The 72,089-nt window shown below is 35.5% G+C and overlaps 2 protein-coding genes, 1 long non-coding RNA gene and 1 pseudogene across 4 annotated transcripts; 2 read left to right on the top strand and 2 right to left on the bottom strand.

Annotated features, from left to right (window-relative positions):
- Window positions 1–14,978: 14,978 nt before the first annotated feature.
- LOC148930997 (uncharacterized) lies at window positions 14,979–18,926 on the top strand. Its single transcript, XM_089066680.1, has 4 exons — window positions 14,979–15,133; window positions 15,515–18,332; window positions 18,447–18,617; window positions 18,696–18,926. The coding sequence occupies exons 1-4, from the start codon at window positions 14,979–14,981 to the stop codon at window positions 18,924–18,926; spliced, it is 3,375 nt and encodes a 1,124-aa protein (XP_088922806.1).
- Window positions 18,927–30,319: 11,393 nt separating this feature from the next.
- On the top strand, window positions 30,320–32,249 carry LOC148930998 (uncharacterized). The gene is made up of 2 exons (XR_016136903.1): window positions 30,320–30,969; window positions 31,038–32,249. It is a non-coding gene; the product is annotated as an uncharacterized LOC148930998 (long non-coding RNA).
- Window positions 32,250–32,282: 33 nt separating this feature from the next.
- On the bottom strand, window positions 32,283–33,962 carry LOC148930999 (pectin acetylesterase 2-like). Its single transcript, XM_089066681.1, has 6 exons — window positions 33,863–33,962; window positions 33,714–33,784; window positions 33,314–33,422; window positions 33,204–33,208; window positions 32,553–32,657; window positions 32,283–32,306 (listed from the first exon to the last, which is right to left on the bottom strand). The coding sequence occupies exons 1-6, from the start codon at window positions 33,960–33,962 to the stop codon at window positions 32,283–32,285; spliced, it is 414 nt and encodes a 137-aa protein (XP_088922807.1).
- A 10,968-nt stretch (window positions 33,963–44,930) lies between these two features.
- LOC125216866 (putative disease resistance protein At1g50180) lies at window positions 44,931–49,555 on the bottom strand (annotated as a pseudogene). The gene is made up of 3 exons (XR_016137292.1): window positions 48,408–49,555; window positions 45,460–47,240; window positions 44,931–45,366 (listed from the first exon to the last, which is right to left on the bottom strand). The product of XR_016137292.1 is annotated as a putative disease resistance protein At1g50180 (transcript).
- Between the last annotated feature and the right edge of the window lie 22,534 nt (window positions 49,556–72,089).

Raw genomic sequence — 72,089 nt, forward strand, 5'->3', positions numbered from 1 at the left:
AGAATTCTTTGTAATATCATGCATATTATATCTAAATATATATCGTAGATCACATAAGTAATGGATATGGATTTCTCATCATTGACTATGACCCTCTTGAACCTGGATGCTAATATAAAGATATAGCCACTTGAAGTGTGGCCCATTAGCAGGAGGTAAAATATATGTGCATCTTCCATCATCTCAAGCAAAAATAAATAAATAATAATAATAGACAAAAAACATAAATAAAAAAGATACTATATGTTATATTACCGTTATGCAAATACTGATGGTGTCATGATTATAATATAGCTAGAATACAATCAACTGATGGTGTCATGATTATAATATAGCTAGATTGTGATTATAATATAGCTAGAATACAATCTAACTGATGGTGTCATGATTATAATATAGCTAGAATACAATCAGAATTATACTCCGATCCGTTCCATAATAAGATTCTTATTTTTCTATTGCCGTTTATCCCATAATAAGAGTTTTATTTCACTTTTCTTATAAATTGGTAAATAAGCTTCACATTCCACCAACTTATTCCACTCACATTTTATTATAAAATCTATCATAATCTAAAATGTCAGTTTGATGAAAAGACATTAATGCCCTTTTTTTAATAAGCAATTAAGTTTAAAGTATATAGTTAGAATTGAGTTATTTTGATTTACTCATATTTCTATCTTTTAGACTTCTGATAATTTTGAAATATTGAATTTAAATTTGGCTACACCAAATAATAATTATGAAAAATGAAGCTAAATTAATTTCATTATTAAACAAAGAACAATATTCCATAACAAGAACATGCTTATTAATACGAACATGTACTATGTGTTAGTTTCTTGATATTAGATCGTACACTTGGTGTTACATCTACTCAAGAGGAAAAATGAAAATTTTAAGTCTTTTTACTAAGTTATTAAATTTATAGTATATAGATAGAAATGATTTGTCTTTGATTACTCATATTTCTCTATTTAGACTTTCCAAAATATTTGTGGAATGTTAATATATTATCAAGTATTGTAATTAAATTTGGCTAAACCAAATAATAAATATAAAATACTACAAAATAATAATGATAAAAAACAAAACTAAATTAATATCAATATCAATATCAAACCAACAACAATATTGCATCATACTAGCATTTTTAAATTTTTTTTTGGTGTTACTTCAACTCAAGAGGGAAGATAAAATGTATACCACCAATTATAGAGTGGAGTTAAAAGATTGATAAACATAAAAAAAAATCGCTAAAACCTCGCTTCAAGTAGTACTCCGTTCATAAGTATTTGAATATATTATCTTATCTTATCTTATCTTACAAATCTAATATATTTAGTGGGCTTTTTGGAGTATAATTTTGATTTCAAATAATGGTACTACTATAAAATTATGCAATTTATAGTAGGGATACATTTTTATTAATAGAATATAGTTTTAATTTAAGTGTTGTACTCTATTATTATATTCATGCTACGTTTTAATTTGAAAATTTAATTTATTGGACTTTACATTTTTTGAATTATTTTTTTGAATTAAGTTATTATATTTAAGTGTTGTATAGATTGAATTATTTTTTATTTACTCATATTTCTATTCTTTTTACTACTCAAAACTTTGAAATATGTTTATATTGAATTCGAATGTGGCTAAACCAAGTAATTATGAAACACCAATAAATAATGATATAAAGTGAAACTAAATTAATATCATTATCAAAAAAAGAACAATATTGCATAACATTAATTGTTGTTGTGTATAGTAATATACTACAATTTTATATATAATATATTAGTTGTATTAAATATGTTTATTTTACTTATAAATATATTTATATTTAAATTACTAGAAGTACACGTAGTTATAATTGAGTTGATTTTGTTAATCGAAACTGGTGAACTATTTATTCCTTCAAATAGTTTGCTTTTTTTTATTCTTTTTTAAATAGTAGTATTACATTTTTTTTTATTTGTATGTCTTATTCTACTTCATCCACACATCTCCTCTTTTGTTATTTCTTTTATTTTGTACTATACTCATATCAAATATTAAAATAGTATACGATCATCCGCTAAAATATGAAATGTTTCTTGAGAGTGGGTTGAGAGAAGTACAATTGTACAAATATTTATTTTGTTGTTGTTTATAATAATACAAATACTTATTTTAATTAGTTCTTATCTGTAAATATATTTTTATACTTATTTACTCTATATTCTTTATTTTAAGTTAATATATCTTCATTATTAAAAAATCTTTTGTCATGTGCATAGCTCAGGTGTTAACACTAGTGAGTTCTAAGACACAGATGTGTGAAGTGAAAGATCCTAGATTTGTGACATGCATGTTCTCTTTTAAAACCTTTCCTGAAATAGCAAGTCATCAAATTTTTTTAGATGAATCATTCTATGGTACTAATTTTGTATAATTTGTTTAAATTATTTATTTTTGCTTTATTTTTGCTTTTCTAAATTGTGGTATGTGCAGATGTGATAGGGGTTATTGTTGGACCTGGAAAAAATGTAAACCAGTCCAAATTTAAGCTGATAGAGATCGAAATTGCTGATGAAAAGTAAATTTTTCATGCTCTTTTATTTCTCATTTTTGTACTGTCTATTATTTTTGTTAACAATTTATTTATCTTGGCAGTCATAATAAGCTTTGTTGTACTATTTGGGATAGTAATGTGGATACATATCTCCAACAATTGGAGAAGTGTAAAGGAACTATACCAATTATTATTGTACAATTCTGCAAGTCAAATTTTTTTAGAGGTAAGAGTTTTACACTTATTTATATGTTTGCGCTTTGTTTGTATAGAATTCATATTGTATTATGAAATTATTAAATTTAAATAGTTACATTATTGATTTTGTTTTGTCTCTTAGGTGAAGTAAGGATATCTACACTTTTTAATGCTTCAAATATTTTTATCAATTCTGACATTTCTGAAGTAAAGAAATTTAGAAGCAGGTATTAAATCTCAGATTCCGCAATTTGAGTGCCTTATTAGTTACACACTAAGTTAAATTTGAACGAAATCTCAGATTCTGCAATTTGAGTGACAATATTTGTTGAGTGCCTTATTAGTTGCACTAACTAAGGTAAATTTGAGATCTTTTCATTCATTAATGAACAGGATATCAGGGGATTCAAGTTTCAGAATTCTAGAATCCTTAGGCCAAGTACCACAAATTGCTACTTCTGAATTTGATAATCTTGACTTGAAGAGTGAAGACATTGGAGAATGCTCATTGCCTTAAGGTATTTTATCTGTTTATGAGAATTATTTGAACACTTAGCCTTAGTAATACTAAAAACAACAGTACTGTTTAATCTTATGTTAGTTTATTTCTTATTTTGATTCACAGGGTGGATCTTATTGGGTATTTGGTAGGATCTAATATGTAGAATGTCATTATGGGACGTGGTTTTATGATACATGCAAGGTTTGTTATAAAAAGGTCAATGAAATCTCTCCAGGGAAATATAATTGTTCGTTCTGTACGAAGATATATGGTGTACGAAGATATATGGTCATGCATCGAAAAGGTTTGACAAAATTGTATTTAACAATTTTAAGAGCTACAATCATATTTAATGATTTTTTTTATAATTATTATAATTTCTAATTTCTAATATGACACTTTTTGAGTTGTATCTTATACAGATATAGGTTTGTTATAATATTATTGATCGTACAAACAATGCTTCCTTACTGATGTGGGACAGAGAAATTGCAATTCTGTTAGGAAAGAAAGTTTCTGACGTTATTGTAACTCCTAATGAGGTATATTTTTAGCTAATTAATCCCTAGATTCTATTATATAGATTATTCGATACTATTTTTGTTTCTCAGATTCATCAATGTGACTATATTCCTAAGGAGATAGAGGATAAACTTTTGGGCAAAAAAATTGCTTATTTAAACTTCAGATGAGAGATAACTTGGAGATTCCTATGAGATATCCTTTCACAGTCAATAAAGTTTGCAATTTGCCTGAAATTGTTGATTAAGTATGTGCCTAAAAGTTTGGATTCACCGTCTGCTTTGTCGGACCTATTGTTTGGATCAGACCTTGCTGAGGTATTTACTTTGATTATTGTGTTTTATCTTATTTAATGAAATACTAATTTGTCACTGATCATTATCCTTTTTACAGATTTCTGATAAAATATTTGTCACTCCTGATCTATCAATTATAACTAAGGAGAGTAGTCTTGAATGTAATGTTGAAAGCTCAGTTAAAAGATGTTTGGAGGTGGATTTTGATAGCTGTGATGATTCCTTTGGTGAAATGTTGAAGAAGAAGAAGGAAGACAGTGGTTCTGATTAGTTGAATGTTGAAACTATTGTATTATGCTTATGGCTTTTGTATGTTGGATTTATTCCCTTTGCATTGTTGGATGGTTTTTGCTGATGATTTAATATCATATTGAAATTTCTGAGGTTTTATTTACTACTAGTATTACTCCCGTGTTATGCACGGACTAAAATATTTTTTAAGAATATTGATTTAGGTTATAAATTAATTAAATAAAATTAGAAACAATATCATTATATGAAATATGTATATAATAAATATAGATCAATAATAAATACTATGAAACAATTAATAACAAATTATAATATTTCAATGTTAAATCATAGGAGAAAATATCATAAAAGAATTGAAAAAAGAGGAATCACCCATAAATTTTGAAAAACATACTCATACACTACACGAAAAAAACCTAAAAAATGTATAATTTACCACTTCTCCTAATGAGATTGTTTATCAAAAGCTATAATTTAAAATAGCATTAGTGAGACACTTCCTAGTCGAGCTTCATTTAATTGCAATATAGTGACTCTATACACTAAAAACCTAAACCTTGAAACATATATCCTAAACCCTTAACTTTAAAATATACTCATCATGATCAATAAATGAGCCAAATATTAATAAAATTCTCCCTCCCTCCCATGCTCATATTAAGAAAGTGCTTTAGAATAGGGCTATATGAACGATAAAACAAAAAAAATCTTTCTTGCATTCATCGAGGCATCTATATATTCACCAAATGGTATTATTTATTGGAGCCGAAGTAGTACTCCTACTATGTTTGTAATTTCAATAGGTGTAACTCCAAAACCTCTTCACGTCTCTTCATTTAGAGTAGGGCTGAGTATTCGGTTTGTCGGTTCTCGGTTAACCAAGAACCGAACCGAAAATGTCGGTTTTCGGTTAACCGAGAACCAAAAATGTCGGTCATGGTTCGGGTCGGGTTTGGAGACCCGCTTTGACATCGATAACGGTTAACCGATTATCAAACCGAAAATCGACTAATTAAGCCCAAAGGCCACGAGCCACATACATTCAAACTCATATTTATATGGGCCACGAGCCACATATATTTTTTAAGCCCAAAGGCCATGATTAATTAATTTCACTAAGGAAGAGGCTTATCTTTTAAAACAATGTTTTGCATTCTTGTTATGTTGTAAAAGTCGATGTGGGAATTGGGATAATCTTAAGATACATAAGTGATTTTGTGGGTTTGTGCAATTTTCTTAAATTATGTTTTTAATGAAGGTGAACTTGAAAGTGAGGCATAAATTAAATTTCAATTTAAATAATACAAATAGATTAATACAATTGTTTTATATAGTTTATAAATTAATTTTTATTTTATTTTATGAGATGTTGGCAAATAGTTTCAACCTTGTTTGTTAATTTCTTTTTCATTTTTAAATTTCCTTTTCTATTTACATAGAATAATATTTCCATGAAATCTTAGATTCTATAAATATTAGTACAGTAGATATAAAACCGAGATTAAATAAATCTTAATAGAAGTCTTTGTCAACTATACAAATTTAGCTGAGATTAATATATATTACAACTATTATATATTTTTAGAAGTTCCTATATAAATTAGCTATTAAATAACTATATATAAAAAATAATTTAACCAAGATTTTTACAACTATGAGTAAAATTTACATACACCCAATAACGATGAACACAGAACAAATAAATTTTGTATTTTATTTTGTTGTGATAGCCTTTTAATTTAGTGCACTGCCACAAATATTGCTGCTAAAAGGTAAACAAATAATTGTTGTTTTTCTTTAATTCTATAGTACTCATAAAAGTATAATGCCACTTTTCTATTTGTTCGTATAAAAACTTTATTAGTTTATTTGTAGTAGTAGTATATAAATGTAAGCATAAATTTACCATTGTCCCACATCGTCAGTATAACATAGAAAAGAGAGATTAGGCCATTATAAAAGGAAGAAAAATGAGTTCATTGGTTAGTGAAAATTTTAAGGAATTTCGGTTCCATCTGGTTCCATTGGTTATCGGTTAACCGTTTGGTTCTAACCGAAATAACCGATTCTTTGTCGGTGCCGGTTTCGGTTTTTAATTTGGAACCGAAATGTGGTTGGTTAACTGACTTGTCGGTTCGGTTAGGAACCGAACCGACCGAATACTAGCTCTAGTTTAGAGTCTATTCACTTCCTCCAACAAATTAAAAGATCTAAAAAACTTTTTATGTATCAACTTTATAAAATAATTATTCTTACAAAAATCAGTTTTAGGTAAACTACTTATAATATATCTAATTTAAAATGACATCCCTTTTATATATATATAGACAAGACCTTCCCAATGAAAATGTAGTAATTTTTCAATTTCACAAATAGTATCACATTCTTACTACCCCATATAATATGTCACTGTAATAATCTATTTTTTGCCCGAACAATCTAAATAAATACTTCTTATTAATTAAGTTGCAAATATGAATACATTACCCAATTGTTTTTCATTGGTCCACGCACCATCGAATCACCTTATTAATTCAAATTTACAGGAATCAAGTAATATCCACATTATAATAAATATGTATCCAAAAAAATTTAACATACAACAAAATAAGGAGTAACAAATTTGATAAAAAATTAGCAACTAATCCAACATATTATATTATTTGTAGCCATAAATCTAAACTTAAACGAAAATATACATCTAGAATGGATATCTATTTAAAAAAATAAGATTATTGTAAATCAACTTCACATTATCACATAGATATAAAAAGTGAATTTAGTATTATACTTAATATTTAATTATTTATGAGAAGTTGTTGTTGAATTTATTATTGTATTTGGGAAATACCACTCTACATTTATTACTCACAAGTGATCCCTCCGTTTTCATTAAGAGTCTATCAATCGTTCCTTTGCTATTTTGCAAAATACACAAAATTTAAGCTTTTCTGTTAAATCTTAAATCTATCTCCCATCGGTGGTAACAAACAATATGAACATAATTTAAACACGAAAAGAATATAACAATAAGATTATTTGAAGGAAAAATCGAAAGTAACAATAAATTTACATTTATCCAAACCAGTAAATTTAACTAAAATTTGAAGCTCAAACAACCACCACTAATTAAATCAAGCCAAAGACTTGTAGCTCAAACAACCACAGTTAATTCCAATTTAATTGAACCAAACATTGATGATTTATATCCAAGACTATTCTAAACCCCCAACACTCTTCATCGGGCTCATTTTCCCCTTCATCTCCCGACCCAGGCTCCTAATGGCATGTAAAAGATAAAAGTAAGAAATATGGATTATATGAGACAACAAATCTTGATCAAAGCAAAACTCACATCTTAATCAAAGTCATAAAAGAAAATTATGCAGTGAGGATTATGTTAACCAATAACATACTCACGCAAGATCTTGATTCCCTTCTTCTCGGCGGTTACTCAAGTGGAGCATGTGTAGCTTATTTAGCCACAATCTTTCTACTCTCAAGAGTTGAATCATTTATAAGCTCAATAGCATGATTTTCATCTTCAACAACATTGTATTCATTCAAATCAGTCTTAACAACACACATATATAGCAAACGTTTTTCCATGTTTAATTAAAAACCTTTCCACTTCCAACCCATTCAATTCATCACCAAAAACCATTGCACTTCCACTCCCCTATAGGAAACGTTTTTGCATGTTCAACTTCCCCTAATTATTACAGAAATAATTAAAACCTTTTCACTTTCCTAATTATAAGACAAATAAATAAAACCATTTCATTTTTCTAATTTTATTAAAATATTCACAATGGCAATCTTGTTATTTTCTCCAAAACTCTCTTTTATATATGTATAGATTCCAAGCGTTTTTTTTTAAAATGGCCGACTAATCTAAGTATCTAACGTAGCTAACTTATATAATAATGCCATTAAAGCCAATCAATTAATTATTGATTAAGAGAATGACACTACTACAATTATCCTAGTGATGATTTGGAAACGCCATAATGGGCGTGTGATCAAATACTAACTAAGTTATGGTAATAACTAATAACTAATATCAATTTTGTATGTTAAAAACATCAACACAAAGACATAAATTTATCAATCTTCTTGTGCTGATAAACTTATGTCTTTGTGTTGACATTTTAAATTTGCATGTTGTATTGATATAATTATGTCTTTGTGTTGATAATTTTAATGCACAATATTGAAAGTTATTAGTTATTACTGTAAATTATTAGCACACTAACGCAACCCCGCCATAATGTATATAAATATATTATAACTGTAAATATAATGAACCATGAGGCTCTGCCGTATGTGATTTGAAAATGATGATTTCGAAACGCCATAGAATGTCATTCTAGCATTAAGAATTATATTTTCATAAATACCTCAAAACTTATCGATAATTTCATAAATACCCCAAAACTCCCCTTTTATATATGTATAGATTTCAGTTATATTTTACTTCTTATAGTTATTAGTCATACTTCCTAGACATATACACCTAAAGTTAATCGTTACAGACATCTTTTCAAAAAATTTTAAAGTAGTTAATGTCTTTTTTAAATTGTATATAAGCACGTTCAAGTCTAAAATATAATCTCTTATAGAATGATAGAAAATCATGTCATAATTTATACTAACCTTTCTGACTTTGTGTGAAGTAATACATGGTTTTTGTACTCTAAATCCACCGTATTCCTTCCTGTCATGAAAGAATATATGTATTAAATAAATGTAATTTATCTTGTATATAAATTTATTCATTTATATAAGTTTCAGAATAAATCAAATTATATCCAACATTTCAGACTGTATCATGGCAATAATACATTAATACTGAGTTTTCTTCTAGCTTAACTACATGTAAATTTTTTTGGCAGCATTATCTTTATTTATACTCCCTCCGTCCGCCATTAGGAGTCCCATTTCTTGGCGGCACGGGTTTTAAGAAATGTTAAAAAAAGTGGGTGGAAAAAAGTTAGTGGAATAGATGTCCCACTTATATATATTAGTTTTAAATGAAATGTGAGTGGAATGAGTTAGTGGAAGGTGGGACCCTATTATCATTTATGGTAAAAGTGAACCGGGACTCCTATTCGCGGACAGACTAAAATGAAAAAACGGAACTCCTATTCGCGGACGGAGGGAGTAGCTAATAATAAATATCTCTTCCTAAAAATTCACATATCACAAATTTGGAATTTAATTGTATCTCTTTCTGCAAGAATTAAGTGACTACTTTTGTATTAAAATCATCTTTATAAGTTTAACTGGCTCCTAATATCATCTAAATAATTATCTTATAATTGTAACAATATATGTGTATTATTAATTGTTATTAGAGATGGGGTTATTGGTGGTCCAAATGATGGTGAAGTATCTATTCATCCTTCCTTCTGACATTGTTTTATCTATTCTGGAGATCCTCTTAGAACCATTATTTCCAACATATATCCTTCGTATATGAATTCCCATGAGTTAAGTAATTCTTTGCATGGTCGTGCAATACTTGCTCCTACTTTAGATGTGACGCCCCGGAAATTTCGATCCTTTCTTTCGAGATAAATCGGATTTAGTAGCTTAATTAATTTTCTCCTAGAAGTTGTGTAATCGTACTTCCTCGTTGTATTCGACTTTGGAGTAATTTAAGTATTTTTCGTTGGATGAAATAAAGTGCAAGGAAATTATGTGTCAAGGATAAAAGTAAAGCTATGCTTTTATTAGATAAATAATTGAGGAACAAATTACACAAGAATGTTGGAGATACATCTAGCACATGTTACATATGTGAGGGTGACACACACACATCTTCTCTACACCATTATCCTACACTAGTGAGCAAGTTGGAAGCTAGGTATTTTGGTGATGGAGCCAAAGGATCTCTAGAGGAGCATCTTCTTTCTTTCCCCCTCAATCTCCTTCTCGATTTTCAGCCCATAAGGCTCCAAGTTACAGCCTTGTACCTGCAATATTAACACCAAAGAGGGTATTAGAAGATGACTCACATGTAAAGAGAGAGGGAAGCACAAGCTAAATAAAGAGATGGAGCATTTAGTGATAATGTAGCTAAGTAAGCTACAAAGTATAGCATGAGGTGAGAAAATCTTGATCACCATCTCCTCTAACATCAAAAGGGAGTCGAGACAAAGGGGCATTGGAGAGCGAGCTCCTACACAAGCCCAAAAATAGAGGATGAGACAAACTCTCATCACCCCGTCGATCGAGGCCGAGAAATCAGCCAAGAGAATCAGCCACAATCACCAAAACGGCAAGAATCTCACAATCATCAAGCTCGAAAGTAAGAGAGCTAACAAGCCCAAAATAGGAGTCTTTGACTCCAAGTCTCAAGCCTAGCTTTCAATAGCTTAGCACCATATAAGCAACCTCTCCTCACCTCCTCCACCACCACATTCCATCACCACAAATTCTGCAACACCAAACGCGAAGAGCAGCGAGGGAGGAGGGAGAGGGCAGCGAGCGGTGACGGCAAGGACAGCCACCACCGAGGAGGATTCAACCACGTTAAGGTAATCCCAACAACACCCTTTGCATCATGTAGAGCTAGCTCAGTAAATAGCGCAAGAACTTAGAATATCCATAGAACTCTCACAACCAAGTATGGAACAATAGTAGAACCCTCAAGTTCTCCCACAGTAAGCATGTGTAAGAAATAGAGACTCAATGCAGTAAGCTAAGTGCCCCAATTGATAAATCAGTAACTAGTATTGCAAGGAAAGCAATCAAACCAAGGAAAGGAACCAATCCAGTAGGCTCTCAAAGATTTAGATCATGAGAATTAACAAATGCTCCAACAAGATCATACCACATGCTAACAATCAGCAAGCTGCTGCCATAACTCAAAAAAAAAAAAGAGTAAAGGGTAGGGGGAGAGGACTTAGCTTAGGCGGAGGGGCTGCCGGCGACGGCGAGTGTCGACGGAGCCGAAGAACTTCCGCGGAGAAGCTGCGGATCACGGCGGCAGCAGGGGCGAGGTAGCCGGCGACGGCGGGACTCCGAAAACCTCCGCAGAGCAGCTGCAGGTCGCGGCTGAGAGAGGGAGATGGAGGCGATGCCTCCTCTCTACCGCTAGGTTCGCCGAGGACGCCGACGGCGAGCGATGACGGCGGCGGTGCGGTGAGGCCGCCGAGCGAGAGGGAGAAGCTGACGAAGGGAGAGGCGACGCCTTCTCCCTAACCGGGACTTCACCGAATGGAGAACCGGCGGAGTCAAGGCCGCCGAGGAGGAGCAGCCGCGAGATCGGAGCAGCGGCGGGCGCGAGGAGAAGACGCCGCCGGGTGCTTTGATTTGATTTCAATTTAGGGATTTTGAAATTGATTTAGGGATTTGATTTGGAGTTAAGAGATGAAAGAAAAAAAAAAGGGGGTTTTAGGGGAAGAAGGAGAGAGCTCCGGCGACGCCGGAGATGGCGATCGCCGAGAAGGTCGTGAGTAAGGGGCGGGGGCGGCTGAATTTCCGCCGAGAGAAGAAAAGGGGGAAGGAGGTGAAGTGCCTTGAGTTCTGAGTATTTTGATGAAGGAATATTGAGAAGTGCCGATAGCACTTGAGGAGAATTGGGTTGGTGCCTTATTTCTTTTAATTGGGCCTCCCATTATTTTAGTTGAGTTGTTTAGTGGACCAAGAGAATTATAGTTGGGCTAAGTCCCATTTAATGGAACAAATGGATAAGTGGGCCACTTGAATTGTTATAATTAATTGAGTGCAGTGCGCTTTGGGCCAAGTTATGGATTTAAATTAAGCTGGAATTATTTAAGAATTGAGATGGAGCTCAATTAATTAATTCCCGAATAATTTACTAAGTTTCCAAAGATGGAAAAAAATAGAGTTGGAGCTCGAAGGCCGAGGAATAAATTCTCAAATAATTTATTTAGAGTCCGGAAAAATAAAGTAGTATAGTGGAAGACGCGAAAGCCGACCGGCGTCGCCCCGCGACGCCATGGGCGGCCTTAAGAAAAATCCGAAGAAAAAGATTTAAGAAGAGACTTTCCAAGAATTCATATTCTTGTTATTTAGTGCCCGAATATTTGAGTTAGAGAAAACAGAATTTCTCCAAAGTTAATAAAGAGAATAAATAAGCTCTGCAGAGTAGTAAAGCCGAGGTAGGATTAAGAAAAATCCTATAGGCCGAGACTGAGATATAGGTGCTATCCAATAGGATGCATGCATTCTTTCTAAAGAGAAACAATTCAAGTATTAATTAGCGTGCTACGCTATTTATTTTCAAGGGATAAATTGCTCAAGGGCGAGTGAGGCCAAAGCGAGTAATTGAGTTGAGACATAAGCATACCAGGTGGGCTTTCTTTTAATATCCAGCACTATAGTGTGGATATAAAGCAAATACTTTTGAAGTTATGAAAAATCATTTTCTCAAAATGAAGCAGTGATTGTTTTAAAGTGTTGTCATGCCATAAATATTTGTTTTGAGGCCTATCTGTTGGGGTTGTAGCCCGTGGGTTTTGGCGATGCCAGCCCGAGTTTAAAGAATTCGGTTCCCAATAGGACCGCAAATCCTGTTCGGAATAATGTGCACGAGAGCCGTGAGCCATCAGCTGTTGGCCGGCGATGTGTCCGCTGAAGGTGGCCACCTTCACGGTACACGATTATCAGATAAGGCGAGGATCCAAAAGAACTTAGATTGATCAATCGAACATTTAGCTCACAGAGAATTTAGTATGCTCGGGCCTTTTAAGAAAAACCCCCGTGCGATACTGTGGATGGATGACAACTATATATTGTATGTTTTGTTTTCGGCATGTGTCCACTGAGTACTCCTGTACTCAGCCCTGCATGTATTTATAAATGTGCAGGTTGAACGTCAAGAGGATGGAGATGTGATCGGAGTCGATGCTACTAAATAATCAAGTGGATCTCTTCACGATTCGTGTCTTCATACACGAAGTCGTCTAGTATGGACTTATTCCGCTGCTCTTTTGTGAAGTGAGACATCTTAGAATCTCACCTTCGAACTCTGATTTATTGATGTAATATTCATTCTAGTTCTAAGACCATGAAATGGTACATTTGGCTTCCATTCTAGGAAGTGTTCGACTTGGCCTTTGAGTATATTCACAAGTTCTTTCCCCCTTTCTTTCCCCGCTTCTTTAATCCCCCATTAGTCGCGATTTACCCGCTTTCGCTATCCTTAGCAAAATGCGGTCGTGACAGAGTGGTATCAGAGCACTCAGTTTCTTTCTTGCTCTGAGATCCAAACTTTCTTCAGTCAAGATCTAGACTTGTTCACTAGATCATTCCAAGAAATCGACTCGATCATCTCCATGACGTTCAACCAAGTTGGAAGTAAAGAAGTGGAATTTTGAGATAACCGATGCAAGTGTGACCAGAGATAATCCCAGTCGGGAATGAAAAAACATAGTGTGAAAAAGAGTTTACTTGAAGAATGTAGCTCGAGATGAGACTATAAAGGATGAACTACAAATCCTATAATTGCTTTCCTAAGCAACAATTTTGAGACGATGCTAGACAGAGTTAGGCACGAAAGCGTGATCCGCGGTGACACGACTTTTGCGCAAGAAGAGTCGACGCCCAGTGCACGAGAGCACAAGAGGGGCAAATGTTAAAAAGGAAAATGAGGAACGATGCTATAAGGGAATAGCACAAGATAGATCCTCGCGGTGGCTATGCCACTCGATTTGACCCGAAAGAGAGTATCGATTCCATCACGTTTCGCGAGAACCTTTAGAAACGTTAGATTTGAGGTGTGAACTTAGTTGTCGACGTTAGATCACACAGTATAGTGGCTCTAGTTGAGGATTCCTTTGACTTAGACTCTCATGCATCGCTTTTACGCTACGTTTTCTTTGAGTACCTCCTTCTGACTCGTGCCGTACCCTTTGTGTAGATGGAGGGACGTGATCCCACTAGACCCCCGTTGAGTATTTTTGAGAGTTGCGCAGAGTATGCACTCCGCGAGTTCAGAGCTTATCGACCGTACGTAGGAGAGAGCATTATACCGATCGTGAGCAGGTTTTATCAGCTGTGGGAGAGGACCCACCAGTACGGCGGCGCTACTGAGCTCGATGGCATCCACCAGCTGATCTCCGTACTCCCCGAGGAGTGGGGAGCATGGGCCGAGTGGCTGTCCAGCAGTTATATCTATAGGAGGATCGACACCCAGGAGGAGGTGGGGGATTTTCGTGGCTTCGTGTCTTTCGTTTTCCTACATTCCGTACACTACCCAGAGGTTCCGCCTATTGCGGAAGGCGACTTACCGCCACCCCCACTTCAGTGGCGCTCGTCGATCCGTCCCGAGGACGGCACACGGGGAGTTCACGACCACGAGGCAGGGTCGTCCCGGCAGCTTGTTACGGATCTACCCCCAGGTACCAGCCGAGAGCCGGTGATGCGTCGGCTCGATGGCGCAGCGTATGACCCCGAGGGGCGGAGCAAGGCCCCGATGGTTGCTATGGATGAGGAGGAGGACCTAGGGGAGCCATGGATGGACCGTGCGGTGGTAGCACAGGAGAGAGCCCCCGAGAGGGAGGGGCAGAGGCTAGAGGTGCACGTGCCACTACGGGCCCACGTCTGGGATGAGGACTTTCACGCCGAGCTGCGGTGACAGTCAGAGGAGTAGGAGGCTTGGCTGCAAGCCCTCCGAGTTGAGATGGACCTAGATGATGCTCTGTTCCCAGAGGTGCCCCAGCCTGCACACGAGGATCTACCGGGAGCAGTGGCAGATGATCCCATTCTGGTCGAGGACAGTGATGATGACTTTGAGGGGAGCTCGGGAGTGAGCTCGGAGGGATCAGACGATGAGCAGTAAAGAGGTTGTACCATTAGAAACGTCCTAGTATGATGGCGTTCTGATGTAGTTGTTCTTTTCTTTTAGGACTTTCAGTAGATCACGTTTTGTTAGCACATAAGACCCGGGATGTTAGGAGGGCAGTGGCTAAGTACTTTAGTGATGTTCCGCAGTATCGGGGCTTCACAATACGTACTTGGGTGTACGTTTTAGGATTCATCTTTTGTAAAAAGTCCTTTCGAGGCAGACTCTTTTATCCCTTTGACGATGTACTGATCTGATGATTTTTATGGAAAATCAGTTATCTTGGAAAAGTTGCGTTCGCTTCTATGATGCAGTTGTTATGTTTTGCCCTCAAATTTTGATAGTACTTAACGAGTAATTGCGTGAACAATTAGGATGCCTCCAAGGAGAGCTGATGGGCCACGAGGCCGAGGACGTGGGAGAGGCCGAGGTCGAGGCCGAAGAGAACTCCCTATCTTGGAGGAAGAAGTTCAAGGAGATTGGTATGAAGTAACACCACCCCCATCACCTGTTCCACCACCTTCACCACCTCTACCACCACCCCAGCCACAGGACCGTAGGGTCGAAGAGATGTTTCTGAGACAGAATCCACCAGTGTTCAATGGGTTAGGAGACCCAACTGTTGCTGAAACTTGGATACGCGCACTGGAGCGCATATTCAACTTTCTGCACTGCACAGACCAAGAGCGTCTGTCTTGCGTGACGTTTCAACTGATCGGACCTGCTGACTTCTGGTGGGAAGCAAGGAAGAAGACCATGACTCCAGAGCAGCTCAGGGAGATGACTTGGGAGGAATTTAAAGCTGAGGTCTATGGCAAGTACATCCCTAAGAGCTACCGGAAGAAGAAGGAGGTAGAATTCTACCATCTGAAACAAGGACGGATGTCAGTGACTGATTATGATCGTATGTTCTGTGAGATGGCTCGGTACGCACCAGATCAGGTGGACACCGACCAAAAGATGGCCGAGAAATTCTGTACCGGTCTAAGGTACGAGATAAGGATGACTCTGGCCAGTCATGAAGGACTGTCCTACACTGAAGCTCTAGGACGAGCATTGGACATTGAGGCAGCTATGCCGGGAGAGAAAACCGGGTCAGCTGTGAATCATGCTCCACCCCCAGCTCAGTCCCAAGCATTCAGGGACAAGAGGAAATGGGAAGGACCGCAGGCCCAATCTGAGCCTAAGCGGGGAGGATATGGACCAAGCAAGACACAAGGTGGCGGATATCAAACTACCCCTGGATCATTCAAGGGGAATACCCCAAAGTCCAACTTATGCCCCAAATGCAACAGACTGCACAGCGGCATCTGCAAGTTAGGGACTGATGGTTGCTTCAACTGCGGGAAGACTGGGCACTTTGCCAAATACTGCCCAAACAAGACTTCAGGGACGGGAGCAAAATCTCACCCGTCAGCTCAGCACCCACAACTGCGCGCAATGAATGTTCAACCTGGAGCAAATCCACGACAGGCACCGAGGAATCAGCAGCAGAGGCCAAAACTCCCATCACAGGCTCGAGCTTATGCAATGAGGCAGAAGCAGCCAGAGGTGAACCAGGGAAACTTGGCAGGCATGGGTAAGATCTTCAATACCCCTGTTATGCTTCTGTTTGATACTGGTGCTTCGCATTCGTTTATTTCTGCAAATTGCGTGACTACTTTGAAACTCGCTACTAAGGAGTCAGAACATAGAATGGAAGTAGTTTCCCCAGTAGGAGGATGTATGGAGATTTCTCGTACTTGCTCGAACTTAGAGATCACTCTGGGCGAACTTAAGATTGTAGCGAACAACTTGAGTGTTATGATCATGTGGGATGTGGACATAATACTAGGAATGGACTGGCTGGCTGAAAACCATGCCACGATCCATTGCAAAGAGAGGCAAATTTCGTTTGGAAACCCCGAAGGTGAAGCTACCCGCTTTCACGGAATTTCTTTAGGAACGCGAAAATCTGTAATATCGATGTTACAAGCCAACAAGCTGATGGGGAAAGGATGCCCCGCATACCTTGTCCACTTGAACAAAGAGGAGAAAGACGAAAGGAAATTGGAAGAGGTCGACATCGCTCGCGAATTTTCGGATGTGTTTCCTGACACACTACCGGGTTTGCCGCCAGACAAGCAAGTGGAGTTCATTATAGATCTAGAACCAGGATCTGCTCCAGTATCAAAGGCACCATACCGAATGGCCCCAAAGGAACTAGATGAACTGAAGGTACAGCTGCAAGAACTCCTGGACCTGGGATTCATCAGACCCAGCGTCTCGCCATGGGGAGCACCTGTACTGTTCGTCAAGAAGAAAGACGGGACCATGAGGATGTGTGTGGACTACCGAGAGCTTAACAAGCTGACTCTCAAGAACAAGTATCCCTTACCCAGAATCGACGATTTGTTTGACCAGCTCAAAGGAGCTAGCGTATTTTCTAAGATGGATCTGAAGTCGGGATACCATCAACTGAAGATTAAACCAGCGGATGTGCCCAAGACGGCCTTCCGAACCAGATATGGTCACTATGAGTTTACGGTGGTGCCGTTTGGACTAACGAATGCACCGGCAGTGTTCATGGACCTGATGAACTGCGTTTTCCACCCCTACCTCGACAAGTTTGTCCTAGTCTTCATTGACGATGTGCTGATATACTCTAAGAATAAGAAGGAACATGAGGAGCATTTAAGGACTGCTCTAGAGACGCTTCGGGCGGAGAAGTTGTACGCCAAATTCAGCAAGTGTGAATTTTGGCTCAATGAGGTGAATTTCCTTGGACACATTGTGACAGCGGAAGGGATCCGAGTGGACCCTGCAAAAGTGGAGGCGGTACGAAATTGGAAGGTACCAACTACGCCCAACGAGATCCGAAGTTTCTTAGGACTGGCAGGCTACTATAGAAGATTCATTGAAGGATTCTCGAAGATTGCACGGCCGATGACTCAGCAACTCAAGAAGGGAACCAAGGTCTCATGGTCTCCTGAGTGCGAGGCGAGTTTTCAGCTGTTAAAGGAGAAATTGACCAGCGCACCCGTACTAGTAGTCCCAGAGCCAGGGACGGACTACGTTGTGTATACGGATGCCTCCAAGAGCGGACTTGGATGTGTGTTGATGCAGAATGGGAAGGTGATCGCTTATGCGTCATGGCAACTCAGGCCACACGAGCTCAACTATCCAACACACGACCTAGAACTAGCGGCAGTGGTCCACGCCTTGAAAATTTGGAGACACCACCTATATGGAGTTAGGTGTGAAATTTTCACGGACCACAAGAGTCTCAAATACTTCTTCGAGCAGAAGGACTTGAATATGCGACAGAGGAGATGGCTCGAATTAGTAAAAGACTATGACTGCGGCATAAATTACCACCCAGGCAAGGCCAACGTTGTGGCAGACGCGTTGAGCCGGAAGGCTCAGCACCAAGTGGCAGTCCTGTTCACTCAGGAAGAGACATTGCTGCGAGAATTCGATAGAATGAGTTTAGAAATGGTGCGAGCACCCGAAACTGTAGAAGGCATAGTTTCCACTCTAGTAGTTATTCCCGATTTGAGAGGCAGAATCATCTAGGCCCAGAGACGGGACGAAACTCTAGAGAAGTTGCGCCTAAAAGTGAGAGCGGGCGAACAAAAGAACTACCAGGAGGAGGCAGATAACGCCCTCACATTCGAAGGGAGATTGTGTGTGCCGAACCAGGAAGAGCTCAGGAACGAGATAATGAGCGAGGCACACGATACTCCATACACCGCCCACCCAGGGAGTACAAAGATGTATCAGGACTTGAAGAAGAAGTTCTGGTGAGACGGTATGAAGAGAGATATAGCATCTTTCGTTAAGAGGTGTCTTGCCTGTCAACAAGTGAAGGCACTACACCAGCGACCTTATGAAAAGTTGCAACCATTGGAGATTCCCGAGTGGAAATGGGAACACGTAACTATGGATTTCGTTACGGGATTGCCGAAATCTCAAAAAGGAAATACTGCAATCTGGGTGATAGTGGATCGTCTCACTAAGAGCGCCCATTTTGTACCGATACCTATCACATACGGGTCGGAGAAGCTAGCCCAGTTGTATGTGAAGGAGATCATTCGCCTGCACGGCATACCAGCGACGATTACGTCAGACAGAGATGCTAAATTCACGTCCAGATTTTGGAAGAGCCTACAGAAAGAGCTAGGGAAGCAGCTGAATTTTAGCACTGCTTTTCATCCGCAGACCGACGGGCAGTCGGAGAGAACGATTCAAACACTAGAGGACATGCTAAGGGCAGTAGTGCTCGATAGAGGGAGCAATTGGGAACGAGTACTGCCGCTAATAGAGTTTGCCTATAACAATAGCTACCAGGCAACGATTGATATGGCTCCGTACGAAGCTCTGTACGGAAGAAAGTGTAGATCACCCCTCTATTGGGACGAGGTTGGTGAGAGGAAAATTCTGGGCCCAGATGCGGTCGAAGAGATGATAGAAGTTGTCAGAAAGATCCGAGAGAGGATCAAGGAGGCTCAGGACAGACAGAAGTCCTATGCAGATATTCGGCGGACGGATTTGCAGTTTAATGTGGGAGATAAGGTTTTCTTGAAAGTATCGCCCTCGAAAGGGATCACCAGATTTGGAGTCAAGGGAAAACTTCGACCCCGCTATATAGGACCGTATGAGATCTTGGAAGCGGTCGGACCAGTAGCTTATCGATTGGCGCTACCGCCAAGCTTTGGAAACGTTCACAACGTGTTCCATGTATCTCAGCTTAGAAAGTATGTTTTTGATCCAAAGCACGTGATTCACCAAGAAGAGATGATAATAAATCCGGATCTGAGCTATGAGGAAAAGCCAAAGAAAATTTTGGATAGAAAAGTGCAACAATTGAGGAATAAGTCTATCACTTCGGTGAAAGTACTGTGGGAGCACCACGGGCAAGAAGAAGCCACGTGGGAGTTGGAGGATAAGATGAGGGAACGTTACCCCGAACTTTTCGAGTAGAGCGGCACAAATTTCGGGACGAAATTTCTGATAAGGAGGGTGGAATGTGACGCCCCGGAAATTTCGATCCTTTCTTTCGAGATAAATCGGATTTAGTAGCTTAATTAATTTTCTCCTAGAAGTTGTGTAATCGTACCTTCCTCGTTGTATTCGACTTTGGAGTAATTTAAGTATTTTTCGTTGGATGAAATAAAGTGCAAGGAAATTATGTGTCAAGGATAAAAGTAAAGCTATGCTTTTATTAGATAAATAATTGAGGAACAAATTACACAAGAATGTTGGAGATACATCTAGCACATGTTACATATGTGAGGGTGACACACACACATCTTCTCTACACCATTATCCTACACTAGTGAGCAAGTTGGAAGCTAGGTATTTTGGTGATGGAGCCAAAGGATCTCTAGAGGAGCATCTTCTTTCTTTCCCCCTCAATCTCCTTCTCGATTTTCAGCCCATAAGGCTCCAAGTTACAGCCTTGTACCTGCAATATTAACACCAAAGAGGGTATTAGAAGATGACTCACATGTAAAGAGAGAGGGAAGCACAAGCTAAATAAAGAGATGGAGCATTTAGTGATAATGTAGCTAAGTAAGCTACAAAGTATAGCATGAGGTGAGAAAATCTTGATCACCATCTCCTCTAACATCAAAAGGGAGTCGAGACAAAGGGGCATTGGAGAGCGAGCTCCTACACAAGCCCAAAAATAGAGGATGAGACAAACTCTCATCACCCCGTCGATCGAGGCCGAGAAATCAGCCAAGAGAATCAGCCACAATCACCAAAACGGCAAGAATCTCACAATCATCAAGCTCGAAAGTAAGAGAGCTAACAAGCCCAAAATAGGAGTCTTTGACTCCAAGTCTCAAGCCTAGCTTTCAATAGCTTAGCACCATATAAGCAACCTCTCCTCACCTCCTCCACCACCACATTCCATCACCACAAATTCTGCAACACCAAACGCGAAGAGCAGCGAGGGAGGAGGGAGAGGGCAGCGAGCGGTGACGGCAAGGACAGCCACCACCGAGGAGGATTCAACCACGTTAAGGTAATCCCAACAACACCCTTTGCATCATGTAGAGCTAGCTCAGTAAATAGCGCAAGAACTTAGAATATCCATAGAACTCTCACAACCAAGTATGGAACAATAGTAGAACCCTCAAGTTCTCCCACAGTAAGCATGTGTAAGAAATAGAGACTCAATGCAGTAAGCTAAGTGCCCCAATTGATAAATCAGTAACTAGTATTGCAAGGAAAGCAATCAAACCAAGGAAAGGAACCAATCCAGTAGGCTCTCAAAGATTTAGATCATGAGAATTAACAAATGCTCCAACAAGATCATACCACATGCTAACAATCAGCAAGCTGCTGCCATAACTCAAAAAAAAAAAAGAGTAAAGGGTAGGGGGAGAGGACTTAGCTTAGGCGGAGGGGCTGCCGGCGACGGCGAGTGTCGACGGAGCCGAAGAACTTCCGCGGAGAAGCTGCGGATCACGGCGGCAGCAGGGGCGAGGTAGCCGGCGACGGCGGGACTCCGAAAACCTCCGCAGAGCAGCTGCAGGTCGCGGCTGAGAGAGGGAGATGGAGGCGATGCCTCCTCTCTACCGCTAGGTTCGCCGAGGACGCCGACGGCGAGCGATGACGGCGGCGGTGCGGTGAGGCCGCCGAGCGAGAGGGAGAAGCTGACGAAGGGAGAGGCGACGCCTTCTCCCTAACCGGGACTTCACCGAATGGAGAACCGGCGGAGTCAAGGCCGCCGAGGAGGAGCAGCCGCGAGATCGGAGCAGCGGCGGGCGCGAGGAGAAGACGCCGCCGGGTGCTTTGATTTGATTTCAATTTAGGGATTTTGAAATTGATTTAGGGATTTGATTTGGAGTTAAGAGATGAAAGAAAAAAAAAAGGGGGTTTTAGGGGAAGAAGGAGAGAGCTCCGGCGACGCCGGAGATGGCGATCGCCGAGAAGGTCGTGAGTAAGGGGCGGGGGCGGCTGAATTTCCGCCGAGAGAAGAAAAGGGGGAAGGAGGTGAAGTGCCTTGAGTTCTGAGTATTTTGATGAAGGAATATTGAGAAGTGCCGATAGCACTTGAGGAGAATTGGGTTGGTGCCTTATTTCTTTTAATTGGGCCTCCCATTATTTTAGTTGAGTTGTTTAGTGGACCAAGAGAATTATAGTTGGGCTAAGTCCCATTTAATGGAACAAATGGATAAGTGGGCCACTTGAATTGTTATAATTAATTGAGTGCAGTGCGCTTTGGGCCAAGTTATGGATTTAAATTAAGCTGGAATTATTTAAGAATTGAGATGGAGCTCAATTAATTAATTCCCGAATAATTTACTAAGTTTCCAAAGATGGAAAAAAATAGAGTTGGAGCTCGAAGGCCGAGGAATAAATTCTCAAATAATTTATTTAGAGTCCGGAAAAATAAAGTAGTATAGTGGAAGACGCGAAAGCCGACCGGCGTCGCCCCGCGACGCCATGGGCGGCCTTAAGAAAAATCCGAAGAAAAAGATTTAAGAAGAGACTTTCCAAGAATTCATATTCTTGTTATTTAGTGCCCGAATATTTGAGTTAGAGAAAACAGAATTTCTCCAAAGTTAATAAAGAGAATAAATAAGCTCTGCAGAGTAGTAAAGCCGAGGTAGGATTAAGAAAAATCCTATAGGCCGAGACTGAGATATAGGTGCTATCCAATAGGATGCATGCATTCTTTCTAAAGAGAAACAATTCAAGTATTAATTAGCGTGCTACGCTATTTATTTTCAAGGGATAAATTGCTCAAGGGCGAGTGAGGCCAAAGCGAGTAATTGAGTTGAGACATAAGCATACCAGGTGGGCTTTCTTTTAATATCCAGCACTATAGTGTGGATATAAAGCAAATACTTTTGAAGTTATGAAAAATCATTTTCTCAAAATGAAGCAGTGATTGTTTTAAAGTGTTGTCATGCCATAAATATTTGTTTTGAGGCCTATCTGTTGGGGTTGTAGCCCGTGGGTTTTGGCGATGCCAGCCCGAGTTTAAAGAATTCGGTTCCCAATAGGACCGCATATCCTGTTCGGAATAATGTGCACGAGAGCCGTGAGCCATCAGCTGTTGGCCGGCGATGTGTCCGCTGAAGGTGGCCACCTTCACGGTACACGATTATCAGATAAGGCGATGATCCAAAAGAACTTAGATTGATCAATCGAACATTTAGCTCACAGAGAATTTAGTATGCTCGGGCCTTTTAAGAAAAACCCCCGTGCGATACTGTGGATGGATGACAACTATATATTGTATGTTTTGTTTTCGGCATGTGTCCACTGAGTACTCATGTACTCAGCCCTGCATGTATTTATAAATGTGCAGGTTGAACATCAAGAGGATGGAGATGTGATCGGAGTCGATGCTACTAAATAATCAAGTGGATCTCTTCACGTTTCGTGTCTTCATACACGAAGTCGTCTAGTATGGACTTATTCCGCTGCTCTTTTGTGAAGTGAGACATCTTAGAATCTCACCTTCGAACTCTGATTTATTGATGTAATATTCATTCTAGTTCTAAGACCATGAAATGGTACATTTGGCTTCCATTCTAGGAAGTGTTCGACTTGGCCTTTGAGTATATTCACAAGTTCTTTCCCCCTTTCTTTCCCCGCTTCTTTAATCCCCCATTAGTCGCGATTTACCTGCTTTCGCTATCCTTAGCAAAATGCGGTCATGACATTAGAGGTAGTTGATGAGGTTAATCAATTCATGATTTCATTGGATCAGTCTCAAGGTTGAGTTTATTTGAGCTCTGATAGCATATCAAACTCGGATTAGACATCAAATGGCTTTGCTGAGATTCATACCGTTGAATTTTGAATAATTTGAAATGTTAAGGTACTCCTAATCATGAATTGTTGCTAAAAGTTGGTACTCCAGTGATGTTGTTAAGGAACATAGATCCTTCTAATGGTTTGTGTAATGACACCCGATCGATTATTACACGTTTAGGTGACTATGTTTTGGAGGGACAAGTATTGGCTGGTCATAATGCTGGTCTTAAGGTGTTGATTCCTCGAATGACTTTAATACCATCTGATCCATCGTTGCCATTCAAATTCCAACGACGACAATTTCCATTAACTGCATCTTATGCAATGAATATTAACAAAAGTCAAGGTCAATCGCTTTCACATGTTGGATTGTTTCTGAAAAAGCCTGTCTTCAGTCATAGACAACTGTATGTTGTTGTATCAAGAGTCACATGGTGTGATGTTTGAAGATATTAGTTTGTAAAGATGATATTGATAGGAGTGGAGATTCAACTATTAATGTTGTTTAAAAAGAAGTTTTTCAAAATTTATAAACTCCTGGTTGTTGTTACTATTGTACTTTCTATTTTTCTATTTTTCTATTTTTATTATTTTTGTTATGGAAACTTATGATTTATTTATTTAGTTATATTGTTAACTACTATTTTGTAATTCTGATTTTATTATATTGAAGTTGTATAAGATTAGCCCTCAAAATTCATTTTAGTTGCATATTTCCTTATATACATTCTAATCAATGGAATTATATTCTACAATCTTAAATATAAACATCGTTATCTCTTCATTATACTTTGTCTTACTTTTTCACTCAATTTTACAAATCAATTTTTTATAAATTCACGTGTCTATTACTAAATAGTTTACTTAGAATGATATTTTTCTCCATAATGTATTTATATTTATTTTAAATTACTTACCAATTGTCGTCATTATTGAAAATCCTATAACCCGTGCATAGCACATGTGTTAACACTAGTTAATATATATGTGAGACTCAAATTCCACTAACTTATTCAATTCATTTTTCTTTACATTTCTTAAAATCCGTGTTCAAACCAAATAAGACTCTTATTATGCGACAGTAGGAGAAACATATAACTGTAGTTTTTATTTTTATTTTGATTAGTAGTATTAGTTATACGGAGTATATCACTCCAGCAAGTCAATAGCTACTTCTATCTCACACTATTATAAATATAAATATATTTTTGTGTGTGCGTAATATTTTAAATATTTATGAATTTTGTAATTATAATATTTATAAGTTATGTCTAAAATTTTAAAATCCCTCGGGCAGTTTCAGAGTATTAAAAATTTAATTCATGGTTCATTTTAGTGTTTCGCAATAAATTTGATGGAGTTACAAAAATAATTCTCATTATTATTTTCCATTAAATATTCGACACATTTCTTGTAACGTTTTGAAATTCAAAGACTCAATCGACAGTTTAAATTTAAATATTGAAGTCATTGAGGTATAATGATTTTAAGTCTGTCAAACCTATATCAAGTAGTACTACTGTACTAGGAGTACTATATTGTGTGTGTGGATCTACGTTGAATAATTGGCCAATATGAGAAACTGTGATAAGCCCCATACCGATAATTTTAATCATTGACCTACGTACTAACACGTTAAGCCCCATACCGATAAGTTAAGTTTCACAAAATCAGATAAATATCTATCATGATTTATTTTGCATGTCCACGTCAAAAATGAGAGAAAATAGAGAACCTAATTACTTCAAAATATAGATCTATAAATGCTGAATTTGTTAGTTGAATTACTCCACTAAAAATACGTTAATTTTTTTTTTAGTTCACACAAGTAATGGGTATAGATTTCTCATTAACTCTGACCCTCTTTTACTTGGATGCTAATATAAAGGTATAGCCATTTAAAGTGTGTTCCTATCAGCAAGAGGTAAAATATTCTCCCTATGTCCGTAAAATATTGTTCAGTTTTGCCATTTTGATCCTTATGTGAAAAGTTATTCACTTTGCTTTTTCTATTTTTAGTAAATGGACCCAACTTTCCATTAACTCTTTGCACTCACATTCTATTATAAATTAATAGGAGTATATTAACGTGGGATCATAATTCCACTAACTTTTCAACTCACTTTTCTTCACATTTCTTAAACTCGCGCTGAGTCAAACTTGGACGATATTTTATGGACCGAGGACGTGTGTGCATATTCCATCATCTCATGTGGAAGAAGGTAGATTCTGAGTTAGTTTCTGTTTTCTACCACCCTCTCTTGATTATTTCACCAAATAAAAAATTGAGATTCCGCACTTTTATCTAAATATACTCCATTTGTGTAGATTTTTAAATTTGTGACTTTAACTATAGACTTAATCTTTTACCTATTAAGATAACACGTGTCGTTACCGTGATCAGCAAATATCTATACTTTTATAAGGGCTAAGTTGTTTGTTGCTTGTAGTAATATAAATATATGAAGTACTCCACTAAACTTTAGGGTAAATTATCAATTTTATTTCATTGTTAACATATAATTTCTTGAAATAAAATGTAGCGCAAAATATTTTCGACGATCAAATTGTAGATATGACTACCAAAATCACATATCACTTATCTACGTTGCAATGAACATTTGATGTGGAAACCATAAAAATGTTAGTGTGTATTTCAAATTATTTTATTAATCTAATAAATAAAGCAACCGCATATGTTAATTTATCCACGTAAAACTAAATAACTTACTCTTATTTATTAACTAACTAAATAAATCCCAATTCCAATATTATATAAATATATAAATCCAATTGAAAATACGTCTATATAACTTATTTCGTCCACAAATGTTAGTTTAATATATGTTACACATGGTGCACTATGGTCAATAAGTGAAATTCTGTTAAAAATCAAAACAAATCTCAGTCCTTGGATCCTTATATTGGATGGTTGTGATTGGCTACATTAGTAGCCCAAGATGCTACATTAGCCGAGCTACATTATTAGACTAAAATGCTACATTGTTATACTAAAATAATAGTAGTACTTTATTAGCTAAGTTACATTATTTCACCAGTAATCTACATTACTAGATGACATGTGACATTAATCTAACGGTTACATTACAAGATCCAATGACTGAGATTTGTTTTAATTTTTGACAGAATTTCACTTATTGATCTGATCACGTCCCTATGTTACACATATCTATATGTCTACCGGGATGTGATCAAATGAAAACTCTAAATATTGTACCAATTCAAAACTATGATCTGGACCATTGAAAAATGTCAACAGATCACAAAAAAACATCAACAGGAAAATGTCCACAGAATTTCAACGGTAGTCAATGATGATGCTGTGTTGATATTGCGTTGATATTGTGTTAACATTAAAATCTTGAAATTTTATACTGTATTGATATTGTATTGAAACTATGTTGAGCAGTTTTGAATTTGTATAATATATGAGTTTACATTTTATCACTATCCCATATCTACGTGAGGTTAGTCATGAGAAAAATAAGTCTAATGGTAATTACAGTAACAGTACTAAGTATAATATTACATTTTCAGTAATGAAAAGTGAGTTTGTGGTCCAAATGTAGCTACATAAAATTTATTTTGATGGTACTAAAGTGGAGGTGAATGATGTAAGGAGTAACCCATGCCTTTTGAAAAGCGGTTGTTCTTGTTTTAGCTAAGATTTAAATTTACTCTTCCCATATCAAAATTTAATGGGAAATTCGATCATGTTGACGTGAACCTACTCAATTTAAATCAGGCCTAACCCATTCACTAATTATGTTTCCTTTTTTCATGTAATTTAAATCAGGCCTAACCCCAATTCAACAATTATGTTTCCTTTTTTTCATGTAATTTTAATTTAATTGAATATCTGATCTACCAAAACCATATTCTATATAGTTCAATTTTTTTAATATAAGTTTAATTAGTGAATATAAGTTTTATATAGTATTCATATGTCGCACAATAATATGCACTCTTCCCATTTTAGTCCGTCCTACAAGAATATGCGCTTTCCAATAAAACTCTTTTCTTTCTAATAAAGTGACACCCATTCTCCACTAACAATACCTTAATTACTTTTTCTCTCTACTACTCTCTTACTTTACTAATTTTGCATTAAAATTCGTGCCGAATCCAAAATGCATATTCCTTTTGAACGAAAGGACTATAAATTAATTTGTAACCCTCTTTTTAAAAAGAAGGGCTGAAGTTGCATGTGTGAGCTGGCCTAGTGAAAAAGTTGTAATTCTTGAGGCCAAAGATCTCGAGTTTGAATTGAAGTTTGGACATTAGTAAATTTAAACAATGAAAAAGTAGGTTAGTGGAAAAGAAGAATTGAAGAAGAATCTGCAACAAGTTTGTCTATGAACAATGAAAAAGAAGAATGTACTAAAAATAATAGAGTGAACTATAAAAATGGTCCCTGGACTATGGGTTTATCTCGATCATAGTCCCTGGACTTTAAAAATATCGCCAGTAATCCCCGCACTAAGGGTTTATCTCGAAATTGGTCCTTTTGGCTTTTTTTGGTACGAAAATACCCTTTGATATTATTTTGGAGGGTTTGAGCAATTTGGTCTTTTTACACTTTTACATTTTAAATCTGATATTATATCAGTTATGTACTAACTTTGATATTATTTCAAAATTATCATTCTTCCATTTTGTTATCCTTCACTAAATTTATTTTTTTATTTATTTCAATATTAGATTTAATGTTATAAAATTAAATTTAATATTTAGATTTTTAAATATCAATAAATTTTTTTAATGAAAACTATTAATTCATGGACACTATAAATATTGATTAAAACTATTAATTTTTATTATTTAATATAATGTTCAATTGAATTGAAGAAGTACAGAAAAATAATATTAATCATGACGGAAAAATAAGAGTTATTCTATTTAGCCTCCGTTCGGTTGTTATAATTGCTTGTGATTAAATATTATGAAGTTGACTAAAAATTTGATCCTACTAAAAATTTTATATATGAGTATTTTTGTTGAAATTTTCTAGTAAATTTTGATTGTTTTCAAATTAATAAACGAAAATTATATTAGTCTTACATTAGATGCATATTTATTTCAAAATAAATTGTGTTATATAATCTATTTATTATTAAAGCTACTGTATTAAATATTGATTAAAACTAAGGCGTTGTCATACCTTATTGATTACATAGTACTATACACTATCAAATATTGATTATAACTATTAATTTTTGCTATTTAATAATTTTTATAATTAAAATTTTTTATTGATATTTAAAATTAAAATTTAAAATTTTGTAAAATTAAATCTAATATTGAAATAAAGAAACAAAGTGAAGGATGACAAAAGAGAAAAAGGATGATAAATTTGAAATAATATCAAAGTTAGTACATAATTGAAATAATATCAGATTTAAAATGTTAAAAGTGTAAAAAGATCAAATTGCCCAAACCCCTCAAAATAATATCAAAGGGTATTTTCGTACCAAAAAAAGCTAAAAGGACCAATTTCGAGATAAACCCTTAGTCCAGAGACTACTGACGATATTTTTAAAGTCCAGGGACTATGGGCAAGATAAACACATAGTCCAAGGACCATTTTTTTGTAGTTCACTCAAAATAATATACCATCCGTCCAAAAAAAAATACATTTTGTGAGTGACACAATTGTTCTTATTTATCTTAATTAAATAACTCATCCTTTTAGTAACACATCCTCTTAAGTATTCCATCATTACTTCCTTCATTTCGTCGTATTTCGCTGCCTATTTGTTAGGGAGATATAAAACAGAGAAACAATAACCGGATATCTGAAAGTCGTATTTATCACTTTCAGATCAAATCAATTTCGGGGTTCAACCAAAATGTTTGATCGGATAAAATTCAGAGTATTTGAAGATCATATGTTTTTATTTTCGATGATACTGAACCAGAAAAATAATCAGTAGAAGAAGAAGATGAAACAGTGCAATGAAGCATTGCAACTGTTGAGAGATGAAACCGAAAATAACCGAATTTCAAAGGTTTCCAAAATTGCAATTTAGTCCTTCGACTTTCGGAAATTATATTTTCGGATAAATTTCCGATACAGTAACTTTGTCGGAAATAAAAATCCCCAGCCAGGGGCTGCCGCCCCTTGGACCCCGCTACTCGGGGGCGCTGCCCCCGGACCCCCGTTCATCTATCTAGGAGCTTCGCTCCTAATATTATAACGAATTCAAATAAGCGTGCACTCCGCACCTCCATACTTAAATGATGTATCATTATAACAATAACTGATCATTCAAGTTAATCCAATTACACTAAAATATCTAACATATCTGTTACTTTTTCCCTCTATCTCTTTTCAATTTTACCCATCTCGTCCTTTCTGCGACCTTCTTTCTCTCGCTTTGGAAACTGCCATATTTTGATCTTTTACAACTTTTTTTTCTCTATCATTTTCTCTCCGTATTTAATCAGTAGGAATTCATGTCAAAAACAGAGAGGAGGTGAAGTTATTCAGATAAAAAAAAAAGAAAAAAATTCTCTGAACTGGTTCAACCGCTTACCAATTTCCAGTCCAACCGGCCGGTTTTCTCCGATTGAAGACGGTCTAACCTTCCAGCGGTTTTATGTTCATGGCCGATCCGGTTTTAAAATTCCCCACCTTGATATTTTGATATTTTCCTCTCTTTCTCTCAATCCCTTTCTCACTCTGTGTTCTACTTCACAATCCCCTTTTTCAAGCTCTATTCAATTTCTCCGTTCTTGTTTATCATTCTCTAAAGCCACCTCATTGTACTCCACATGTACATTTATTCTGAGTTGAAGGGGGTTGGTTTGTGGTGAAGACAAGGATGAAGAAACAGGGGCTGATGCTCAGCTGGAGGTGTTCATACAACGATTCCTAAATAGCAGGAAAATGAGGATTCAAAAAAAAAAATTGAAAAACCGATTTGACCGGCCAGCGGTTCCTGGCCCGACCGCCTGGTTTATCCGGGCTAAAACAGCTCAATAGCTTGACAGCAAGCGGGTCCTGGCCAGACCGATCGGTTTCTCCTGAAAATTTACATGAGTAATGGTGCGATTTTTGTATAATACCCTATCTTATTACCTTCGCGTGTAAATTTTTTGCTCTTCATTTTGTAGTATATTTTTTTGAAGCTAGCAAAGCTATCAAGTTCCTTACTCATCGGCACCTTCCTCCTCATTTTTGTTCAAGGTAAATTCTCTTGAATCTATGTTTATTCATAGCATTTTCACGTTACTCCCTCCGTCCACGAATAGGAGTCTCATTTCTTATCGGTGCGGGTTTTAAGAAATATTAAGAAAAGTGAGTGGAAGAAAGTTAGTGGAATATGGGTCCCACTTATATATATTAGTTTTAAATAATATGTGAGTGGAATGAGTTGGTGGAATGTGGGGCCTCTTTACCATTTATGGTAATTATGAACCGGGACTTCTATTCGCGGACGGACCAAAATGGAAAAACGGGACTCCTATTCGCGGACGGAGGGAGTATTATACAAACATGTTCAAGAACTTAAAACTTAATGGTAGGAAGGGCTAAGTGAATTTTGAAATTGTAAATTTACTAAAGAAAATGAAGAAAGTAAATGACCGACTACTTGTGTAGGAAGAAGAATAGAAAATGACTAAATATGGTATTGTTATATCCTCCCTCCGTTTCTTCATAGTTGAGGCAGAATTTTTCGGCACGGAGTTTTAAAAATGAATGTTGGATGTATTAAATAAATAGATAAAAAAGTAAGAGAGGAGAAGGTAGAGAGAATAAAGTATAAAATGAATAAAGTAGAGAGAATAAAGTAAGAGAGAGTAAAGTAAAAAAGAGAAAAAGTTACCATATATGGAAATGAATCAACTATGAAGAAACTTCTCAAAATGGAAAAATGACTCAACTATGAAGAAAAGAAGGGAGTATTATAACAAAATTATTTTTCTAAAAGTGAAGTATAGTTGCCTTTTATTTTTGAGAATGATGTGCCTAATTTGTTGTTGATAGTTCCAAAATGAATTCCTTTTTTTACAAAATATATCCTATTATATAAGTAATTGATCCACTACAGAATTCATAATTTGAGCACATAATCCAAAAATTAATAGCGTAAAATGATTATGCCTCGCCAATGACGAACAAGTCCACTTTTCTATGGCATAGACATGGCAATGGACATAGCAACTGTGTACAAAATACCCTCTGCTCGAAGAGTTGTCTAGACTCTTCAATGTCTGTATGAAAGTGGTCCGAAAATCTACAAAATTAAGAATATAATTGTTACAACACGTAGTTTGTCAAAGTTTCCAACATTAATAAATATTTATGCGAATGTAGTATTTTAATGATCATCATTCATAATTTTATATTGTGTCCAATTACATAGGGATATTATAATGGTGCTGTTATGATTGCAAATATCTCATCTAGCTAAAGTATCATGTGGTATCGAATTTTTAATTTGTAACATATGAGATTGGAATGTTTACAAAATTAATAAAAGAGTATGATAATCATGATGTTATGTAAAACTAATTAAACTAGTAATAAACTTAAATAATTGTTCTCGAGATTTTATTTAAAATGAACACGTTTATAAAATACGTCGAACGCAAACAAATACTTTTGGAAAGGAAAAAAAATCTCACCTGCCACAAGTCAAAAGTAGATTCAACTAAAAATAGGGGCGTTTGGATATCGTTGACTAAGTTTTCTGGGAATAGACATTGATTCATCTGATTGTCAGCATATTGCTATAAAAAAACATTTGGTGGAAAAAATATAAACCAACTTATATTCTTTCGTACTAATACTAGATTCATCCTTGTTGTACATGATGTAGGTAGTGAATTAGTTAATACATATGTGTAGAAATGGTTAAAATTTAACAAATTAAAGTAAATGTTCGGTCTATCAATTTCAAATTTTGGTAACAAAATAGTACTCCCTCCGTCCCGCTTAAGATGACACGTTTTCCTTTTTAGTTTGTCCCAACTAAAATGACACATTTCCTTTTTTGGTAACTTTCTCACTCCAATTAATACACTCAACCACTTTTTCTCACTCCTATTAGAATATTCATTTTTCTTTATCTCTCTACTTTAATACTTACACCTACCTTCTCTCTCTCCAATTAAACACTTTAACCAATAACTGCTAAAACCCCGTGCTGGCTAAGCAATGTGTCATCTTAGCCGGGACGGAGGGAGTACTATATTTTGTAGAGAGGGCAATGAATCATATATGTACAGAAACCACATTGAAGTATCGTTCTTCTCTCCAATCCGCTCCAATCAAACCATTCCTATTAGTAAAAATGTTTAAATGAAATTAAAACTTAATTTGGTCATGCATAATTTAATTTGATAAAATTTCACTTAGTGTATAACTTAATCACGTATAAAAAAACCAGAATCAAAAATACATTTAATTGTTGTGCTTTGGGAGAATTGGGCCATAAACTTGTCACAATGCAAGATTGTGGTTAAACCGCCTAAAGAGCTACCAGTTAATATAACCTGTAAAAAACATGAACGTAAAAAATGATTTATTTAATTACATAAGCAACACTAAATATTATGAATTTAGGAGATTTTCTATATGTGTTGAGCATCGACTATTCTCTTATTTAGAAATAGCTCTTCCAACATAGCATCATAAATCCGAGCACCCTTAAAATAAATCACCTTGCCTTTGACATTTATTGTCTAAACCAAACATTTATCATTTAAATATTGATACGAAATTAAAACTTAATAACTAAGTTATAGTATAAAAATAGTATCTGTGTAGAAGAATTTAAGACTTACTTGATCTATATTTGACATGAAGGAAGATCCATCACAGTGTAAAATGGTGAAAATGGTCCGGTTATTGAAGACTGAAATTAATAATGAAGCCAAGTTATATTTTATGAATGGCAAAGAAGATGGATATATGAAGAGTAGAAAATACGAACGTAGATTATATGTAGCATTATCTTCGAGCATCCCGTCAAATTGGATTGGGAAATAAGGATAATAGGCAATCCTCTTCCTCCTACTTCCATAATAACTCATTGATCTTGTACGACAATCATCCAACAAGATGCATCATCCACCACCATATAACAAATCAATTCTTTTAGCTAAACAATTACTATTAATTTCTTTTTCCCCTCAAGAATATAATTTACTTGGATAAAAACAATCCAATTATTAACACTTTCTTCACATCTCTTAATATAAACATATGCAGACGGAGATCCATTTAGACACACTGTGTGTCTCTAAACAACACCAAATATTATAAATAAAAAATAAATATGTTTCTCTAATCTGTTTATGAATAAAAAAACTGACCAGCGTCCTTAACAACAACACTCTCTAGAAGAGTAATGTTTTTTAATTCGCGAGCACCATATACTTGAGTTGTTAGTGCAAATGAGAACATAAGAAACTACAGCAAATGACGAGAACCGGATTATTTATTCAATGAAAATCGTGGCTCGTCATTTGATGTTGTTTCTTATGCGCTCACTTCCACTAACAACTCAAATATATGGTGCTTGTGATTTCAAAAACATTACTCTTCTAAAGAGTGTTATTGCTAAGGGTCTTGGTCAGTTTTTTTTATATTTAAGGCATATGAATAAGGTGTTAACATCTGGATTGTTTTTATCCAAGTAAATTGCATTCTTGAAAAAAAAGAAATTAATAGTAGTAATTGTTTAGATAAAACAATTGATTTGTTGTATGGAGGTGGGTGGTGCATCTTGCTGGACGATTGTCGTAAAAGAATAATAAGTCACTATGGAAGTAGGAGGAGGAGGATGAACTATTATCCTTATTCTCCAATCCAATTTGACGGGATGCTCGACGATAATGTTACATATAATCCATGTTTGTATTTTCTGCTCTTCATATGTCCATCTTCTTTACCATATGCAAAATTTAACTGCGCTTCATTATTAATATCAGTCTTTTATAACTGGATTAATTTCACCATTTTATACTGTGATAGATCTTCCTTCGTGTCAATTGATCAAGTAAGTCTTAAATTCTTCTAAACAGATCTACTTTTAGTATTATTTAATTTTTAGGTTTTGATTTCGTATCAATATTATGATGATAAATGTTTGGTTTAGGAAATAAATGTCAATTACAAGGTTATTTATCTTAGGGGTGCTTGGACTTACGATGCTATGGCGGAAGTGCTATTTCTAAATAAGGGAATGACCAATGCTCAACGCGTATAAAAAATCTCCTGCATTCATAATATTTAGGGTTGTTCATGTCATTAAATAAATCATTTTCGACGTTCATGTTTTTTTAGAGTTATATTAATTGGTAGCTTGACAAGCGGTCTAACCACAATCTTGCATTGTGAAAAGTTAAAGGCCTAATTATCCTAAAGCACAATAGTTAAATGAATTTCCGATTCTGGTTTTTTTATACGTGGGTAAGTCTTATACAAAGTGAAATTTTACCAAATGAAATTATACATAACCATATTGAAGTTTTAATTTCATTAATACTTTTTACTAATAGGGAGGGGTCGATTGGAGCGGATAGGATCGGAGAGAAGGACGATACTTTAATGTGGTTTCTATAACATGTACGATTCATTGCGCTCCATGCAAAACATAGTTCTATTTTATTACCAAAATTTGAAGTTGATAGAACAATCATATAATTTAATTTGTTGAAATTTTAACCATTTCTGAAACATAGGGATCAACTAATTCACTGCCGACATCATGTATAACAAGAATGAATCCAACATTGGTACGTAAGTATATAAGTTGGTTTCTAATTTATCCACCAAAAGTTTTAATTTATAGCATATGCCGACAATCATATTAATCATTGTCTAATCCCGAAAAACTTAGTCAATGATATCCAGACACCCCTATTTTTAGTTGAATCAACTTTTGACTTGTGGCAGGTAAAATTTTGGTCCATTCCAAAAGTATTTCTTTACGTTTGACATATACTATAAACATGTGTTCATTTTAGATAAAATTTCGCGAACGATTCTTTAAGTTTATTAGTTTAATTAGTTTTACACGACATCATGACTATCATTACTATTTTATTACAATACATTTGTAAACCTTCCAGTCTCGTATGTTTCAGATTCAAAATTTGATACCACCTAATACTTTAGCTAGATGAAATATTTACAATCATAACAGTACCACCATAATATCCCAATGTCATTGGACAAAATACAAAATCATGAAAGGTGATCCTTAAAACACTACATTCGTCTTAAATATTTATTTATGCTGACAACTTTGACGAGCTACATGTGTAACAATTATATACTTAATTATGTAGATTTTTGGGCCACTTTCATATATACATTTTGAAGTATTTTTGACAGCTCTTCAAACATAGAGTATTTCGTATACAGTTGCTATGCCCATTCCCATGTCTATTTCAAAAAAATGTGGACTTGTTCATCATTGGCGGGGCATAATCATTTTCTAGTGTTAATTTATGGATTATGTGCTCAAATTATGAATTTTGTAGTGAATTAATTACTTATAGAATATAAATGTGTTGTGAAAGCGAAATCATTTTGGAAATGTCAACAACAAATTAGGCACAACATTTTCCAAAATAAAAAGTAACTACACTTCACTATTAGAGAAACAAGTTTTTTATATTTAGTTATCTTCTATTCTTCTTCCTTCACAAGTGATCGACCATTAGTTTCTTCATTTTTTTAGTAAATTTTCAATTTCCAGATTTACTTTAGCCCTTCTTACCATTAAGTTCTAAGTTCATCAACATGTTAGGTTAATAGATGAAAACGCTATGAATAAATTTAGTTTCAGGAGAATTATAGATGGGTAAGGGAGTTGATAGCTTGCTAGCTTTAAAAAATATGCCTACAAAATGAAGAACACAAAATTTACATACGGAGGTAGTAAGGCTTGAAGTTAAGACATTATACAAAAAGCTCATCTTTACTCCGGTAAATGACCAGGAGAAACCAATTTTATGAGCTAAGAGATAGTTTCAGTAAAATATGGATGTTAAAATATTTTTTTGTATCACGTGCTTCGATGTGGGAAAATTAATACTCCTATATCTTATGATTTTTCAAAAATTATTTTTATTTGTTAAAGATTGTGCATTAAAGTTACTAATTTGAATTTTTTTTCCTTTGTATCGTGTTCATATCAACTTTTTCCTAAAATAGTTTTTGGAAAAACACTAGTACCATTTTTAATGCCTCAATACATTGCAGGGCAAAATCAATTTTCCTCCCTCTCCTATTGTATTCAAATTATTGCAGATATATATATTACTTCTCCTATTCTGTTCAAATTATTGAACTTGTATAGTACTACTATTATTGATTAAGAGGAAAGATGTGCAGGAGAGATAAAGATAAAAAGCGCATGAAATAAGTAAACAAGACCTAACATTATGCATGAAATAAGTAAACAAGACCTAACATTAATAAATGTAGGTGGTCGTGACTAATGAGACTTTAAGAACGGAAAATTATCTAGGGTTTCCATAAAGAACTTGACCGAAAGATTTAATATTCAAATAAATGAGGAAATATTAAAGTAATTAATGTCTTGACATTAAATCCAAAGACAACGAGCATCATATTCAACACTCGAAATTAAAAAAGAAACCAAGTTCAACACCGCTCAACCTGCGTATAAGGAAAACACATGCAGGATTGGGTACAATAAAATACTTAGTGGACTTATGCAGAAAATATTTTAACTATTATGCCATCCATACCATAGTGAACTTGATTTTTTTTTGCGTTACGAAAAGAATATTATCGAGTATCACAAATAACTTCATAGACTGACCAGTCAAAATAATCTCTCTGTTTTCTCAACAATCCATCAATCACAACCTTTCCATAGTGCGACGAATGTGTGGCCACACTATTCGCCCAAGAGACCAGCGACTAGCAAGGACGACTCCCGATCCCAATGGTATACACTAGCATGTTAGGGTATGCGACCCTACTCAAACCCGAATTCGTTTACATAGTCCTATTGCCTGATGGAACGAACTCACAAACTAAGCATCAGACAATATAGCTCTATAGCCTAATAGAGCGAACTCACAAACTAGGCATTAACACAACAACATCATCACAATAAAAAACAATCAAAAGCATGACATAACATATAAACCAACCTTAGACCATCTCCAACAGTACTGAAAAACCTAAAATGCAGTAGAAAGATACCTCTAATGGTACTGCAAAACCAATCTCAATATAGGTTTTTGAAGAAAAAATACCTATCTTTAGGTTTGCACTAAAAGTATACCAAAAACACTTTTTATAGTTTTAGTTATTACATTCAAGTCCAAATCAATTCATATTTATCAAAATAGAAGAAGAGAAGATAGAAAAATTAAAATACAGATATTGAAAAACTTACAGACACATTTCAGTGGCGTGAGGAAGAAGAAGCTTGAAAAAATAACCTAATCCAATCTTATTTATATTTGATTAGTTATTAAATAGTGGGCTGGCCCATATTATTGTTATATTATTCAACATAATTAAAAAAAATCTATTATTTTAAGAGCCGTTACTTTTCAATACAGAATCAAAATGTGAGTATTAGATAGATTAAAAACTTATCGGTACATATAAACATATAGAATCAGTATTTTTTCAAAATTTTATTAGATAGATTAATAACTTACCGGTACATATAAATATATGGAATCAATTATTTATATGATGCAATAAAAAATAAAAGTACTCATCTTGAACTTCGAAATGCACTAGTTGACCATTTGTGAGAATAATATGCAATCGAACATTGAGTTTTAGTTATTTTATGTGTATGTCGTAGTATGTTTAGGTACTTGTGGTATTTTTAAATGAATTTTAATTTTGAGTTTTAGTTATTTTATGTGTACATTGAAATATTTTTTTATAGTATTTTTATTATATTTAATTTTTATGAATTTTATAATTTATTTAATAAATAATAGATTTCATATTTAGTTATATTAATTAATAAATCTTATATTATACTTATTTAATTTAATTTAAGATATTGACAAAGTGTCATGGGGTTAGTGTGTAATTTAGATAAAATATATAGGTTTGATTAAAAGTATAAAAAGTTAGTGGGTGAGGAATATTTTTTTAGGTTTGAGTTTTAGTGTAAATGGTTGTAGCAAAATCAATATTTAGTGTGACATTTACACTAAAATAGGTTTGAGTTTAGTGTAATGGTTGGAGATGCTCTTATAGCACCAAATTATGATTTCAAAATATAAAAGAGTTTAGGAAATAAAGCCTACTTTGAGCACTTATTCCTCAACTATTTTCTTTCCTTTACGATCACGACTCGCTTGCGAGGAATCACCTTTTAAAAATATAAATAACATACCGTCATCAACACAAGGCATGCATCATAAGGCTTTGATTAAATTTTCTCGATTATAGGAATTTTTGGACTCGAATCCTCGTTAACTCACAAATATTAAATTCGACGTATTCATTTAATAACTTAATTATTTCGCTTATTCGCGGCTGCCCAAGGCGTCGCCGGCTCGTGACCCAAAAAGAAAATTTCCACTTCCTCGGCCTTCTTTATTTCGTCCTCGCTTAACTCCTTCAGCTCCAAAATAAAACGCAGCTTCTTATTATCTCAGGAGGCCCAACAAAAATACAATGTACTCCAGCCCAACGCCCAACGGATTACATCAAAGTTGGCCCAAAACATAAAGTATATCATTTTAATTTTTAGTTATTCAAGCTAGTCCAGGATTAAAATAAGGAAGGAGGTCCAACACCAAAGATTTCAATACAGGCAAAAAAGACATTTATATAAGAAATGTAATGAAAAACATACCAAAAAATACTTAAGGGGAAAAAAAGGAAATAGGAGTAGTAAAATAATTGAATAAGTTACAAAAAACTAAAGGGCAAATTAAACGACTACCCTTTTCCCATCGTCAATCCCCCAAATTCAATTCCTCCTTCGCCAGCTCTCTCTTCAGCTCACTCCGTTCATTCCCTATATTTTCAGAGCATCCACTATAGGGGAGCCGCGGCTCGTGGCTCGGCTGCGGCTCCCTTAGTGAGCGCCACCAATCTCTGTCGCCCGTCTCTCCGCGCCGAAACCCCCCGAACCCTCGCCTTCACCCACCGCGGCGCCGTCATGCTCACCACCCCCTCACCCTCAATTTCTCCGAAGGCATCGCCCTGCTCTAGGTGCTGGAGCAGAGCGATGAAACTCCGCCAGTACTCGCCACCGTAGAAGGACAACGTCCTTGTGGCGGTGGCGAGGTGATACGATCCATATCTTAGGGAAATTACAATTAATTAGTTATCTTTTGTTTTATCATATCTTTTCCATATCTTAGTTTTTTTATTCAATAAGTTAGGACATCCACAATGGATGCCATAGTGCATGCCCCAGTGAGAGCCCTAGTGGTTGCCACGTCAGCATGCCCCATCTTTCTGCAATGGTGGAGCCCTAGTGCATGCCCTATCTATTATCCATTTCTCATTTCAATTTTAATTTTAATTTTTTTTATGTTTACCAATTATAAATAGCAAAATTAGACTTTTAATTTAAAGAACTAGCAAAAAACATACATTACTTAATTTATTTCTAAAAAAAGTTATGATAAAGAGGTACAATTTTAACGACCACTACGCGTCCAAACTTCTTCAATCATGTCGTTCATGAGACCAAGATGAGCTTGTTAGTTGCGAATGCTCTCCTGAGCTTGTAATCTCTTGTTGAGTCCATAGGGTAAACCTCGAATGACCGCCGGGGTTGCATGACCTGCGCTCAGAGCGGCTTCATCGTCGGACCACTGGCTAGCTGCACGACCTTCATCGTGAATAATCATGTTGTGCAAGATGATGCACGCGTACATGACATTGGCGATATGATGCCTGTACCAGGAACGAGCCGGGCCTTTCACTATTCCCCAACGCGCTTGAAGCACACCGAATCCTCGCTCCACGTCCTTCCGTGCAGACTCCTGCTTTGCCGCAAAAAACTCTCTCCTCGCACCCGTTGAGATCGTCTTCAAGAAAACTGGCCATCTCGGGTAAATGCCGTCGGCTAAGTAGTACCCCATATGATGTTGTCGTCCGTTGGCAGTGAAGCTGATAACCGGACCGTTGCCATTGCATTGCTCGGTGAAGAGACTGGACGAGTTCAGCACATTGATGTCGTTGTTGGACCCCGCCACGCCAAAGTGAGCATGCCAAATCCAAAGACTGTGGTCAACGATTGCTTCAAGGATCATCGTCGGGTGGGTACCCTTATACCCACTGGTGAATTGGCCTCTCCACGCTGCAGGACAATTCTTCCACTCCCAGTGCATACAATCAATACTCCCTAACATTCCAGGAAAGCCGTGCACCGTATCGTGCATCCGCAGCAGGTCCTGGCAGTCTTGGGCATTCGGCTTGCGCAAATATGTGGCGCCGAAGGCGTCAATAACGCCCGCACAAAAATTTACCAGACACTCCCGGCCAATTGTATCCCCGACGTGAAGATACTCGTCGAACATGTCCGCCGTAGTGCCGTATGCCAACTGACGAAGCGCAACAGTGCACTTCGTCAGCGGGGATGGACCCTTTCTATGGGCCGCATCTTCCCGCCACTGAAGTACTCGTCGCGCGCCTCCAACGTGTGAACAATCTGGAGAAACAACTCTCGCCGCATCTTAAACCGTCGGCGAAAAACCGGCGCGCCCCACCGGGGATGTTCGGCGAAGTAGTCCTCGAACAGAAGTTGATGAGCTAGGACATGCTCTCGACGGACGGATGTCCGTCGGCGGATGGGCCTCGGGACCTGCTCTTGGGCCTGCTGTTCGGCTTGCTCTTGCTCATGTATGGCACGAATACCGGCGAGAATCTGGTTCCCAAAAGCAAACATTGCGCGTTCCATAGACCGACCAATATCTTCCCCGGGAAACATTTTGGAAAAGTGAGTGAAAGAGATATTGCAATGGAGAGAGAGTTGAGAAAGATGTGTGAGAGTTGTGTGAAAAATGAGTGAAATTAAGGTATATTTATAGAATTGAAAAAGAAAAAAAAAATAAAAAATTCAAACACGCGTGATCGGGATCGGGCGTGATCGGGCGCGGCTCTGCAATGGGTGCCCGAGCTCACGCCCGATCGGTCGGGCTCGGGATCGGTCGCGACCGAACTATCGGTCGCGCTCGGGCACGACCGAGTGCTGCAATGGATGCCCGACCGCGCCCGAGGCCGATCGGGCGCGCGATCGGGCATCCATTGTGCATGCTCTTAGAGTAGTATTCTAGTATTATAAATAGGAGAGCTTGTTATCATATTTAATCATCCAATCAATGAATATATTATTTTGGCCAAATGCCTTGCGAAATGCTTTAAATCCATAATTCCCTACGCTACCTGCTGCCCGACGGAAGGTCTCCGCGCACAGTCGAAACGTATATCTGATCTGTAGCCGTTGCCTGACGGGTTGGAACCCGCGCACAGCCGCCCAGATCCTTATTCCGCCGACCCTCACGGACGCCGGATTATCTTTATCTTGTTATTTTCCATTTTATCGGATCGTTAGGGATTTAGGTCCTTAACTACTGGTGCTATCATCGGTTTACTCATGTCCCGCTTTCATAATAACGTAAAAGGAACTTAGGGGAGCCACACTTTTCCGAACGGTTCTTCCCGCCGCAACAACGTCGGTGTCCGTCGTGATTACCTGGGACTTCAGCGACCACCCTTGGACGAGGAACCGTCTACTCGGCCTTTGGATGATGGCAACAACGACGACTCCATTAGCGGAAAATTGGATCAATTGTTGGATAGACCGGATAAATTTGATTCTTGGAGGGATGAAACGGATCGTCGGTTCGATAATCTTGAACCAAACCTCAACCGCAGGCATGATCACCAAAAAAGGTACGACGAAGACGATTCTGATGGTGACGGGCCACGACAGAGACGTAATTGGGAGAGGGAGTCTCGCCCCAGAAACCCTAATTTTGGCGCGCGTGACAGCCCACAGAGAGATCAATATTGTCGCGAGGGGAGAAACCGCAGGGGTTCATGTTGGGACGACGGGGCACGGTGGATCGAGCACGAGTGGTTCGGGGATGGGGATCGGGGATCCTGAGCCGGGGAGGTGTGGGGAGTTGAGGGAGGTGTCGGTGTCGAAGATTATGGCCGAGTCTGTGGTTTAATATGGAGGGAGAGGTCGTTGGGGTTGCGTCGTGGGAGGTGAAGGACGAGGCGGATCGATTCTCGGTGGGTTTCGTGGCGCCGGCGTCGAGTGTTGGAGCGGTGGCGGAGTATGTGGAGACGAAAGGGAGGGAAGAACTGCTTGTGATGGGTAGTTGGGTCGATGGTCATATGTTTATTATGGACAAGATCATTGTTAACATTTTTTAGTAGTATTATGTTTACTTCCTAATTATTTGTAATTTAGTTCTACATTTTTTATAAACTAATTATAAATTACTTACTCCGTATATGTAATGGAGAGTGAGTTGAAAAAGTTAGTGCAGAGATGATTTATACAAACTTCAAACATTATGTAATAATATGAATAAATGTAAAATATTTTGTATAGATTGTGTATTTACCCCTCCTAATCCACTAATCAAATATCTATGTTATTATAAAATTAATATATAAAATATTATTTTATCCATTTTTTTAATAAACTCAAAAACAATATTGTGGACAGAGAGAGTAAATTTTTCATGGACTAAATCTCTCTCATAAAGAAAATTTTCCAACAATTTCTGGGGAGCGAGGTGGGCTGTGGACTCTGGGATGGGCCACTGTATGGACTATAAGTTAAGTGGAATAGTAAAAATCAGAATTGAATTTGGAATTTATAAAAAAATTTAATTAAAAATATAATTTTATAAATATTAGGTACTAAAAAGGTGTAAAAATATTATTTTATGGATATTAGTTTCGTAGTTCACTCTTTCAACTAACAAAAGACAAAGTATGGCCCAAAATAAAACATGGTAGGCTGGTTTAGTAGGATTTGGGCTTTAAATTTTACTACCAAAAGAGGGAGTATATATGGTCCAAAATGGTAGCCGTAAATTAATTTTCTTTTACTCGGCAAAATTCTTGATTGTTCAATACTAGGGAAGTTATGTTGTTGCTTTCGTTTTGTTTTTTCTTATATGCTTGCTTGTTCAGATCTGATCATATATGAGCAAGTGATTGGTTGGAACAAGGATGGGACTGTTTGGATGATGGATTGCCTGCATTTCAGCTCATTTTATGGGAATTCTTTATGATATTTTTATCAAATTGGAGATTTAAGTATGTCCATATTAACTTAGCAAACGAATTTCCGATCTTCATTTGTAGCTATCCCCAAACCACATTAAAAATTAAGAGTCTAGGTTCGTTATTAGAAATGGGTCACCCAGAGGATTATACATACTTATATAAATGAGCTAGGATTATCACCAAGTCGATGTGGAATAAGATTTAAGATTTTTAATATTCGTTGTTTGTGGATCGTTCAAGTTGAAAAGCTCCGTTTGCAATAGCTTGATTCGACTCAAAGTATTCGGTTTCCATTCGATTCTTCATACTCTAATAATCAATACTATAACATAAAATCAAGAAAAAAAAAAACTCATAAAAAGATCAATCAACACTATTATATCCTTCGATAAGTTGTGCAAGAAAAATAATTCATAGAATATCATAAGGATATTGGAGTACATAAAAAGATTCCATGTTATACTATTAATAATTCCATAGTCTAGTGCTTTTATTATATATATGCATCAAAGCCATAAAGAAAATACCAAGAAATTGCACAAAAAATGCACCGAACTACAATCATCAAGGAATTATACGTTCTTGTTTATTTGAGATCCCATTATAACATCAATGTTGAAAGAACAAAAAGTCAATAAACATTACTTCATCCATCCACAAAAAGTATATATAACAATGGCAGTATTTGTGGGTCACAAAAAACACATCCAACCAACAAAAGTATATATAAAAATGGCAGTATTTGTGGGTCACAAAAAACACATCCAACCAACAAGAAAACAAAATGGTAGAATATCATGAGGATATATGATACTACAAGACTGGACAAAAGTTGTTATTGCTCAATTGAAATAATACATGGAAAAAACAAGACTCTTTGATTATGGAAAAACAGACCTAATGCTATGTGGTTCGACTCTTATAATATGATCCGGGAAAGAACCACAAAGAAAATCCGGATGAAAATAAATAACCGACTCGATAACAAGACATAAAATAGAGCAGATGCATTGGAGCTGATGTAGGTGGCTCCGGTGTTGGTTCGTGGTGAGTCGGGAGGTGAGCTGAAGATCCTTATTATTAATACGAGAGTACATAAACAAAATCAAGAACGTTTTACTATCAATTGAGCCAATAAATGCGAATAAGTAAGTGTAGAGAGCCTTCACTAGGAATCAAACTTTTGTTGGACCATAAAGTTATCATCTGAAAAAGAAATAGCACAAGGTCAAGTTTGTAAATGGAGTAGCATTTAGTTATATATATGATCAATAGAATGTATGCTCACAAATTGATTACCTTTGCTTCAACCCTCTTTTATCGACCACTTATGGTTCGTAGAGGTCATCCATACAAATGTCCTTCTCGACAAATGATCCATATTTTTCCTCATTTACTGTCTCCGTGAATACTCTTGGCATATTAATGACAGTTATCCGTCGAAGAGTGGTTAATAATTTCAAACCATCTGGAACCTTCTTCAATTCGGGGCACCCCATGATAGCAAAGGAAGTAAGTTTTGGCGTTGCTCCTTCTTCCATTTCCCATTTCTTTAAATCATGCAACTCATACAATCTAAGATGCTTGAGTTGTGGAAATAAGTTTGAAGGGAAAGTTAAAGTTTCTGCTATCTTGACGTTTTTTAAAGTTAGCTCTTGCAACATGGGATAGCTGCCAAACTCCATCACAACTATCATACCCTTGCAATGTTCGAGTTCCAAGCTTACTAAATTCTGACACATCCCTTGTCTGTAGGATGGAAAACTGCCGCTCATATCGCATTTACACATCTGCAAAGTAACCAAGGAAGGAGACATCAACCCATCATTTAAAACCTCCATATATTTCTCCGAACTTAGATCACATCCATTAACACAGAGTCGAGTGTCACGTAATTGGCTGTTTTTGTTGCTCAATACAATTGACATGCTATCCACATCAGAGACTCTAACACGTAGACTCTGCAGACTCACCAATTTGGGAATATCTGCAATGCCACAAGTCTCACTCCTGATCTCTTCTAATATCTCCAACTCTTGTAGCCCATCTAGTCTTAGTTTCTCTCCTCCGATCACTTTCATGTCGTCTTTTAGAAACAAATGCTTTAGTCTTTTCATCTTCCATATCACGTTTGGCAATCTTATAACAACCTTGTATGATACTCGCAAATCTAACGTCTGCAAGTATGGCATGCTGCATACAGATTTTGGTAGCTCTCTCACATTAGAATTCCTCAGACTCAAGTATCTTAAACGAATTAGTTCGCCTACCTCGCTTGGTAACTTTTCCCCTTCAAACCTACTACAGTCTGCCACAAATATCCTCAAGTATTGTGACATCTTAAAGTCAATTGTATTCTCTTTGAAGCAAATGTCTGGTATGTAATAAGACTTTTGGATAAACATAAAAGATCTAAGACCTTTAACTTCCCCCAATCCATCTATACTTGATACCCTCTCGAAGTCAAAACTGATGGCTAATCTGCGTATAGAATTGCCAATGTATGGAGGTATAACTAACCTTGTTCCGAGGGTCAGATATGTAGAAGCATCAATGTGCTTTAGAAACTTTTCTTCTTCAGCTTCAGCTTTAGAAGAGCAGAGATCATGCATCAAATCATGAAGCCCACACTCATCCAACTTGTTAAGTGGAGAGTAGTAACTAGCTTTATGGAGTTGAACCATACACCTCTTCCGTTAGATATCTTTGGGCCACATCTCTTAGAGTCTCGTTAGGTCCTTTATCTTGGTATGAAATGAAGCCCTCCGCCATCCACAATAGATACAATCTCTCTAAATCAATGTTGTGATCCTCGGGAAAACATGCTAAATAGAGGAAGCATGGCTTCAAGTAATAAGGCAAGGCATCATAGCTTAACTCTAGCACCTGTTTTACTCTTTTGTATTCTTCAACACCTTCTCCACGCCTTAAATATAATTCCATGTTCGCATTTACCTTTTTCCATTCTGGTAAATCGTATTCTTTTGGGCGCAAAATCCCTCCAATAACACAAATTGATAGTGGTAACCCTTCACACTTGGATACAATTTCTCTTCCAACATCTTCTAAAGTTTTTAAATCTGTGTCAACCGTCACAATGCAAAAAAAAAATAAAAATAAGATGCAGATATTCAATTTATTCTTAAAAGAAACAAAAGAAAGTAAATAGTGCTCTAGATCAAAGAAAGTAAATAGTGCTCTAGATCAATTTCTAGTTGTGGGCAGCCTTACAACTTTGGAGTAGTACAATTTTCATCAAATTAATATGAATGGAGTGATCTAGATTATATTTATCTCTCTTCCTAACTTAGTGATTCATATCACATCACATTGCTACCTTGTTATATCTTGACTATAGATTTTTTTTTCTTCTATTAAAGAGGGGCGTGTATTTGGATATCATATTGAATTTATGCATAATCCGAAATAATTCTAAAAATATAATCTCATCATAAATTTAATTCCAAAAGTCCAAAATGCTTGTACTTAATCCAACCTGCAACTGACACATTCGAATTATCTTGCAAAATGAAAATTCAAAAATCCGAAGAAGTTAGTTGCAGTAAATTTCATTTAAAAAGGCTCTATATTTCTAATAGAATAACACAAAGAAAACATAAACCAGCCAAAAATAGTTTTATGATCAAATGCATAACTTTAAAAACAGAACTTTATCAGCACAACACTACAAAAAATGTCAGTTTATCGGCGGAATTAGCGACGAAATTTTTTTCGCTATGAATTGGCGATACAACAGAATTTTCCGTCGCTAATTTTTTTTCTTTTTAATTAATGTATTTCCGTCGGTAAAACCATTTATCGACGGGATTCTTAACGATGGTTTGTAGGGACATTTTCCATCGGTAAAACACTCGTCGGTAAATTTTTTTACTGAAAAAGAAAAAATTTAGTGACGGAATATTCCGTCGGTAATTCTGTCGCTAATTCGTAGCGAAAATTTTTCGCCACTAATTCCATCGGTAAACTGACATTTTTTTGTAGTGCAACATGTAAATTTAAATATCAACACAATGATACAAGTATATCAACATAAGACAGTTAATAAAGTTATGTCTTCGCATTGATAATTATAGTATAAAAAATCGAAAGAGTTATACGTTCTGTATTGGAAATTAATTTTACTAAAGTGCGGCACGCCAAACATATTCAGAATAGCTATATTTAGATGGAAAGCTCTAATTACACAATTATAACATCGAAGAAAGAAGAGAGCTTAAACTTCTGACCTGGATATAAATTTGCTACTTTTTGAAGTAAAGCCCAACCTTCATCTTCTGTAAGAAATTTCAACATGTGATGTTCGGATTCTTGATTAGCAATATTCTGAGAGCGAGTGGTGAGAATGACATTACAATTCACCGGAAAAGCTTGCTTTATGATCTCCCAATGAACATCTTCCCATATATCATCTATCACAATCACACATTTCCTCTCCACCAATAAACTATGAATTCTTGTCACCAAATCCTCAACTTCCAAGTCATCGATCTTTGCCTTGCTATCAAGTTGTTTCAAAATCTTTCCGAAAACCGCCTTATGTTCAAACTGTTGGGTGATGCAAACCCATGCTCGGGCATAAGATTGGAGGTCCGTGTGGTTGTAAACCTTTCTGGCAAGAGTAGTTTTTCCGAGACCACCCATCCCATATATCTTTACTACTCGTTTCCTTCTGGAACCATCCTTCACCTTGGAGACCAAAAGCTCGATGTCTTTCTCCATGCCCACAAAATCATGCTCAACCTCATGAGCATACGTCTGTCTCAACAGATGCTGCTGCTCAGCTTCCTGCTTCAAATGAGATGATGAGCCTTGTTGATCCAACTCTGACTTTAACTCTTTAGTGAGGTCGGCCAGGGCAGATATTATGTCACGAGCCTCATTCCCAACCTCGTGGACACTGATGCACTCACACATGATGCAAATGTACCTTTTGAATTTATCCTTGAGGCTCTTCCGCCCTTCCCTTTTGGATTGAACTTCGACCGCATACGTTTCAAGCAGATTCTCAGCTTTCTCCGCCAGATCTCTGAGTTGGGAAATGTAAAGCTTTAGAGATGGAGAATTGCGTCTCTCTCTGTCAGCTCTCATCAACAAGGCATGGATGCTTCTCAGATCTGCTTTGACTTTGTCAACATCACCGCTCACACTAAGGAGAAACTTAGTTTCTTCAACCAGCAAATCACGAAGGGTTTCCAGAAACACATTTGCAACAAATTCTGCCATTCTACTTTTTCTCTCTTTTCTCTCTTCTTTTTTTTGCCCTGCTTTTGATCAATAAATTAGCAATGCCAAGATCCACCACACACTTACGTACAATATGATAATGAAATTGGATTTCTGTATTCCACGTTGTAGGTCCATTGATTCTAGAACGCATACTCCATATCTTGTTCTCATTTATTTGTGATAGCTATAACCACGTTGTGGGAACGCATACTACCTTATCTTTTTCCCAATTATGTTTTAGGGCATCCAATCTATTGAAAACCTTCTTTTTGAAAAATCTCCAATTTCTTACCTTGGACATGATGCCAAACACATTATTATTATTATTATTATTATTATTATTATCATTATTATCATTATTATTATTATTATTATTATTATTATTATTTAGATCTAATCTAAATATCGTATTCCATTTAATTAAACTAGTTAACTAATTTTAAATTAATAATATACAGGCTTGGATTTCCCTAATTTTTCAAAATTGTAAAACAAAAATGGAAACAAATGATAATATAAATTGAAATTTCCTTTATATACAATAAGTAATTAATTTAAATACAAAGTAAAAATACTCTATCATTTGCTTCCACAATTTCATTAAGAGCTTCCTTTAGAATTTCCCACATTTCAAGATGTAGTGTCCCCGTTTTAACTAGGTCAGACTTTTCAATTCTATTACTCCGTCTTATATTAACTAAATCTCGAAGGAGAGGTAAACGAGAAGATATTACTCCTTCCATCCCTCATAATTTGTCACCATTTAATTAAGCACGGGTTTTAAGAAATATAATAGAAAATGGATTGAAAAAGTTAGTGACATGTGAGTCCTACTTTTATATATTAGTTTTATAATAATATGTGAATGAGAATGGATTAATGGAATATGAGGTGCACTACCAAAAATGGTAAAAGTGAAAGGTGATAAATTTTTAGGGATTGACGAAAAAGGAAATAGGTGACAAATTTTTAGGGAGGGAGGAAATATATAATTTGAAGGAGTTTTTACCTTTTCATTAAAAGAAGGTAAAAGAAAGAGAAATATCAAGATAACAAAATCTCAACAGCAAACATATGTCACTACTAGAAAAAAGGGATGTCCTTACACTTTACTTATAACATTTTACCTTTTCATCCCTAGTAACTTAAATAGACACCTTTACATAGGTCTGGTGCTACAAATGGAGGCGTGGCCAGGCATGCACCAACCAAACCGGACCGGCGGTTTGGAACCGTCTGCGGCGGTTCGAACCGGCAGAAGGTTCGGCTGTTCTAGTGAGCCAATTAAGGTTCAATAAAAGCACAAACCGGAATCGGCGGTTCTGAACCATCGATTCAACGGTTAAACCGGCGGTTCAATTATATATATTTTTTTTATATATAAAAATTGATTTGTCCAAATAAATGAATCTAAGAAATTCATAATAGCCCATATATTTGATGGGCTTGTGAATTCTATGAAACCATTCTTGGTTATATCTCTTTTATAGAGACATCCTTGAATGTTTTATGTTAAATTTTCGATGTGGGACAAAATGTGTTGAAGTATTTTCTTTTATAACTACATGTTTAGAACATACATTCTTCTTTTTCCAATGTGGGATACAAAACTTTCTTTTGTCTTCTACTTTTCTTCATTTTTTTTTTACAAATATATATATAAAAAATTATTATTTGAATATATTCTTGATTGATAAAAAAAAATAATTATTGAGAAATATGATTTGTATATAGAAAAATAATTATTTGTATAATAGTTATCATTAGATTTATACAATTTGTATTATAATTATTCTTTTTATGTGTATAATAGTATTTATTAGTTAACATATACATAAATTTAAACATAAGCAAATTGATATCGATAAAGAACTAATGAATAATAGTTCATGTAATAATATTTGTTGTTAAATAATAATAATAATAATAATAATAATAATAATAATAATAATAAAAGACAGAGTAATAATATAACAAAGAATGATGTGACATCTAACATATCTAACATATAATAATAAATAATGACTTTTATCCCACATTGAAAGAAAGAGTAACACATCCAAGAATGTGTAACTATAAAAGAGAATAATCTAATACACTTTTTTTTTCAAATTAAAGCCTCAAATCCAACTTTAGTATTGACGTTTTAAAAATCAAAAGGTCAAAGAATTGTTTATTAATTTTTATAAATAAATTATAATCATTATAAATTGTAACTTTTAGTCTTGTTCAAATTTATTATCAATAAAATTGCAATTTTCACCTTATTGTTTGAATTTTATTTATACACATTTTATACATAATTTTATACATAATAAAGACTAAAAAAGACAAAAAAATAAAATAAAATCAATTACCCATACTTAAAGTTAAACCTTTAGATTTTTAAAATATCAATAGTTGAATTGGAATAGAATGTATTGGATTATTCTCTTTTATAGTTACACATTATTGGATGTGTTACCCTTTCTTTCAATGTGAGATACAAGTACTTATTTATAACTATATAATAGATCTCACATCATTCTTTGTCTATATTACTCCTACTACTCTATCTTCTATTATTATAATTAAACAACAAATATTATTACCTGAACTATTATTCATTAGTTTTTTTTATATCTTTATCGATTGCTTATGTTTATAAATTTATGTATATGTTAACTAATAAATACTATTATACATATTAAAAGAATAATTATTATACAAATTGTATAAACCTAATGGTAACTATTATACAAATAAATATTTTTTCTATATAAAAATCATATTTCTCAATAATTATTTATATTTATTTTTATCTATCAAGAATATATTCAAATAATAATTTTGTTTATATATATTATAAAAAAAAATGAAGAAAAGTAGAAGACAAAAGAAAGTTTTGTATCCCACATTGGAAAAAGATGAATGAATGCTCTAAACATGTAGTTATAAAAGAAAATACTTCAACACATTTTGTCCCACATCGAAAGTTTAACATAAAACATTCAAGAATATCTGTATAAAAGAGAAATAACCAAGAATGGTTTCATAGAGTTCAAAAGCAAAAAAAAAAAAAAAAAAAAAAAAAAAAAAAAAATTCAAACTGCAGAACCGGCGGTTTTTTGAACCGGCACTAGAACCAACGGTTTTTTGAACCGGAACTGGAACCGCCTAGGACCCTGCCGGGCCGGTCAGGTTCATGAAAATGTTGAACCGTGAACCTCCGGTTTTTGAACCGTGTGCACACCTAGGCGTGGGTCTAGGGAAGAGTGAGGCTAGCTCCCAGACCAGTTCAGGCATGCGTCGTCTATGTCTCGGACTGATTCCGAGAATAGTTCTGATCTCCATGAGAGGAGAGAGTGTTCTAATGGTCAAGAGAAAGAAAGGATGAATCTGAAAGCCGTAAACAAGTATGGAAATATATTTATTTCAGTTTTCACAATTAGTTTCACAGAATTATTTGATGAAGCAATATACCGTTTTTGTCTTCATACTGCTGAAAGACCTGTTTTTACAGTTCTCTTAGAGCATCCACAATAGGAAGGACTTTCCCACGGACTAGCACTAGGACGCCACGTGACTAGGACTTCTCACCCCACTGCCACATCACTATGACATCCCACTACACGATAGTGGACTAGTACTAGGACTAGCTGACGCCCTAGCCAATAAAATAAATTAAAAAAATATGATTAATTCATTTTAATTGTTAGTGTTTATCAAATATAAAAAAATGAAGTGCAACGAGTTGTAAATATTGAGTATAAATAAAAAAAAATAAAAAAAAATTAAAAAAAAAATTAAACATATATAAAAAAAATGGGAGGTCCTACCTCTTGTCCGTCGCCAACTTACAATGGTGGACGAGCGCACGGACAAGGAGATGGACTTCCGCCTTTTACGACGGACGACCTCTTGTCCTCCTGCAACATCTATCACCCGCTCGCCGCCCACAATAGTGGACTAGCACACGGACTAGCAGCTAGTCCTAGTCCGCGTGCTAGTCCACTATTGTGGATACTCTCGGGCCATGCCCACATGCATGAACTATTTTCTGTTCTGTGTTGCTTCACTTTATTACACTGCTTTGTTTCCTGTTCTCTAACATATTTTCTTTCCGACCATTTAAAGGGCAAATTCACAAGAAGATATCAGTTGCAGTAGCCCTACTTCAGGCTCAAAATCGAATGCTAATGTTCGGGCCCCACGCTCAGTTTTAGTCGGTGGTGTCTATAAGATGTCTCAAGCAGTGCAACGGTCTGTATCATCTAATGACTGGGATCTTTCTAACTGTACAAACAAGGTTACTGGCGGCCTTGAGGCCAGCAGTCGTAAACGGACCCCCTTCTGCTCGGCCTTCATCTCCTGTTGCCAGTTGGGCTCAGAGGCCACAAAAAGATTTGTCGAACTGCAAGAAGAACTACTTTATTACCAGTTGTTTCTGGAAATGATGAGGACCCTATTATGGAAGCTGCATCATCTGACATGGATTATTCATTTTGAGGTTTTGTTTTTATTAAATTATGCATCTTTTTATAGTTATTATAGTACGATAATTTTTATTGTAGTTAAATTAAAATACCTCAAAAAATGAAAAAAATTAATATTTGATGGCTTGAGCTTGTCCATTATAATGTGAACAAGGTTTTTGGTGGTCTGGCCAAGTTTTGTAGCCTAGGCTAAGTTTTTGTGGCTTGGCCCAGAGCCACGTGCTTAACTATAGTGGATGCTCTCATAAACTTTGGGCCCTTATTCATTGGGCTCACTTAGTGAAGGATTTCTTGTAGTATTTTATCTATAGACTAATGCCTAGAGATTGTATTACTAAAGATTGGACTTTTATTATTTACTAGTTTCACACCCGTGTGATGCACGGTCCATTTTATTTTATTCGCTTTAATTTTAAGTTATTTAATAAACAAAACCAAATAAGTTTTAAACAAAATTAAATCAATTTTGAAATAAAGTAACATGAACACGCATGTTAATTAGAACTTTGTTAGATCTGTATTATAAATAAAGTTATCATATATAAACAAATATATATTTTAATTAATTATAATTATATTATGTTAACAAAGTTAACCTACACTCTGAACATATTTAATAGTAAAACACAATACCAAGAAAAGCTCCTAAGTTTTATTTTACACATATTGAAATATTCAATAATATATTATTATAATATTCCTGCATTACAAAACAAATTAAATGGGTCATGAGAGTTCCAAAAATATCATAAAATATGTAAAAATGATAGTAATGAAACAAATAAACACAATTAAACACTGAAAAGGAAAATTGGCTATTTACTTTAAAATTACTTTATTTCATAAGCTCCTTATTAGTATAAAAAAATAGTTAATTAGTAAAAATTCCAAGCGAACTTCAAGCTAAGAATACGAAATCAATGAATTTAAAGTTGAAATTAACATGCCTAACTTAAATTAGTGATAAATGTTAAAATAGTCAAAACAAATCACAAATTAATTTTGTAAAAAATCAATAAGAATATAACAATATTTTATATCAAGGCATATTATTGAAGCTAAAAATATATAACCTTAAATAAAGAAATAGAAACTAATATAAACTAAATGTTTAATGCTATATTTTTGTTTTTCCTATATCCACGCTAGTTTTTCTTCCTCATGCAGCAGGTTAGATTTTATTTTCGCTTCTTCAACTCTTTAGTATACCATTTCTTGGAGGTGTGATTTTTGTTCTTGAAATAGAAGAGAGTAAAGATTACAAGACATCCAATGATATTTTACACCCTAACCCGCCGTTAAAACTTACATATATAAAAAAAATTTGATTTCTTGTAAGATATAACATAGTAATAGTTATAAGATTTAAAAATATTAAAAAAAAAGAAGAAACTCATAGAGTATATTAAATATAATATACTAAAATTAGTAGGTTTAAAAATATTAAAAAAAAAATTCCTCAAAATTAGTAGATTTAAAGTTATAAGATCAAAATTCTCAGCAACATCAATACATTATTAAAAAGAAAAAAAAAGTGGATAAAGTCATGGGAAATTAAAGGCGACAAAATACATTATTAAAAAGAAAAAAAAAGAGTGGATAAAGTCATGGGAAATTAAAGGCGACATTGTGAATCTAAAATAGCAAAAATCATATTAATAAATCAAAAGAAAAAAACAATTCTCCAATCACAAAAAATTGAAAAAATAGGTGAACTGGGGTTGCAAAACAAACATAATAATACACAAATGGAAAAAAAAAATCCTCAAAACTGATTTCATCTTAAAGCAATATTGACGAAGAGTAAGAAAAATACCTAAAATCAATTCAAATTTATGCAAAACATTCAACTTATTTCATGTTAAACAAATGAAAAAAAAGTCATCATATAAAAAACTGATTTCATGTTAAAATAATATTGACAAAGAGTAAGAAAAATACCTAAAATCAATTCAAATTTATGCAAAACATTCAACAAAGAATATTATGAAAAAAGATAGGAATATGAGGATTAAAATCTAGCTAACAACATATTTATAGTGAAAAATAGATGCTCTCCGTAACTTTTCACTTCCTCCATTTATTATGAAAAATGCCTTTTACCTTCCAAATCAAAACTTATAAACGTCTCCTTATAAAAGGCGAGTTTTGGATCATTTTTTAAAATATTTATAAATTGTGGGCCATCAATTTGAATATTTATTAGAGTGAATGATCAATTATCATTATAAGAAAAAAAAAAAACGTCTTTTGTGATTCAACATTCAAATTCTACAATTAATATTACGTGTCATTATAGCTTTGACCACTCCAATTTTTGAATTTAATTTTCAATTTTCTAAACTTATAAACTTAAATGTGATAAATAAGTTAGAAAATTGAAAATTAAATTCAAAAATTGGTTAGTGGTCAAAGCTATAATGAGACGTAATATTAATTGTAGAATTTGAATGTTGAATCACAAAAGACGTTTTTTTTTTTTCTTATAATGATAATTGATTATTCACTCTAATAAATATTCAAATTGATGGCCCACAATTTATAAATATTTTAAAAGATGGTCCAAAACTCGCCTTTTATATATGTATAAATATGTATAGATATGTGTCATGATAGAAAATTTATTACATTCTTGTCCAATATTTATCAATATTTAAATGCATATCTAAAACTTATAAAAATTCTAAAGCACGTCAAAACTCGCCTTTTATATTAGTATAGATTTAATTTGTCCTACTCAATACAAAATTGAGTCTAATAAATACTAATCCTCAAGGAAAGGAGATTATTAAATTCAAATTATGATTGCACAATCACAACTCAAATCCACACAACAGTTTATCTAGTGCTTTGATGTTATTCTAAGCACTTACTCCCTCCGTCCCAAGAAAAATGATCCCTTCCTTGGATGGCACAGGATTTAATGTACTTTTATTTTGTGTGTTAGGTAGAAAGAGTAAAGTAAGAGAGATAGCATAGAGTAGAGATAAAGAGGTTTCTACTTTTAGTAATGGGTCATCTTAGGTGGGACAAACTAAAAAGGAAAGTGGGTCATCTTCGGTGGGACGGAGGGAGTACACAATAATTATATTAACTTCCACTTCGTACGAACAAGTAAAACACTAGATTCCTAGATACACCTCCTCACGTAATAAACGAGATTAATTAAGTCAACCACACAATCGAAACTCTAAATCAATTTAGGTCACAAGAATATCAAATAATCATTTCACCCGTCATTTAATTCACATACTTAACAACTAAAAGCACTCAATGCAAAAATTAGAGTTCGAAAAAGAGGGACGTTACATTGTACTCCGTATGGTATTCACTTAAGTGAAGTACAGATAAAATATGAGAGATAAAGTATGAGAGAAAAAGTGACTAACACATTTTTATAGTAAAGATAAAAACACACCTTTTTAATTTCTTATAAGCCATTATAAGACATTTTTGGTCCTACTATTTTATTAACACATTTTAAGTAAAGATGTTATTCCACATAAGCTTAACAAAATTCAAAACGAGAATTTTTTTTTGAGATGTAGAGGGAAGCTAAATTTGAATTTTGAATTCTAGATCAAAAAATTGATGCTTAGGATTTTATTGTTCAAGAAGCTAGTATGTTTGAGCCTATCAAATTCTTGAGCATGCTTGGATAGTAACGAGAAAATGCTATAAATAAATGTAGTTTTAAGAGGAAGTGTATCCTAACATGATGTGAATATGCTAATTAATGAGGAGCAGATTGTGCTATGTGAACATGCTGAGATTACGATGGTGGAGAAAGAAATAAAATTATACTCCTTTGAACACTCTACTTGCTAAACTTCCTTTGAACACTCTTCACTCTCTCTTCATTCTATACTCTTAACTCTCTATTCTAACCAAAAATATTCAGCTTTTAGGTATTAAATAAGAATGTTTGTGATTTTACGTACATTTTCTTTTACTATGCATGCATTGACAAAATAGGGATGGGTACTTTGGCTAACATTTATTTCAAGAATGAGAGTAATTCTTTGTTAAAACAAGTGTAATCCATTTTCTAGAGGCCAACCATCATACCTCTATTCTTGTATATCGGAGTATTAAATTTTCTCTGCATCCCAAACTCAATTTTCATTACCAAAGAATATAATAAAATAAATTTAGTTTTTTTTTATAAAAATTATATACTTCTTGTTAATAAGAGTTGGAAGTATTTTCTTCATTGAACTTACCTTTAAATTTCTGATAATATGTGTCAAATTGCAAACTTAATATTTGTGCGAATTTCAAGTAATTTTAAAACAATTCGTTTTAAGCTTGTTAAATATTTTTTTATCATTAACCTTGAGTTTAAGATTATAGATGATCGATGGTAGTTTTTGGATTATTTCTCATTCGACTTCAAGGCTCGATTCGCAATTGCCGTGCGAATTACAAGTTATTCCGACACATCATTTTCAGCCCATTTTCGGCGTCGCTGGTGTTTATTATTCGGATTAAATATTCGAGTTTTTAAGTAATTAATCTCTTTGTATCATTTTGTGTAGAAAATAGAAGTAGTGGCTCGTAATCTGTTTTTTCTATGTGCTCACTTGCGCTAACAACTCAAGTGTTTGCCTATCGCGACTTCAAAAGCATTACTCTTCTAGAGAGTGCTGTTGCTAAGGGCACTGGTCAGTTTTTTATTCATAAATAGATGATAGAAACATATTTATTTTTTATTAAGTTTTTGTTGTTTTAATATACACAACATGTCTAGATGGATCTCCAGCTGTGTATGTTTATTTTAAAGGATATGGAGAGGGTGTTAACAACTGGATTGTTTATATCATTGTAAATTATGGTCTTAAAAAAATTAATAGTAATTATTTAGCTGAAAGAATTTATTGGATTTATGGTGGCAGGTGGTGCATCTCATGAGACGATTGTTATAAAAGATCAATAACATTTCCTGGAAGTAACAAGTAGATGATGCCTATTTTCATTATTTCCCAATCCAATTTGATGGGATCTCATTATTTCCCAATCCAATTTGAAGGGATGCTCGACGAAAATGCTACATTTAATCCACATTTGTATTTTCCACTCATCATATGCCGGTCTTTTTTACCATATACATGAAATATAACTTCGTCTCATTATTATTCCCAGTCTTTTATAATTGGGACATTTTCTACATTTTATAACGTAATGGATCTTCTTTCATGTTAAATATTGATCAAGTAAGTCCTAAATCTTGTACCTATAGTAATATATTACTTTTATACTTCATTAATTAGTTTTTAAGTGTTTATCTCGTATCATTATTACAATGATAAGTGTTTTATAAGAAAATAATGGCAAATGTGACTTATCATAGGGGTGCTCAGATTTATGATACTATGATGGAACAACTATTTCTAAATAAGGGAATAGCCATTTATTATACATTGTGTTGTTCAATTAATCAAATAAATCATTTTTCTAATAAATTATTTAATTCCATTTTTGTCGCCGTGTAAATTTCTTGTAATTTTAAAACATACTGTTTTAAGCTTCTTAAATGTCATTTGAATGACAAAATAGGGATGGGTACTAAGGCTAACATTAATTGGCTAACATTTATTTCAAGAATGAGAGTAATTCTTTGTTAAAACAAGTGTAACCCATTTTCTAGAGGCCAACCATCATACCTCTATTCTTGTGTATCGGAGTATTAAATTTTCTCTGCATCCCAAACTCACTTTTCATTACCAAAGAACATAATAAAATAAATTTAGTTTTTTTTATAAAAATTACTCCCTCCGTCCCGGCTAAGATGACACATTTCTTGGCCGGCACGGGATTTTAGGAGGTATTGATTAAAGTGTTTCATTTGAGAGAGAAAATGTGGGTGTAAGTATTAAAATAGAGAGAGAAAGAAATATGGATATTTTAATAGAGTGAAAAAAAGTGGTTTGGTGTATTAATTGTAGAGAAAGTTTTCAAAAAGGAAATGTGTCATCTTAGTTGGGACAAACTAAAAAGGAAAACGTGTCATCTTAAACGGGACGGAGGGAGTATATACTTCTTGTTAATAAGGGTTAGAAAAATATTTTCTTTATTGAAATTACTTTAAAATTCTGATAATATATGTCAAATTGTAAACTTAATATATGTGCGAATTTCAAGTAATTTTAAAACAGATCGTTTTGTTAAATACTTTTTTTTATCATTAACTTTGAGTTTAAGAATATAGACGGTCTATGGTAGTTTTTGGATTATTTCTCATTTGACTTCAAGGCTCGATTCGCAATCACCGTGCGAATTACAAGTTATTCCGACACAACATTTTCAGCCCATTTTCGGCACCGCTAATGTTTATTGTTTAGATTAAATATTCGAGTTTAATAAGTTGGAATAGGTTAAAATTGTTCATATTTTTTTAACACATTTACTACTTTGAAGTTGAATTTACTTATGCAAATTGACAGGGGCATAAACGTGCCAATAAAAAATTTGCCTAACACATGCCAATAAATTTTATTGGTAATTATATACTACTACCAATTACCGAACGTTGTTTGACAAGACATCAGCCTTATTATATACTCCCTCCGTCTGCGAATAGGAGTCCCGTTTTACCATTTTAGTCCGTCCGCAAATAGGAGTCCCGGTTCACTTTTACCATAAATGGTAATAGGGTCCCACCTTCCACCAACTCATTTCACTCAAATTTCATTTAAAACTAATATATACAAGTGGGACCCCTATTCCACTAACTTTTTTCCACCAACTTTTCTTAACATTTCTTAAAACTCGTGCCGCCAAGAAATGAGACTCCTAATGGCGGAAGGAGGGAGTATCTGCCAATTCGTTGTTCACTCTATTTAACCAAATCTTCTCTCTCAACCACTACTCACTCATTGTTCACTCTATTTAACCAAATCTTCTCTCTCAACCACTACTCACTCAAATCTCATACACTTACTCTCTCTCTAAGCTCATACAATTGCTTCGCCCGGGAATTTAACGGAGTAAAGGTGAGCTTTTCGTATAATGCTTTATCTTCAAGCCTTATTACCTCCGTGTGTAAATTTTGAGCTCTTCATTTGTAGGTATACTTTTTGAAGCTAGCAAATATATATATCAACTCCTTTGAATGACAAAATAGGGATGGGTACTTAGGCTAACATTAATTGGCTAACATTTATTTCAAGAATGAAAGTATTTTTTTTTAAAACAAAGTGTAACCCATTTTCTAGAGGCCAACCATCATACCTCTATTCTTGTATATCGCAGTATTAAAATTTCTATCCATCCCAAATTCACTTATCAAGTTATCAAATTTATAATAGTATAAATTTAGTTTTTTTTTATAAAAATTATATACTTCTTGTTAATAAGGGTTAGGAGTATTTTCTTTATTGAACTTACCTTTAAATTTCTGTTAATATAAGTCAAATTGCAAACTTAATATTTGTGCGAATTTCAAGTAATTTTAAAACAGATCGTTTTAAGCTTTGAGTTTAAGATTATAGACGATGGATGGTAGTTTTGGATTATTTCTCATTTGACTTCAAGGCTCGATTCGCAATCACCGTGCGAATTACAAGTTATTCTGACACAACATTTTCAGCCCATTTTCGGCGTCGCTGGTGTTTATTGTTCGGACTAAATATTCAAGTTTAATAAGTTGGAATAGGTTAAAATTGTCCACATTTTTTAACACATTTACTACGTTGAAGTTAGAATTTACTTATGCAAATTGACAGGGGCATAACACATGCCAATAAAAAAATTGCCTAACAAATGCCAATAAATTTTATTGGTAATTATATACTACCTAGTGGCGGAACTAGGAATTTAAAGAAGCCGGGGCTAAAATTTAATGGAAGTGTAGCATAACACATCCTTGTTATATGTGGAAGAGGCTAGGCTCTTTTCTGACGTACCCAAAATTATATTCGAAGTAGATATTTGTTCATTTTTATATGAACATAAATACATATTAATTATTAGGATATTATAAAAGAAACTAATACTCCCTTTGTTCGTCAAATAATGTCTGAATTTGCTGTTTTGAGATGGTCACAATTTAAAGTCTTATATACTTATTTTTTCATTTTAAGTAGTGAATTCCACACTTTACTAAATTCTTATACTCACGTTTTCCTATAAAATTAATATAAGAAAGTGAGACTTAAATTTCAATAAATTTTTACAAAAGAAGTACTATTACAGTACTAATTTATATATTAACATAATACTAATAAATTACTGAACTATAATACAAGAAATTAATACATACATATAATGCAAAATTTGAATATTGAGATTTTTTTTCTTAAAATCTTAAGAAATAATAAAATATTAATATATAAAAACTTCCCCTCACAACGTTTTAAGACTAATAGATACTTTTATAATTAGTCTTAGGACGTGTTCACTTACTCATATTTGATTAGGCCAAGAAATAAAACTGGTCAAGAATTGGGTCGAGAGGGCCCACCACCCTTGTTTTATTTCTTCCATTCAGTGTAGCTGATTTGGGGAAGAGGTGGAAATATGCATAGGTAAAGTATTGTCTTAAAAGACTAAAAACACCTCGAATGTTTCCTTTATTTCCATGAGTTGTCCCTCTGCAAAATAATGGCAGCCATTAGAAGAGGTGAAGATGCTCCTCCACACAAAGCTGTTGGAAATGTGAGAATTTGGAAGGATTTCAAACCTTTCATTTTCTAAAGTCTTTTGGCTTTTCAAGTTAAGGTAACCCCCAAGTGGTTTAAGAGGATTTTTAATGCCGAGACTTTTGGAGTGGTCTCTCATATCCTATAAATAGGTGGGTTTGAGAGATGAGAAAGAACACCAACAAAAAGCATTCTCTTTTCTCTCAAGTTCTCTACACCATAGTGTGCATCATAGGAGCATTGTATAGCTCGATCCTCGGAACTCCATCAAGTTCGCCGATGCCTCGGGTTTGAGGTGCTTCTACACGCTAGGAGGAAGTCGTTTTATCTTTGGGGGCAATACGCTATTCCGTGAGCACTAGCCGGGGCGTAATTTGTCTTGCGGAAAGAGGGCTTCCCTCGACTCGACTTATAATTTGGTTTGTTTTATTATTTACATTGTATTTTTCATTCCACTTATTGTTATTATCTTCATTCGATTGTAATAGTTAGAGTACCGCCTGTACACGGCTTGAGAATTTTATCCCATTATTTCTAACAATCGCAAGACAAATTAGTGTACTCTTCTAAGACAGAGTTATACCATTCGAAGTTGGAGGAAACATGAGCTCCAAAGCTGGAATGAAGCAACGAACAGACGTAATGTTGATGCGCAATGAAGTGGTTAATTCCTTGAGATCTATTCTCTTGAGAATTGTGTTTATCGTTTGTCATTTGACAAGCAAGACCAATTTAAACTTGGTAGTAATAATTGGGATGCATGTGGTAGTGCAATGCACATATGGTTCAATATAATAGTGTACTTATTGGTGGAGACAATATTGTACAAATTATTTGAACGTGTTGTTATAAACAACAAAGATCACGAGGTGGTCGCAATGGTCTCCGAAGTGGACCATGGTAATAATCTAAAATGAATGGTTTGTTGATACGGGTGCCACATGTCATGTGTGCTCCTAGAGAAGCGTTTTTTCTACTTACAAATCTGTTGGAGGTAGAAAAGTACGCATGGGAAACCAAGCCTCTTCTGAGGTAGTTGGTGTGGGTAATGTGTTCCTAAAACTAGGATCTGGAAAGGTTCTTACCCTTAAGGATGTGCTGCATGTCCCAGACATCCGATATAATTTGGTGTCAGGCTCACTTCTAGTAAATCATGGATTTTCACTAGAATTTGAGTGTGAAAAGGTTATATTGACCAAGAAAGAAAATTTCATAGGTGAAGGCCACCTAGTGAATGGGCTTTTTGAGCTGAATGTTACAGTCATTCACCGTGGAAAAGGAAAATGCAATAAGGAAGATGACACATCCTCTTATTTGCTTGAGAGCTCTGATTTATGGCATAATAGATTGGGACATGTAAATCTAAATGCTATAAAAAGATTAGTAAATCTTAATTTACTAAAAGTTGATAAGTTTAACTCACAAGAAAGATGTGAAGTGTGTGTTGAAGACAAAATGGCTAAGCTGCCGTTCCATTCGGTAGAGCGGAGCACAAAACCTCTTGAGTTGATCCATACAGACGTATGTGATTTGAAATTTATGCAAACAAGAGGTGGTAAAAAGTATTTCATCACATTTATAGATGATTGCACAAGGTATTGTTACCTTTACTTATTAAGAAGTAAAGATGAAGCAATTGAAGCGTTTAAAGACTTCAAAAATGAAGCCGAAAATCAACTTAATTGTCGAATTAAGTGTGTTCGAAGTGATAGAGGTGGTGAATATGTGGCGCCGTTTGCATAATTATGTCATGTAAGTGGTATAATTCACCAAACTACGGCTCCATATTCTCCTCAATCGAATGGTGTTGCTGAACGCAAAAATCGAACACTGAAAGAGATGATGAATGCTCCGTTGATTAATTCAGGTTTACCCCAGAACATGTGAAGGGAGGCTGTGTTAACGGCAAATTATATCCTGAATAAGATTCCACTAAAAAGTAGGGATGTGACTCCTTATGATTTGTGGAAAGGCAAGAAACCTTCGTATTCATACCTCAAAGTGTGGGGGTGCTTAGCGAAGGTAGAAGTGCCGCCTCCGAAACAAGTTGCAATAGGCCCTAAAACAGTCGATTGTATTTTTATTGGCCATGCACTTAATAGTAGTGCCTATCGTTTCCTAGTCCATAAGTCAGCTGTGCCTGGCGTGGCTGAAGGAACAACGATTGAGTCAAGGAATGCTATATTCTTTGAGAATGTTTACCCTTGCAAGAGGCAGGAGGATCGTTCTAGTGAAAGAATGATGAATGAATCCACTAGTTCCAATCCTCCAAAAAGGACGAGGTCAAGTCCTGAGGATGTAGAACCAAGACGTGGTAAAAGAGTTAAAATTGCTAAAACATTTGATCCCGACTTCATAACTTTTATGTTGGATGACGAACCAAAGTCGTTGACGGAAGCGCTGTCTGGCCCAGATGCACCATTCTGGCAAGAAGCAATCAATAGTGAAATTGAATCAATTATGAGAAATAACACTTGGGTGTTAGTAGACTTGCCAGAAGGCTGTAAGACCTTAGGGTGCAAGTGGATCCTGAGAAGGAAATATAAAACTGATGGTACTATTGAAAAATACAAGGCTCGCCTAGTTGTGAAAGGCTTTAAGCAGCAAGAAGGATATGACTTCTTCGACACGTATTCACCCGTTACGAGAATCACTTCCATTCGGGTGCTGCTTGCGATTGTTGCTTTGCACAATCTTGAAATTCACCAAATGGATGTGAAAACTGCATTTCTGAATGGTGAATTGGAGGAAGAAATTTATATGGAGCAACCTGAAGGGTTTGTAGTACCTGGCCAAGAAAGGAAGGTATGCAAACTAGTGAGGTCTCTATATGGATTAAAACAAGCGCCTTTGCAATGGCACTTGAAGTTTGACAATGTGATGTTGTCAAATGGGTTCACTATCAACCAGTGTGATAAGTGTGTTTACATTAAGAACACAAATAATGGCTTCGTTATTGTGTGTCTTTATGTGGATGATATGTTGATTATGGGCAGCAATAGTGCCATTATCAACGAGACCAAAAATATGTTGAATAGAAATTTCGACATGAAAGATATGGGTCTAGCTGATGTGATTCTCGGAATCAAGATTAAAAGGAATCCTGAGGGAATAGCTTTGACACAATCTCATTACATTGAGAAAGTGCTTAAAAAGTTTCACTCCTTTGACTGTGAGCCAGCTAAGACTCCATTGGAACCCAACGTGCATTTGAGTAAGCACACGGGTGAGCCTGTAGCTCAAGAAGAATATGCAAGGATCATAGGGAGTTTGATGTTTATCACAAACTGCACCCGACCAGATCTTGCGTGTACGGTGAATAAGCTGAGCCGATTTACGAGCAACCCAAGCAAGGAACATTGGAAAGCTCTGCGTAGGGTTTTGAGATACTTGAAGTATACTCTTAACTTTGAGCTGCAGTACACAAACTATCCCCAAGTACTTGAAGGGTACTGTGATGCAAATTGGATCTCTGATTCAAAAGACTTGTTTTCGACGAGTGGGTATGTGTTCACTGTGGGGGGTGGAGCTGTTTCGTGGAAGTCAACGAAACAGACGTGTATAGCTTGATCCACCATGGAATCTGAGTTTATCGCTTTAGACAAAGCAGGGGAAGAAGTTGAGTGGCTTAGAAACTTCCTAGAAGATATTCCATGTTGGAAGAAGCCAGTGCCGACAGTAGTGATGCACTGTGATAGCCAAGCGGCTATAGGGAGAGCACATAGTGGCCTATACAATGGTAAGTCTCGACATATTCGTCGGCGACAAGTGGTGTTATCGCAGTTGACTATGTAAGGTCAGTGGATAACTTAGCGGATCCGTTAACGAAAAGTTTAAACCGTGATCAAATGCATAAATTGTTAAAAGGAATGGGACTGAAAACCACATTTTAAAAGATGATTATAGTGGTAACCCAACCATACGATTGGAGATCCCATGGGCTTGGTTCAATGGGAAAACAAAGCTATATGAGTCTAGTTGTAACACTCGGAAGATATTTTATCTTCGCCCATTCTTTTGAAAGCATTGAGTGTTGTAACCTGCATGTGGTAAGAGGCTAAGTTTTGACCTTTAATGATTTTTAGAAGCCTCGAGGAGGTGGGTATTGCAGGATACCTGAAAAAGAATCACCTATGTAAGTGAGGAAGTGTGGGCCGCTTCAACATGTGAATCACTTATGAATCCAAAGTGGTGTTCCATGGCCAGTAAAGGACATAAACGTGAGAACTGATGAGTTTGTAAATAATATTGCGTCAATATTATTGTCTCGGTATACACCAAGGAGGAATGGTTCAAGGCATCACGTCCACCAGGCCGCCGGTATGCCCGATAGTGTTGACTATGGAAAGTTCAAAGCCCCAAGCTACTATTCCAAATGCAATATTGTTTCTCGAGGATTGAGCGAAGAGTCTGCATGCACGCATACACGTCTTGTGTTGGTTTGAGCTGGCAGTGCTCTAACCAATGTGGGGGATTGTTGGAAATGTGAGAATTTGGAAGGATTTCAAACCTTTCATTTTCTAAAGTCTTTTGGCTTTTCAAGTTAAGGTAACCCCCAAGTGGTTTATGAGGATCCTTAATGCCGAGACTTTTGGAGTGGTCTCTCACATCCTATAAATAGGTGGGTTTGAGAGATGAGAAAGAACACCAACAAAAAGCATTCTCTCTTCTCTCAAGTTCTCTACACCATAGTGTGCATCATAGGAGCATTGTATAGCTCGATCCTCGGAACTCCATCAAGTTCGCCGGTGCCTAGCGGGTTTGAGGTGGTTCTACACGCTAGGAGGAAGTCGTTTTATCTTTGGGGGCAATACGCCATTCCGTGAGCACTAGCCGGGGCGTAATTTGTCTTGCGGAAAGAGGGCTTCCCTCGACTCGACTTATAATTTGGTTTGTTTTATTATTTACATTGTATTTTTCATTCCACTTATTGTTATTATCTTCCTTCGATTGTAATAGTTAGAGTACCGCCTGTACACGGCTTGAGAATTTTATCCCATTATTTCTAACAAAAGCTTCACGAAAAAAGGGAACACACTGACGATTAGAAAAGGTGAAGCCGCCTGAATCTTCTCTTGATAATAACGTTCAATATAGTTTCCAAATTTTGGTCGGTAGTCAGACCGGCGTCAGGATTAAACTTACTTCGTCAATTACCTCGCCGATTGATGGTATATCAGGGGGTCGCCTCTCCGCAGCCGTCGTTCGGGAGTTCGGCGCCTCCTTGCTTCAACCTTCTCACCTCAATTTGGTTCTAGAGCAGAAGCGACGCTACTTTGGTGAATTTGGGGGAGAATCAAAATGTGGAGGGCTATTTTTGTCATTTCATTCCCAATTCTTGATTTGCCACGTAACTCCAGATATGTATACCACGTTTCAGAGAAGAAATGAATCTTGGCAAATATTGGTTGAACAATGCGGGCTTGCCAAAAAACTCGGGCCTGACAGAAATAAATTATGGAAGGTGAACATAAGAATTTGAACAGAAATGGGGCCAAAACATGGCATATCTGGTACACTGAACACGCCCTTAATATATAAAATATTGAATAGTACTGTATTAAGTAAAATTAAAGAATATATTAAATTCCTAATTACGGAATCCCAACAAGGCCTCCTTTCTCCCTCCTAACACTTTCTCTCCTGCCCCAGTTCCTCTCTCTCCCACCGCCCCATTCTCCCACCACCTCGACTGCTCCCCTTTGTAAAATGGTGGACGGATCTAGCCAAGCCCCGGCTGGAGCGGGGGCTTGGCGTTAGCTAGTTCCGCCAGTCACCAATTACCTAACGTTGTATGACAAGACATCAACCTTATTATATATATCTGCCAATTCGTTGTTCACTCTATTTAACCAAATCTTCTCTCTCAAACACTACTCACTCTCTCAAATCTCAAACACTCACTCTCTCTCTAAGCTCATACAATTGCTTTCTCCCGGACATTTAACGGAGTAAAGGTGAGCTTTTTGTATAATGCTTTTATCTTCAAGCCTTATTACCTCCGTGTGTAAATTTTGAGCTCTACATTTTGTAGGTATATTTTTTGAAGCTAGCAAAGCTATTGTTAGAAATATTGGGATAAAAAATTTCCATGCCATGTACGGGCGGTACTCTAACTATTACAATCAAAAGGAAATAACAACAATAAGTGGAATGAAAATTACAACGGAAATAAAACAAACCAAACTTATAAGTCGAGTCGAGAAAAGCCCTCTTTTCACAAGACAAATTACGCCCCGACTAGTGCTCACAGAATGACATATTGCCCCCAATGACAAAACGACTTCCTCCTAGCGGTAGAAGCACCTCAAACCTGCTAGGCACCAGCGAACTTGATGGAGTTCCGAGAATCGAGCTAGACAAGGATCCTAATAATGCACAATATATGTAGAGAGCTAGAGAAAGTAGAGAGTGTATGTTGTGGTGTGCTCTTCCATTCCAAGATCAAGCCTATTTATAGGCCAAAGGAAGGTACTTGAAAGGCTTGACATTTAAGACATCACATAAAGAAAATGGAGGTTACTTAAGTTGAAAGGCCAAAAACCTCTCTCTTTTCCCCCACATTTCCCGCGTTTTCCTACAATCCCCCACATTGGTTAGAGCACTGCAAGTTCAAACCAACACAAGACGTGTATGTACGCATGCAGACTCTTTGCACAATTCTTGATAAACAATATTGCATTTGGAATAGTAGCTTGGGGCTTTAAACTTTCCATAGTCAACACTATCGGGCATATCGACGGCTTGATGGACGTGATGCCTTGAACCATTCCTTCTTGGTATATACCAAGACAATAATATTGACACAATATTATTTACAAACTCATCAGTTCTCACGTTTGTGTCCTTTACTGGCCATGGAACAACACTTTGAATTCATAAGTGATTCACATGTTGAAGCGGCTCACACTTCTTCACTTACATAGGTGATTCCTTTACAGGTATCCTACCATACCCACCTCCTCGAGGTTCCAAAGAATCATTAAAAGTCAAAACTTAGCCTCTTACCAAATGCAGGTTACAACACTCAATGCTTTCTAAAGAGTGGGCGAAGATAAAAAATCTTCTAAGTGTTACAACTAGATTCATATAGCTTCGTTTTCCACTATAATCATCTTTTAAGATGTAGTTTTCAGTCTCATTCCTTTTAGCAACTTATGCATTTGATATCGGTTTAAACCTTTCGTTAACGAATCCGCTAAGTTATCCACTGATCTAACTTTGGGCCACTCAAATCCACAAACATTTGCATAAAGATGGCCGACAACACTACAACAAAAGTTAGGGTGTATTTGTAAAAGTAGATGACTTCATATTTCTTGCAGATTTATGTGTTGGAAGCTGTCCTTTTTTTATTTTATTCTTTTTTCTTTTAAAACGTTTTTATATTTTTTCTGTTAGAACTATAAGAAAATAAAATATAAACTAATTATTTTAATTTCTAAAAATGAAATATTTAATTAGAAAATCTAAGCATTTCTTTTTTATATTTAGTTGAATGCATTATAATCAATTCCATAATTAACATGAGGGGTGGTAGTGTAAAATTAAAGTAAAATTAAAATATATAAATTCCTTAACTTTAACAAATGATAGAAGAGAACAAATATAGCCTAAAATTAATACTCTCCCCCTCCTACAATAAGAATCACACTTTGTCATTTTAGTTCGTCCCATAATGAGAGTCACACTTCAGCTTTACCATAAATGGTAAGTGATGCACTATTTTTTAACACTACAACTACTTGCAAGTATACAAGGAGAAATAGAATAGCTAAAGGTCAGTATCGGGATATCGAACACATGGAATATAATTGCAACTGACTATTATATACTAAGCGTCAAATACTATCTAGAGAAACAAGAGTTGTGGTTAACTAAGCAAAAACAAATAAAGCAAGTAAATTAGGGAAAGAGTAGAATTCCAAGGATAGTGGTTTCACAATTATTGTTACACAAAACATAGTTATGATACCCTAGCACATTTAATACTTTGACAGGACGAGTGACATAAGTTTTACCCATGTGGCACAAGCGTTGATTTCACCACTAGGAGCGTCAATCATAGATTCTTAACTCCCTAAGTTCCTAAGTCCATTGAAAAGTCCTCACTCTCAATTAACAGTACTGTTGTAAAGGAAGCTAATTGTAGTGCCAACTAAGCTCTTCTAACTCGTCACCTCTCATGATTATAGCAAGTTAATAGAAAATCACGGAATGTTTCACTCAAACGTGAAGCAGTTCGCCAACACTTAGAATAAGAGCAAAGTAATGAACAAAACAGATATAAAAAATTGGAATTATATAAACCAATAAAAGTTACTAACACATCTAAAGAATTCTTATAGTTGAGCTACTCATAGACAAATAGCGAAAACTTCAAAACATAAAGAAAAAGAAAACAAAACCCTAGGATGAATTGTTGTGCAACCTTTAGTCTTCTCTTGCCTTGCTCCAATCTCCAAAAATGGTGGATGGAATGATAGATGAAGGATTAGGGTTGGAGGAGGAGCCTTGGGGGCTTCCAATTTTGGAGGCTATGAATTGGTGAATATTATGAATTAGGTTTTTGGGTATATATAGGCTTGGAAAAGATTTAAACTTGGTATAAAAGGTCCTCCAAGTTAGAAATTGCGTGCCCATAGGTTAAGGTAAAGATTTGGCTTCACAAGGTAATACTAGTTTTTAACTTCCTTGAATTTTCGCCTATATTCAGCACTTTGACAGCTTTGCGCGACTTTTGTAGAATGGTCATAAATATTTTCACAGAAATCCGATTGCCATAATCTTGGTACCAACAGAAAGATCTTTCAAAGACGAAGAGAATGATATGTAGCATGACCTTATCAGACTTCAGAATCACCGGAAAAAGAAGTGAGACAGTTGTGCGCGACCGGGCCCAGCGGGCCGCTGGACAGCTCCAGAACTCTCTTGACTCGTTTCAGCGACCGCTGTATTAGGTCCAGCAGGCCGCTGGGTTGCTCTTCAGTTCCAGCTTCCGGATTTTGACCTTTTAATGCTATTTTTCAGCTCTATTTTGCACATTTCTCAAAAAACAGTCAAAATACCAAAATGGATAAAATATGCAAATAATGGACATGTAATGCAACTTTGACACTCAAAATGGAACAAATAATGGCCTTAAAACACTGCAAAATCCGAGCGTATCAGTAAGTAGGTCCCACATACCACAAATTTACTTCACTCACATTTTATTATATAACCAATATAAAAAAGTGAAACTCATATTCCACTAATTTTTACAACCTACTATTCTTTATATTTCTTAAAACCCGTGCCCACAATAAGAGTGAATCCTATTGTGGACGGAGGGAGTATAAACAATACGGTGTTAAATCGATGTTGTAACATTAAAATAATTCAGACATTAAAATTGATAACTGATAAGACTAATTTCATGCATCGTTTATATGGTGAAAAACACTATATTTTACTGGGTCTAACACAGTTTTTAAGCCAGGTGTGTGACGAAATCGCTAGATCCAGGAAGAGCCGGAGGAAATGGACTAGCGAAGGAAATAAAGGAAAGTGAGCAGAACTGAAGGGA

Source organism: Salvia hispanica, chromosome 3, assembly GCF_029641045.1.
Source record: "Salvia hispanica isolate PSC_SH4W2 chromosome 3, Shi_PSC_v1, whole genome shotgun sequence".
NCBI classification, from domain to species: domain Eukaryota; kingdom Viridiplantae; phylum Streptophyta; class Magnoliopsida; order Lamiales; family Lamiaceae; genus Salvia; species Salvia hispanica.

What these genes read in the sequence shown, in the direction of transcription:
- LOC148930997 (XM_089066680.1), top strand. Translation starts at nt 14,979, where the DNA reads ATGGACCTAGATGATGCTCTGTTCCCAGAGGTGCCCCAGCCTGCACAC. An exon ending in ACCTAGAACTAGCGGCAGTG is followed by an intron (nt 18,333 to 18,446) that starts GTCCACGCCTTG and finishes AATATGCGACAG; the next exon opens with AGGAGATGGCTCGAATTAGT. An exon ending in ATAGAATGAGTTTAGAAATG is followed by an intron (nt 18,618 to 18,695) that starts GTGCGAGCACCC and finishes AGAATCATCTAG; the next exon opens with GCCCAGAGACGGGACGAAAC.
- LOC148930999 (XM_089066681.1), bottom strand. Translation starts at nt 33,962, where the DNA reads ATGAGTTATTATGGAAGTAGGAGGAAGAGGATTGCCTATTATCCTTAT. An exon ending in TAATGCTACATATAATCTAC is followed by an intron (nt 33,785 to 33,862) that starts GTTCGTATTTTC and finishes TATTAATTTCAG; the next exon opens with TCTTCAATAACCGGACCATT. An exon ending in TCATGTCAAATATAGATCAA is followed by an intron (nt 33,423 to 33,713) that starts GTAAGTCTTAAA and finishes TGTTTTTTACAG; the next exon opens with GTTATATTAACTGGTAGCTC.